The 58,686-nt window shown below is 50.0% G+C and overlaps 1 long non-coding RNA gene across 1 annotated transcript; it reads left to right on the forward strand.

The window, feature by feature from the left end:
• Positions 1 to 20,878: 20,878 nt before the first annotated feature.
• On the forward strand, positions 20,879 to 26,312 carry LOC131825853 (uncharacterized). The gene is made up of 3 exons (XR_009351333.1): positions 20,879 to 20,970; positions 24,071 to 24,192; positions 26,036 to 26,312. It is a non-coding gene; the product is annotated as an uncharacterized LOC131825853 (long non-coding RNA).
• The last annotated feature ends 32,374 nt before the right edge of the window (positions 26,313 to 58,686 follow it).

A 58,686-nucleotide genomic window follows, 5' to 3' on the forward strand; every position in this document is an offset into this window, starting at 1 on the left:
ACTTCTGTACCTCTCTGACTCATGGGAGCATTGCTAGAATCAACTGGTTAACAAGTGAGAAGGTTCTTGGTCAATAAAGTGGAAGGTGCTAGATGAGTTTATATTGCGCAGACACACACACACACACACACACACACACACACACACACACCCCTGTTATTGTAGACCTGACTCCATTGATCCAGTGTCAGAGAGGATCTGGCTTAAAAGAAGATTCTTCATTCTCCCTCGGAACCAAAAGATGATTCCCATCTCCCGAGGGATGGCCCTGCGGGTGTAGGCAGAGCCGGAGCACTGGTGACCAAACACAGATAATCAGACAGCAAAAAGCTAAAATATGGACTGAGCGCTCTTCATTCTTTACTTTCCAGTTCGTCTGCCCAAACGTCACAAGAGGTCCTGCCCCGTGATTTTGCTTCTGCCATCATCTGTCCGTCTTCTCTGCCTGTGAACTCTGTCTCATCCTTCGAGGTCCTATGCAGTGTCACCTTGGTGAAGCCCTAGTCTTCAGACTCTTAGCCCAGTCAGAGTTTACGGTCCCCAAAGTGAAGCATTGTCTTGTCCTTTGCCCCATCAGTCTGTTTTTTTTTTTTTTTTTTAGTTCTCTGTGTGCACACCTCTCTCCCTGCTTATTCGGAGCTTCTCGGGGGCAGAAATCATGCCGGATTCCTCTTGGGGACCCCGTCCCTGGTACAGGGATCTGTTGCATGGTAACTAATGTATTCAATGTCGAATTGCATTATCCCCACTCAGTGTGTCAGAGAGTGACGTGAAGGGATAGCGGAAGGGGAGAACAAGATAAACTCTTTTTTCAGGTTTTTTGAAACCAAATCCATTTTTGGACTATAATATAGTTTATCTGCTTTGCATCTTCTCTTTGTGAGCATGGTTCAGGGTTCAGACAGAGATGTGAACAGACAATTTTGGGATCTTCCTTCTCACTTTTTCCCTTTAAGCATTTACCCTCTTTCTCTTCACCATCATGCTGTCTTTGGTTTCCAGACAAGAAAAGATTGTTTTTATCACCAGTGCCCGTTCCCGCCCCTCACTGCTCTACACATTGTATCCACTGTATCTGGCATCAACTAAAATCTGCAGATATAGACCTTGGCTCTTCAGAGCACGAACTTTCCCTCATATTCTATCTGCTTTTGTTCACTGAGTGTGATCTTTCTCAACCATTATCAGAAGTGGAAGTTGTTTTTAACTTAACCACTAGAAAATGAATGATATGTTTCTTTTTATTAAGAATGGGAGAATTTGGGGTGCCTGGCTGGCTCACTGGGTTGAGCCTCTGCCTTCAGCTCAGGTCATGATCCCAAGATCCTGGGATGGAGCCCCGCATCAGGTTCTCTGCTCAGTGGGGAGCCTGCTTCCTCTTCTCTCTCTGCCTGCCTCTCTGCCTACTTGTGATCTCTGTCTACCCAGTAAATAAATTAAAAAAAAAAAAAAAAAGAATGGGAGAATTTCAGGACTTTCAGAACTACAAAGAGCTTGCCAGGTGGGACAGCCCTAAATGATACGTTTCCCCGAATTTTATCCAGGGATAAATCTCCACGAATCCCACTGCGCTGGATTGCTCTCTGTGACAGAAGGTTCACTACGACATAAAGCGGCCCACTCCATTTAAGACAATCTGACCATTTGAAATATCTCCTTTTGATATGCTCAAAGCGTCTTCATATCAGCTTTTCTCCTCCATTCCAGTTCCAGCCCTCAGGGCCACATAGAATGAGCCTGACACCGCCCCCTCCACCCCTGTCGCAAAGTATCACTGAGCCCTCAGGTAGGGGATGCGGCTTCAGCTCCCCCAACCAGTGTTTGTGGTGCTGGTTTCTAGTACCCACATGATTCCGATCTCCTTTTCTCAAGTAGGATCCTGTCCCTACTTAGCTTCCATAACATGCCATGTCCAGAAAGGGCCTGACTTACTTGGGGTAAGTAAGGTCCGGGCAGCCTAGAGGTCCCCTTTCTTCCCACAGGCACCTTGTGTCCCATTGGTGTACTTCCCAGTCACGTTGCAATTGGCTCTTATGAAGCTGGTGGTCAGTAAGGACCCGGGGGTCCGTTTGCTGCCTTCAAAGAAGCATGGCATCAAGCCTCAGAGGATCTGCCTTCATCAGAGCCTCTCTTGCCCTGAGGCCTCCCTGGCCCTCTGAACGTGTGTGATGGCTCCCGTTCAGGTCGGGGTCCTCACAGCCCCTACTAGACAAGATACCGGACAGAAACGTCTAGTTTGTAGAACAGTTTCTGTATCACCTCACTGGGGCCATTGGAATACGCAGTATCACTGAAAGCCATGTGCAGAGGAGGCTGTAATAGTCCCATTTGACAGATGAAGAAGCTGAGGGTGCGGGTGGGCTCTGGGCTCCTGGGAATAGGGGCAAAGGACAATGAAAACCCGTGGAACACTCCCTGTATTTATCACAAAACCCTTTTCTCAACACCTGGGAAGTTTCAGGCTTCCATTCAGATATGTCTCTGAGCCATCCTCTGGGTAGACATTTTTTTTCCCCTCAGGGTCTTTTAGGATATAAGTGATCTAAAGGACCCCCCTGTCTTCTCACCCCCAGCCCCAAGCGGTGTGGTACAGCTCCAGGCCGCTTTCCAAGAAATTACTTCTAGAATCATTGGCCTCCAGCCCCAAACAAAAGCTCAGGTATGGAAGCATGGCACGCCCCTGACCTTTCACATCCCCAGAGCCAAGCTGCGGGGAGGAGGGGGCCTCCGCACAAAAGGGTCTGAGGAGTGACCCGGCCTGCCTCAGCTACCTGCTGTTCCCCACAATGGGGCCCCCGAGGCCCCGGTTGCCTCTGGAGGCAAGAGAAAAGGGCCCAGATAATGACAGGCTCAGCTACCGCTGCTCTCTTCAGAGAGACGAGAAGAGGGAGGCGGCCAAACCTCCCGGATAATAAAGAAGTAACAAATGAGGAATAAAAGCTTATGGAAGACATCTTAACCCAGGGATGAAAAAAATGTCAACATCTGTGAGGCTTTCTGCACTAGCAGACCCAGGGCCTAATGAAAACCTCCGAAAAGCCATTCACTGGCGCAGAGGCAAAAAGGCTACATCTTTCTCTGGGGGCGTCGAGGGTTCCGTGAGGCCGCCTTCCCCACTCGGCCGCTGCTGCCCCGGGCGCTCATGTTCATCTTCAGCTTTATGAAGGAACCAGGGGCAGGAGGAGAATGGAGTTCTCGGACCTTCTTTACCGCAAAGGTGGCCGCGAGGTGGGTGGATTTGGGAGTGGGGCGAGGTGTCTGCCCGTGAGGCAAGGAAGAAAGCCAGGGGAATTAGAGAAAATGCTGTTTAACAAGGGTCTCTTTTGACTGGGGCCTTTAGGAAGGATGCAGCCCCCGGGAAAAGTAATCCTCTTAGCACTACTTATGTGTGTGTACAAAACAGGGAAATCGAATCTGAATGTCCTCATTGCATTTGCTAAAATACCTAATGAAAACACAAAGATTTCTTATTCTGATCTTCACCTTTCATTCAGAAGATGGAGAGTGGCAGATGTTTGCTTGGGAAGACTGATTTAAAAAATTCAAGCTGGGAATCTGGGCTGCAGGGAGGAGCTGGCCCTCCACTTCCTTTCCAGGGGGTGTGAGCCCTTGTATCTTCCCTTGGGGTTTTCTACACCCTCCTGCCTAGGGCCTTCCCGGTGCTGGTGTGATTTTATTTGGGGGGTTTGGGCTGTATGTTCACTCCTGGAAAGTCTCTCCGGGGGCCTCAGTGAGAGAAATCTCAAATCCTGGCCAACAGAGGCAGCTCCCCGAGAAGAGCAGGCAGCTTGGCCGAGATAGAAATGTGCTCCCAAATTTGTGATTGTTTTGCTCTTGGGGAACCTTGTACTCTGGCAGGAGCACTCTGAGATGGTCCTCCCTACACTCACACACTCACACCCCCCACGCCTTCCCACACCTACACACAGGTGTGCCTTCCCCTCCACACACACAGACACGCGCATACGCATGTAACAACCCATCCCGCTTACTCCTGTGCCCCTGCATCCTTGTGGTTACAAATACACACACAACATCCCACCCCCAAATACGGCACCCCCCCACCCTCTCCCCGTCTGAACTGGTTTAGGCAGCCTACGGACAAACGTCTTCTTAACCATTCCCTGAGTACATCTGCTATGGTGTTTTTTTTTTTTTTAAATCAAATGTTTCAATTATAATTTGGCTCTAGAATGAAGCAAGATGCAAATGAGGGTAAGTAAAATGTTCTGGAGATTGCCCAGGAGACTTTACCTACACTAAAATAGGAAAGTGCCCTGTTATTTCTCCTTGGGTATGCTAGGGAGCTATTTGAAGTTCAAAGCGATCACTTGCTGTTGCACTACAAAAGGAACAAAGGAAGGCAAGGTGAGGGAGCAGCCTCGGGAAAGGCCCATTATGGCTCCAGGTCTGGTTCAAGCTGTTCAACTGTGGGTCAGCACTGTGGTCCTAGGCTGCCAGGGCAGAGAGCGAGCTCCCAGGCTCACAAAGTATTCAAGCAGTGGTCTGTGAACCCGCTGTCCTCTGTCATGGTCAGTTGGGTGGGAGTCCCACTCTCGATGTGCAGCTGAAGTGGATGAACTCTGATGTCTTGTGTAATCCTAATATTAACAGTAATATCATTAGAAACACGAATGATGTCCTAGTCATTCTTCCAAGACTTTAAAGGATTATTTCATTTAATTTTCAGGGCTCTATTCTGTACGCTCTCTCGTGCCTGTTTTGTAGTGGCGGACACAGACTGGAGACGTTGGGGGCAGGGCTGGTATCAACAGAGCCAGCATTCATCCCAGACCCATCTGACACCAAGCTTAGGCTACTGACCTCGTGCCACGAGGCCTCTTAAGAGAACTTGATTCTGAATAATTTTCTATTTCCTTGCCTTGGTCAGTTGGAGGGGACTGACCGTGTCCCACCCGGCTTATCCTATTTTGCCACAGGGTCTCTCCTCTCCAGTCCTTTGGAGGAATGAGGGAAACTGGGGGAATGTCCCGTGCTGCCGGGAGGCTGCCTTAGGCTGGGCAGGGTTCGGCACCAGCTGCCAGGCCCCAGATATTCAGGTGGTCCAACATTGCGCCTCCCCTGTGGCAGGAGGTCCCCCAAGTCAGGTGCCCCATCCATGGGCCAGCCTCTGTCAGCAGGTACTTACTGGAAGGCATTGGGTTCCCGGAGGAGAATGACAACTCTCCCGGTCTTTGCACACCTTCTGAGAAACATACCTCCTCACTCCTCGGGTCGCCTTTCATGAGCTGAGAATGTGGCCCACTTAGACACCTGTGATCGTCTTTGTATCCACCACACCTGAAGTTCCAAGGGGTCAGGGAGCCATAGTCACAGGCCTGGAACCTTTAGGGATCATTGGATCTAACTCCCTATGGTGTCTTTGACACGACTCCCCTCAAGAGGCCAATCTCAGTTGCCCTCTTCCTAAGGGCAGACTGGACTTAGTGATGAGCCCACTGGGGAACAGGGCAGACCTGATGGATGTCACTTCCAAGATGAGGTTCTGAAAAGATGGTAGCTTCTGTCTTCGGCTCTCTGTCCCCCTTTCCCTCCAATCACTCGCTCTGGGGAGAGCCAGCTGCCGGGCTGTGCAGCAGCCTCCGGAGAAGCCTGGCAGCAGTGGCATAAAGGAGCATGACAATGGTTTTCTGAGCCTGCCTGTAGCCTCGGAGTGACCCTGGGAGCAGCTCCTCCCTCAGCGGGGTCCCAGCTGCCCGCAGCAGCCCTGGTGGACTGTTTACTGCAACTTCAGGAGACACTGTGAGCCAAAGCTTCCCGGCCCACAGAAACCATAAGACCATGGGGACCGTGGCTGGAGCCACGACCTCTGGGGGGTCAGCTGGTCCACAGCACTTCTGCACAGATCACTTGGGAGAATGGAGGCACCGTGGGGGAGATTCACTCACCTGTCTTCACAAATGACAACTCAGTTCTTGAAATGAATGCAGATATCTCGACCTCTTCTCTAGTGCTCTTTGCACTACGTCAGACTGCCCCGCACCCCCACATCCCGCTAAGGGACCAGGAGAGTGTAATCTGACAGACCTCTGCCTGCCTGGGAGCCTGGGGCTTTGGTTCTGAGCAGGTGGGACACACAGGGTTTGGGGGGGTTGGGGACACAGGGTCCCCCGTGGGGCTGTTTGAGAGGGTAAGAGCTCCTGCATCTGCCCCCCTTCCCAGGACTCGTGCCTTGGCCCATGTGGGAAGTTCAGCCCACACATATGAATTTTGAATTTAATACAGAACTTACCACCCAGAAATGACTGTGTGAAGTAAGTGTAATTTGCCTGTGTTTATTTTTTTATTATGAACTTAAGCAAAGTTTATGGAAAAAAAGGAACCCGGTGATCACGAAACAGAGCTATTTACATCTCTCCAAATTTTCTTTGTTCGTGTTCTTTGCACAGCTGTAATGGCCTGTGTAGACCGTTAAGAGTTTTGCTTTCCTCACTCAGCAAGTGTCCGTTGTTCCCCAGGGGTCCTGCGGGGTGGGGAACTCCGAGCCCGCTGGGCCTGGCACTCACCCAGACCGCCCTCCTGGTAGCCCAGTTCACCCCCTTGCCATGGGCTCCCAGTAGCAGCCCTTGAAGCCTGGGGCAGGCTTTGGAACACATTGCATAGCACCGCCCGGAGGCTTGGTGCCCTCTGCCTCCGCTGTGGGCCTGTGGGCTGGTCTCTCGGCCCCCTTGTACTGTAGGGGCAGGCAGACCGTGTTCCTGGCAGCTGCACAGCCTGGCTGCGGTTGAGGGACCTCGGCTGTCACTGCTAGGGGTGACTTTATATCCCTAGCTCACGGGGCCTGGGTTTTCAGCGTGGACTACCCCTCCACCCATGTCTGAACCACTGGGCAGGGGGCTGGGTAGTGTGGGTGGCTGGGCCCTCACCCTGTCCTTCTGAATCTGGAGAAGGGGCCTAGGAATCTGCACGCCGCTCCCCAGCCCCCCCCCCCCCTCTGCAAGGCTGGGACTCAGCACAATTGAGACTTTGGTTCTGCTCCCGCCTCTTGGGTACAATACGCAGCTCTGAGGACTGCTGATGACCTTGCAAGCTTTGGAGAGACAGGCAAGAACGACACTCGAGTCTCTGACCTGAGCCCTTGGCTGGACTGGGTCTTCCTGCCACCATAGGTGTCTCCTTGCTGTCCCCCTTCATCTCTGGCCATGACCCATTTTCACCTAGAGCAACAGGAGTTTGGAAGAAGCCAGGATGTCATTGTTACTGGCTCCCTGGCTTCTTGTTGGAGGCCTCGGGAATGGCTTCCCAGGGAGGAACTGGCAATTATTGACCCAAATAAGGGCTCTTGGTTCACTCTTGGTCTCTGCGAGCTGGTTTTATGTTCACTGTCCCCTGCTGGTAGCAGGGACCTTGGTGAAGTCTGAAGTCACGCCAGAGGGCTGAGCTCTCACTGTCCCGGCCCACTGGCTCCATGGGGCCAGGTCCCTAGGGCTTCTGTTCATGGCTGCCCTTGTGCAGAACGAGCCTGGCCTTCATACAACGTCCTACACCCCTCTGTGAGGCTGGTGGCTCCCGGCCTTGGGCCTCAGTGGCCCCAGCTGTAACCTGAGAGGTTCTGAGTACTTGGTCTGCAAAGTCTTTTCCAGCCCTGAGGTTCTGTGGTATCTGCTGCAGACAGAGGTCTCTCAGTACCTCCCCGATCCTGCCCCAGACGTGACCCCTTCCCCTCCCCGAAGATGCCAGGACCCATGGTGTTCACAGCGTGGGCCATTCCTCCACCAGGGGAGAAAAAACAAGGGTCCAGACCCCAAGTCCTGTGAAATCCAAGCCGACGAAAGCATCAGTCAACGGGAGGGAGATGCAGGCTGGAGAGCTTGGAAGGTGCGAGCAGGTCTGCAGTCGTCTGGTTCCTTCTGCACCCCACCTGCCCTCTGAGTGTGGCTGGGGTCACCGGGCCGTAGCCAGCTCCCGGCTTTGTAGCTCTGCTTTGAGACCTGGGATGTCTGGACCCTGCGCTCCCCCTCCACCCCTGCACGCAGGCATTTCTCCAAACTGCTTGCCCCTGAGGAAGAGCCCCACCAGCCATGGAACGCAAGGCAGATGCACAGTGGGAGATGCGGTCAGAATCCAAACACAGCATGCACGGAGGACCGAAGTGCAACATACACAGACACAGGCACGAGCCCACCGCCCTAACGGCTGTTCTCCCCTGTGTACAGAGAGACTCATCCACAGCCTGGAAATGCCACCCTGGCGTCCCATGTGTCACCTGCCACCCTCCTTTCCACCCGTGCTTCCCCGTGCCGCAGGCAGGATGGCTTCGGCTGCTGATATTTCGGGGCCTGTGCGATGGCACTCAGGCGAGCAGTTATTAACTCTCTGGGCCATCTGTCCCTGCTGTCCCCCATCGTGTGTCCCTTCCCTACCTCTCTGGCTGCCCAGACCCCTTAGCTGCCCTTAGCAAGCTGTCGTCCATCCACACAGGTCCCAAGGAAGGAAGCCACTTGGAAACGGGAGCTGCTCAACTTCAGCCTCAGGGGCCCAGGCTGAGGACAGATAGGACCCCATGAGTGACGGGCTGGGACCATTCCATTAATCAGATACTGAGTTGCATAGCCGGGGACTGTCTTGTAAGTCCTGACTCGGATATACCGTAGCCGTAAACACCACAACAGAGTGGACGTAAGAGGCTCCCATGAATGGGAGGGAAAAACCAGGACCTGATCTGATCCCGAGGACCGGAATGGAGGGAAGGGGGCAAGGCTGACTCTCCCCAGCCCCCAAAAGATAATCCTAAAATGTGATTATCACAAACATGTGATCAGGACAGGGACTGATGAGGTGTTTCTGGGTCTGGTTCTGCCATTGGCTGTCTGGGCCAGTCATGCTGGGCTAGTCATACGTTACTGCTGGGCCTCAGTTTCCCTCTTTGTAAAACGTCAGGAGCCCCTGATGGACAGCAAAGAGCTGCCCCGGCATTCATGTTCTGTGTTTTATTTCTGTTGTGTAAGTGTGCAGTACCCACTGCACACTCCCAGTGGCCGTCTTCTCAGCCACTCCCTGTCCCAAGGATGTGTTTGGGACAGGGAGTGACTGTGAAGACGGGAATGAGGGGAGAGTCTCAATGGCCAGTGTGCCCAGGAAGGCATTTCCAGGGGCAGAGGATTGTGTTTTCCGCTCTAGAAGGGAGAAGGCAGCCTCTGAGAAGCCAGCTGCAGTGTGGCTAGGCCGGTGCTCAGGCAGCATTTTGCATTCCTTTCTATAGAACCATCCCTGACCTTCCCCCAGCCCCGCCCCCGCTCCCCCTTGTCGCAACCCTGGCTGCTGCCCTCTCAGGCCATTCTGAGTCAATTCCTCCATGGGGCCTTCCTTGAGGCTCCCAAGCAGATTGTTGACTCCTCCCACCGGAGCCCCTGTAGCACTTTGTCTACCCTTCTCTTGTCCCCTGAACTTCTCCTTAGACCAGAGACAGTCTCCCAGCCCTGGTGGACTGGAGTCCCTTGAAGGCTGGGACTCCTACGTGTTTTACTCTCCCAGCCCAGCACAATGATGGCACACGACAGGTTCAAGGGAGTATGGAATTGAAACTCCGAGGGTCCTCGGCCTTGCGGGGCAGGTCCCCCAATTCTGCTATATGTCCCCAGCCTCCAGCAGATCTCTGAGTAGCTAGAGCCAGCACCTAGAGCTCACGTTCCTGTACGTGGAAGCACCTGCCCGGGATGACAGGAGGCGAGAAGGAGCCTGTGCTGTTAGCGATGCCAGGGGTTGGGGGAGCCCCTCGGGTGCAGGGGCCCCCAGACCAGGCAGGAGAGTGGGGTGTGCAGCTTGCTTGTGGAGAAGAGCTTGCTGAGTACACGGTCAACTCCGACCCTCTGAGTTGTCTAGACTGTGCGCGGGCTGTCCGTCTTCCACGTCTTGCTTCCACCTTCAGCAGTGGGAGGCCAGAAGCAGCCGGTGGGTCGTTCTCATGGTCCATGGCCCCTTCACTTCCTGTTCGAAGCCCAGAGAGGACAAGGATGGAGTATGTTGAAGCCTGCCCTGGCACTTAGCTCTGTCTAAGGCACACAGAAGGGACTCAGTGAAGAATGTTTTGAGCCAGATGGAATCCTTGCAATTCACGCTATGACTGTTACACTTTAAAAAAGGATGTCGGTGCTCAGGTGGCAGGTCCTGCCCCATCTCAGGCCTGGGGCTGCCTGCACATCCATTAAGAGATTTGTTCGGAGCCCCACTGAGCCATCTGCCCATGCTCACTGTGTTTCCCGAGGCTTCTCCCATCACAGGGGGAGGCTCTGCAGGGGCTGCATGCCCTCGGGAGGTGCTGGCAAGGGGGGGGGGGCGGGGGCTAAGACAGAGGGTGAGGCTTTGGAGCAAAGAGGCCTGAGTTCAAATTCTGACTCCCTATCCTCTTGTGTGTTGCCCTGGCAATGACTTTGCTATTTCCCACCTTTGCTTTTCTTACTTATAAAACAGGGACAACATCCCTCGCCCCCGCCCCCCTCCCCCGCAGAGTTCTTGTCACGTTTAAAATGAGATAGTGTCGGTAGATGCTGGGTACACAGTAGGTGCTCAAGAAATGTCACACCAGTCACTACCCTCGCCTCTTGGGTGGAGGAGAGGGTTAAGATTCATTCCCGTGGGGACTAGTGAGGTAGTTCCTCAGCTCTGATGACATCTGTATGCCCCCCAGTTGTCCGGTTGGAGGTTGCTGTGGGCAGAAAGTCAGAGGGAAATTTGTCTTGTGAGGAGCTGGGCTTCCTTCCACTTTCCTGCTGCTGTGGCCTGAGAGGCTCCAAGGAAACTTGCCCTGGGGCCTTCTCTGGCAGAGTCCAGATAACCTGGGTCCTTCCCTGGCCAGCTGTGGGACCTAGGCAGCTTCTTCTTCCCTGGGTGTGGGCAGGGTCACCCCTGTGTCATCTGCAGCTCACAGCAGCTCAGGGCCATGCAAGATTCCTGTAAGAAGCTTCTACCTGGTGAGGCACTGTGCAGATGCGGTAGGGGGCGGGGGGGCGGGAGGGGGCACCATGTTTTCACTGGGATCACCATTGTTTTCTTAAAGAAACTTTAAGAAGCCAAAGAGTTTGCACCAAGTCTTGGTTCAAAACTCTTTTTTTAAGCAGCAGAAAATAGGAGGGAGTGAGGTTAAAAAGAAAAAAAGAATTCAAGCCAACAGCTCCAGCTCCGTTTTCAGCCAAATAGAGGAAAGAAGTGAGTAGCAGAGATTTGTTTCCAAGAGAGCTTGTCAGAGCCAAGAAGAGCTGCTGCCAACCCAGCCGGGACCTGGGGCCAGTTGTCTCCTCAAGGGGGGTGGTCAGTGCTCTGCCTGCTCTCCCTGGCTCCATTTCTCCCACTGCGCTTTAGACGGGGCTCTCTGGTGCGTGGGTGGTGGAGCCAAGAGGCCTCTAGGTCCAGCAATCTGGGCTGGGTCTGTTTCTACTCCTCCTGGGAGCCTTGAGGGAGGGTAAGGAGGAAGAAAAACCAAACTCGCTTGGTGTGTGTAGGACTCTAAGGCTTAACCAAACACCCTCTGGTGAGGGCCTGGCTCTCAGTCGGGCCGGGGTTGGGGGCACTGCAGGGTGAGGGGTGGCTGGGAGGTTGTAGAGGGTGATGGGAGTGGGCCTGGGGAGGGGGTGCTGGGCAGGAGGTGATGCTTCTCCTGCTTTCCCTGCCCGCTGCCAAGCTGGCCCTGTTTCCCTCGCTTGAACCTTCCTCTTAATCTCTGACCAGGTGATTTGTTTCCCCACCACCGTTTCCTGCCTTTCTCAGCCGTCCTCCCGCCCCGGTTCCACAGCTGTCTCTGGGAACACAGGCAAAGCCCCGGAGTCCACCCCTGGCTGTTCTTGGCCACCCCCAGAGGCTGGGGCTGGCGTTCACTGGCTGCCTGCCGGCAGGGGGGGGGGGAAGAGAAGAGGGGGGTGCTGACCACCCTAGCACAGGCGTGGGGCATTTCTCTTGGGTGCAGTTGGGGTGGAGGCCTTCGCCTGAGCTTTTGGGAAGTCCTGACAGCTGTCAGAGGCCCAGTTAGAAAAGGAAGAGGGAGGGGAATAGGCCAGACCTGTTTGGGGGTGGCTGCCACCAGCTGCCAGTGAAACCTTACCTGGGCCCAGCTGGGGGTGCGAGGGAGGGGGAAGGGGCTGGCAAGGGGCTTTCCCCCATCAGCTCTGCCGGCCCACCTGCCTGACCACCAGCCAGCAAGTGCGCTACAGTGGGCAGGCTGTGCCTGACCTTGGCTGCTTTCCACCACAGTGTGAAAAGATAAGTAGAGTTGGCAGGAAGGGCTGGTTTAGGGGCAGGAGGTGGATATGCCCTTCGTCCTGCAGGGGAACCAGGTTAACTTGCCTACATACACCTTATGGGGAGGAGGTCAGAAACTATAGGCCTTTGACTGTCAGCCACTCTGACCTCCTATTTTACAGATGGGCAAACTGAGGCCCAGAGAGGAGAAGGGATCGACACGGTAACAGAGTATGTACCAGGACCCAGGCCTCATGGCGTGTCAACCCTGTGTTCTCTCTTTCACCCCCTGTTGGCTTTTCCCCAACCAAACAAATCCAGGGGCCCTAGTGTACTGGTGGGACAAAGGGTTGTGAGCCAGCTGATTAGAGCAGGGGTACGCTTTCTCACAGAAAAAAAAAAAATTGTTTTGTGATCAACAGTGTCCCCCAGTGCCCAAGGCCCCTCCTCTCATGCATAAGTCAGACTGTACTTTCTCAAGGAGGATTTTCCTCCTCTGGTTCATTTCTAGGTGTTGGAAATGCAGGTAAGGTGACCATCAGTGCACACGCAAGGACACAGGAGGGGTGAGAATCTTTGGGGTGAGAGAGGCATCTCATGGGTGTCCGTTTTCAGGACGGGTTCCTTGCTTCTGGGCTCTCTCTCTCTCCCCACGTCAGAATGTATATACTCTACAGGAACATTTGCTTTCTGATGCCTGATGCCATCTCCAGTGGGGAGCAGGGAGGCAGGGAGGGATGGAGTGAGGGGGGGGCCTAGGGACAGAGTCTGAGAGGGCAATTGACATGCGGGCTTCACGTGGTGGTGGTGGGGGAAGACCACGTTATTATTATTGTAGTTGTCAATCCCCAGCCCCCCCATGTCACACTGCCCTGGCCCTTGTCATCTCTCTTGCCTCCAGGCCACAGCCTCCAGACTGGTCTGCCCACTGCCATCTCCCCACTTCCACCTTGAGCAATCCCCTCCTGAGCTCCCCATTGCTCCATGATCATGTCTAAACTCCTTCACTGCCACCTTACATAGTTTCTATCTTCTTGTTGCAATAGACCACTTGCTATTCTGCAAATCTTCTCTCAGCCTCAGTCCTCCATCCTTTCCCTGTCTGCCTTCCCCACCCTGCCTCATGCTGACTGCTCCCTCCCTCCCTCCTCCAGCCACAGGAGCCTCCTTTCAGTCCTTGGGCCCAGCAAGCACATGCCCACCTCTGCACCTGTTGTCCCTCTCTCTGAAGCCTTTCTGTCTAACTACCTCCCCACACACCACCCCCCACCCCCGTCAGGTGAACTCCAACCTTTCCTTTAGGGCTTAACTTCCCTATCTGCTCTCTTAGTACCTGCTGCCCTCTCCTCTCCTCTGTGCCTCTTCGTCCACAGAACCCAAAACAGAGTACTGAAATGGTCAGGAATTTCTCTTTTTGCCACCTGCTGATGAGTTGCTCAGGGCAGGCCTCTCCCTCATTCACTGGATGCCATCCAGTGGTTAGCATTTAGTAAGGTCTTAAGAAAGCATTTATTGAGTCAAAATAATCTCTTTCTTACTGGTCTGACAGCCCCTCAAAGGCAGGACCCACCTCCACACCACCAGGATGTCCAGCGGGGTACTGGCCTCACAGATTGCCCACAAATGCTTAGTAAATTGAATTACAGTGACGCTGCTATTGGAGAGAGTAATCAATAGTGTTTTCTATCTCTAAACACCCCCTGCTTGGGGGAAAAAAAAAAAAAAAAAGACTTCCAGGCTGTCTTGGTTAGCAACCATTCTGGGTTTTCAAAGGTGAAAAGCAATTTGCCACAAGTAGAGAATGACAAATAGTCAGGATGGGAGAGGAAGAAGGGAGGGAAGCAATTATGGGAGGGGGCAGGGAGGAGAGAGGGGGCTGTCAACCCCATCTCCTGAGCCCTCCTTCTGCAAGTGAGAAGGAAAACAAAGGAGGGTTATTCTCAGAAAATCCCATTTGCTCCTTAACAGACCAGAAAAATGCTTTGTCCTTCTGTCCTGTTTAGGTAGCAGAGTCTGTGAGCATCACAGACCCCAAATATTTGGAGGTGCCAGCCCAGGGTGCAAGGACCTTGGGAGCCACCCAAGGGACCCACACATTATTTAACACATAAGGTTTAACAGTGTCTCCACAAATATTCAACATCTCCCCCAACATTGGGCTGTGGCAATGAAACATGAAATTTTCTCTTTTGGTCATTCAACTGTGTTTGTTAAGCACCTATTTGGTCCCTCCCCTCCTGATGTGTAAATTTAGCAGCTGTACCACCAACCGGCTGCTGGCTGGGCTGCTGGGCTGGTGGTGTGGCTGGAGGACAGGGAGCTCCGTGACAGCCCTGGCTGTTTCCACCTTAAGAATCACGAGTAGCCTCTTGAGGAACTGGCCGCTGACGGCACACGCTTCCCTCTTGACTTTGGGTGACTGGAGGGTGGGTTTTGGCCCGTGAATGCCAAGCGCCAGACTCGTGTGTGGCAACCAGGGGACCACCCAGCCCCGGGCAACGGGCGGGCTGCGTTTCAGGGTGGGTTATTTTCATGCACCGACTTGTTTTTCCTGGCACTAGGATATGGCGAGAGAGATACACTGTGTGTGTGTGTGTGTGTGTGTGTGTGTAAACAGAAGGTGACATGAGACCAGAACAGTTTACAAGCCATTAAATTGCCTGTCCTGATAGACGCGGGCCCCTCGTGCGTGTGGATAATATGTACAATGCGCGTCTCCCTTCTGGTGGTACCAGCAGCAGCTCCAGCCAAACTTCTGTTCCGAATAATCCTCCAGAGGGGTCTGGGCTGATGACGACCCTGGAGAAGTGCGCATCCCCAGGTGACCGGGGAGTCCTGGGGTCCCCAGGAAGTGGGAGGATCGCTGATGTCCTTCCCTCTGATCCAGCTTATGGGAGGGCCTCCCATTAGCAGGTCTCTCGAATCTGAGCACAGACCACCTCCAGCCATCACAACCCGCTGCCCAAGCCCTTGGTTATTCTTTGTGGGAGAGCTCAGTTTTTGGAAATCTGCCCTCTAATGGTTTCTTCTAAGGCTCTTTGGGGTGGGATAAGGTCTGATCCCCTTTCCCGGGACTACTCTGTGCTGTTGAGAACTAGGTCTCTGGGTTCGGGGTGTCTCTTCAGCTGGTTCTCTTACAACCTGATTTAGACCCCTTTCACTGGCTGTCCAAGCCCCATTCCCTTTGCTAGAAATGTGGCTCCCTGGGTGAGCACTGAGGAGGGGGCTGGAGGGTCCCTTGCATCCTCTGTTGGGCAGGAGCGTCCTTCCACCAAGTGAGAAATGGGGTCATTCCCACCCCCTGCCCTCAGCCTGGTGAGCCACAGTGCATCAGCCACAGGGGCCCTCCCTGGAAAGGGTGCTCTGGGGGCTCAGGGTAGAGGGCTGAGGAGAACCCAAGTTTGCTAGCCAGCAGTTCCATTCTTCTGTTCTTCATTTCCCCTCCTCTCATGTGGAAAACGAAGTATGAACCCAGGTCAATAAGATTTTACTAAGGAGAGGCAGTCATGTGTGTGTTGCGCCTTGGGGACTTTTGCAGACATCGTATACTCTAAAGCTTGGAGCCACCATGGAGCTGGGGACAGCAGGGGGTTACTGCCTCCACACCCCCCCCCCTCCCCCGTACAGCTCAGGGGGCTGAGGTGACATGACCGTGGTCCCAGGTAGATGGCAACACCACCCAGGAATAGAGCCCAGGACTTTTGAGGCCAAGTTAAATGCCTTTCCCATGCCCAGAAACAGCTCAGTCTAGCAGGGGAGAGAAGACTTGCAGAGGATGAAACAACCCGATTTGAACCTTTGTTCTCTGACACAAGGGGGACAACCCTGAGGCCGCAGTCATGCCCCTGTTCCCTTCCATGCAGCACTGTTTAGTTCATGAAGCAGTGCCCGAGGGAAAGGGCTGAGCATAGTGGTCCCCTCTTGGGGCAATGTTCTGGCCCAGAGACCAAAGCCAGGCATGCCCGCCCTGCTGGGGCCTGGGTGAGGCCTACCCAGGATGGTGGCAGGTGCCTGTTCTGTCACTCTCCCCATGCTTGGAAGCCCGAGGGCACAAGGACTGGCTGCCTTCCCGGAAAACGTAGGTCACTGTCTGGTCGGTCTGTCCTTGAGCTCAGGCCCAGCTCTGACCCATGGCAGGATCTGGACAGAGAGCAGAGAGCTGGCCTCCTTTCTCCCAGGGAGGAGAGCAGACTCCCAGGCCTGCGAAACCTTCCCCGTGAGAACCCCTCTTCTGTAGGAGCCGGGCCAGTGGCAGCTGGTCTCTAAGCCAGGCCTCTGGGATTGTCGCCCGGACTGGGGATCCCCAGGGCTGCAAGTAGGGGCATCCAGAGTGGTGGCCAGCCTCTGGAGAGCTCAAAGGAAGGACTATGTTTTTAGTGAAGAGGACAGGGCAAGAGTCACCTCCCTCTCCTTGATGAGTGAGTGGCTTCAAAACAGCCCTTCTCCAACCTGAGGAACCACAGGACCCACAGGGCTGAAGTCAGTCCTCGCTGTTGCCCCCACTTCCCCACTATCTGGGCTTCCCCGGGCTCTGCAGAGCTTCCGTGTGGTTGCGATAGCTTGGGGAGGAGACTTATGGATTCCTAGATCTGACCACACTGAGCAGAAAGCCTTTCTCCTGCTGGTGGAAGGGAAGGCTGCCTCTGAGAGGGGTGGGGTTTAAAGAGACAGGCAGATCCTGCAGGAAAAGGGGGGAGGGTGTTGATCAGGCTACCATGGGGCACTGAGGCTCTTGTGACTGAGGGACACTTGAAAGAAGCAGTCTTGTTCCCAGGACCGTGTCATGCTCCTGTGAGGCCTGGAGATGGAGGGGGCAGACAGGGGGCAAGCAGGGACCATTTCTCCCTCTCTGCTGCTGTTGAATGTGCTGCCTTGAACAAAACCTGTACCAAGTGGGATGAAAAGCCCGGTAGATGTCTAGTCCCAGCTCGGCCAGAGACTGACCTCCAGGGAGGGACTCCATGTTCTTGTCTGGGACAGGAGGTGTTAAAAAAATGTACCCTCTGAAACATTGTTGAGTGTGGGAACTGGATGTGAAAGGGCTTTTTCAGCTGCGAAGTGCTGTAGGCCAGGACTGGTGTCACCAGTAGGACTGGCTGAGGTGGCTCTCCTCTCACGGTGTGTGTGTGGGGGGGGGGGGGGCAAGGGGGCTGGTGGGGGGGCGGTCTGGGTGGGGGGTGCGGTAAGGCTGCCCACTGGGATTTTGCATTACTCCGTCCCCACTAGGAGGAGCACTCGGCACTTCCAGAGACGGGATTTTCTGCGTGGCAGGACCGGAGGGTGGAGTGGACCAGCTGCCAGGCTGGAACCTCCTCCTCCCGCTCCGCTCCCCCCTCCCTCAGGCTTCCCTTAGGGCAAACATCCCAGCAGGACCTTCCATCTCCCTCTGCCCGCCCTCCCTCTGCACTGGCAGGCTTTCAGAGACAAGGAGGAGGCCAGGCTGCCAGGAAGGGTGGGGCTGCCGGGCATGGCCCAGCCACAGTGTGACCCCGCCAGTCCCGGAAACTCTCCAAGCCTTGGACCTCAGCGGACATCCGGCAACTCAGCGGCAGGGCCTGTCGGGGGGACTGAGTGCGTGTGGGATTCCTCTGAGGTCAGCTTTGCTGGCAACTTCCAGCCTGAGAAAGGAAGAGCCATATTTTATCCTATTCTGGAGTCAGAAGGCTTTGTGATGTACCCATAGTGTGAACAGAAGTAGTGGGCAGCCTCCAAAAATGCTTCTCATGGGGGCTGTGTATGTAATCTAGATTTTTTTTTTTTAATTTAAAGAAGTCATAGCTGGGGTGCCTGGGTGGCTCAGTGGGTTAAAGCCTCTGCCTTTGGTTCAGGTCATGATCCCAGGGTCCTGGGATCGAGCCCTGCATCAGGCTCTCTGCTCAGTGGGAAGACTGCTTCTCTCTCTGCCTACTTGTGATCTCTGTCTGTCAAATATATAAATAAATAAAATCTTAAAAAAAAAAAATAAAGAAGTCATAGCCAACACTTTCTGAAGAGTGTTGACCAAGTACTGGACACTTGCTAAGTGTGTTACCTGTATGAATCCTTCAACAACTCAATGAGATGAGAGCATTCTTATGCCTGTTTTATAAATGAAGAAACTGAGGCTCAGGGATAAGTGTCATTTGCCCAAGGTCACATGCACACTGATTGCTGCAATGTGGAGTCAAACCCAGCCAGGTCTGGCTGATTTCAGATCCCAGGGTCTGAAGTTTCTTAGAAGGCAGGAAGCACAGTCTACTTGTCTCTTTAGAGCGCCGGATACCTGGCGGTATAAAGAAACATCGATTAGGGCCTGATGTATTTTGGGGAGGGGTCTGTTTCTCTCCCATTACAGTCTGATGAAGTGACATAAAATATGTGAAGGTACTTACCTCGGGGGCAAGCATGTGCATAGTAGGTCTACATAAATCTGAGGGTGAGGCCCGGCCTTCCTCCTCTCTACATGATGTAGCTGTGCTCACCAGTGGTATTTTCAGAGAACATGGCCTCCCCTGGGGTCCCTGTCCAGGCAAGAGGTTAAAGGTCCTTGTTCGATCCTTTTGAAGTGAGGGAGTGAGGGGCTGGGGGGCGGGGTGAGGCAGGGGAGGGAAGGAAGAGTCCCGGATGCCACAGGTGTAGGAGCGGGGAGAAAAGACACTTGCTCCCTTTGCTGCCGTCTCTGAGCAAGCCCTCCTCTTCCAGCTCCGCAGGGATGGTGTGGACCCAGCAGCTTGGCCCCCTCCCAGCTGTGAGAGGCTGAGTCACGCTGTGGCCCACATGTGGGAGAAGCACCGACAGTGTCATAGCACTGAAGGATGCTGGGGTGGGTGGGGTCTTGTGAGAAGAAAAGGGGCCTGGGATGAGACAGCTGGGCCAACCCCTTGGTCCCCTGGCTCCTATGCAGACCCATGGTACACTTGGCCTCCTTCTTCATCTCCAGGCAACTGCAGACCTGGTTTTCCCTCAGGAGCCGTCTGGCCAGCCTGACTTCCCTTACAGGTGGTCAAGATAAAACTGTCCCATAATTCTGTGTGTTTAACCCTCTCTGAGCTGGGTCTCAGCAGACTCCCGCTGGCATGGAATTGGTCACAGGCCAGGCAGAAAGCATAACCCATTCCAGAAACCTCCACAGTTATGGTTATGCAGGCATTGGAAGAGTTGAAAGGGGCAGACAAGGGTGAAAGGCAGCCTTGTGAGCAGCAACCACAGGAGAATTCTCAGGTGGAAAGTCATAGAGAGGAGAAGGTGTTTCCAGAACCAGAGAGACAGGAACCCTTGTGGAGGTTTCCTGGCAGGAACTGGCACCACAGAGGTGACCTACCAGGGTAGAAAGACTCTGGTTTCTACCTTCCTGGCTGTGGCTGTTGGGGCCTTGGCAAACGTGACCTGCAGGGGTCAGGTCCCTGTAGGAAAGGGGAGGGAGACTAGGGAGGGGAGGGTCAGGATCAGAGAACAAACAAGCAAAACGACCTGCCTAATCTCCAGCTAGTCAGACTTTTGGAAGAGATTGTATCCCTCCAACAGGGTGATCGAGAGGGTTGGCCCTGGAAAGTCAACTTGCCTCTGGAAATTGTCCCAGATCCTCTACTGGTTACTACAATTAGTGGTAAAGACTAAGCATTTTCCCTGCTGGGACTGAGGCAGAGAAAGAACCATTTCTTGTTTCTTGTGCATTTTTCAAAGGCTACAGGAACTTCTAGTGCTTGACCAAACACTAGGTTTGACCATAATATCAGCCTTGAGGGACAGAAAGATCTGTGGCAGGCAGTAAGGCAGACTAACATGCGTGTTAGGAGGGCGGTGGGACTCAGGAGCAGGAGACCTGAGGCTAAGTCTCACCGCAGAGAAGCCGCTTACTGTCTTTGAGCCTCAAGCTACACATCTTTCAAAGGGAGACTGCATTTTCCAGGATTCTGTAGAAGTGAGCAACAAAAAGTGTGTCAGGGGATTTGTGGACTGTAGCACGTTTAGATAGAAAGGCTTGGGGGTGCTTGGGTGGCTCAGTGGGTTAAAGCCTCTGCCTTTGGCTCAGGTCACGATCCCAGAGTCCTGGGATCGAGCCCCACCTCAGGCTCTCTGCTCAGCAGGGAGCCTGCTTCCCTTCCTCTCTCTCTGCCTGCCTCTCTGCCTACTTGTGATTTCTGTCAAATAAATAATAAAATCTTAAAAAAAAAAAAAAAAAAAAAAAAAAAAAAGAAAGGCTTGTGCCTGGGAACACGTACCACCACAGGAATGGAGCTCAGCTTTGTTTTGGGGTCAATGTAGCCCCTCAGAGTGGGCACCCATAACCCTTGCCTTATCACCACAGTATCAAAGGCAGCTGGATTTCAGTCAGCTCATCCAAACCCACTCCTAAAGGAGGAATCTATTCTCCAGAGTCCTCAAAGCTGATCCTTCCCATCCTCGCTCTCTCTCCCTTCCTTCCTCCAGTAATCGGAGCACCTGCTCTTTGCTGGATTCTGTGCCGGCTGCTGGTCTGCGACAGAAATGGAGACAGCTACGGGCCTCATCCTCACAGAACTGACGGTTTAGCCCTTGAAAGTCTCTGCCAACGATTTCTGTTGAATACCTCCCGACACAGGATGCTCACTACTGTGCGGGATCGCCTTTCTCGGCAGGTTCGTTTTTCCTTGTTTAAACTGTAGTGCTTGTTTTGACCTCTGGAGCTATACAAAACAAGTCTAAGCCCATTTCCTATGTCAGTGCCCTTGAAACGTGGAAAAATAAACATGGCACGCTCAGAAAATGTTCTCACTGTCCAGTTTCCACTCGTGAAAGGGAAGCTGATTCTCTGTGAAGGTAAAATCTTCCAGGTCGTGAGGTCAGAGCCCGGGGCTGTCATCGCTGGGGCAGGGGGTGGGGGCTCGAGCCCTGTTCCCCGTTCACCTAAGGGCAGAGGGAAGCTGCGTAGGGGAGAGCCACAGAGGGAGGCAGGGGCCAGGCTTGCAGGTGGTGAGGGAGGTGGGCCAGAGTGAAGTGATGGGGGTCTGTCGCTCTGGAATGTGGGGCGCCCGTGATGCAGACTCTGGCTGTCGGCCCAGGACCAGCCACAAGCCCAAGCTCCTGGCTTTCTGCTCTGATTCACAGCTTCCTCTCTTCCCGGAGGAATCCCCTTTCTGGCTCTAGAGGCCTGACCCCAGTGTCCCCGTGAATGTCGTCTGACAGCTGCCTGAGTGCACTGCAGCCCCCGTGCCTGGTGCCAGCTGGACGTGCTCGGAGGCTGGGGCCCCGGGAGCCACCTCTTGGGGTGTCAGAGGCGAGCTGCAGCCGCCCTTCCGTCAGCAGGAAGCCCGGCCACAAACACTTGGACAGGAAGCGCAGGCGCTGGCCAGCTGAGCGAGCTTTGGTTTCTCCTGCGTCTGAGGGTCTGGCCCAGGGTGGAGGAAGGCCGGCCAGGTGCTGCGGCCTGCCGTGACAGGGCTGGGACGTGGGCTCAGGGTGTGAGCGGAAAAGGACCGCGGACGCTGGGCCAGGGGAGGCGCTTCCTGGAGGAGGGCGAGGGAGCCGGGAACACGACATCCCGCAGGCCTGGGCCAGCTGGCTGCGGACAGGCAAGGACCCCTTTGTGACGGTTCCAGACAAAATGTGTTCACTTGGGTCCAGACCTCCAGCATAAACCCAGGCTGGCTCCAGCCTCCAGGCGGCCTCCGCCTCCGTGAAAACACACTGCAGTCTCCTGGGGTGGGCTGTCCACACGTTCCCAGCTGCAAGAAGGACTCCTCTCAGGGGAGGGCTCTTTCGTAACCTACCCAGTTGTATTGTGAGGGAATTAATAAAAGATCGCGTGCTGAGCTGGGGACAAAAGCGGTTTTGCGTTGAAGGTGGACATTTTTGCTTTTCAGGGCTAGACGCCATTCCCCTCAGGGCGGTCTGTGTGTGCAGACGTGGGTGTGCCCCGGGGACCCCCAGGAAGTACAGAGCACTTTAGTTTTTCACAAGTCCCAGCCCCCTACATTTGTTTCTCACAACACGATGGGCCAGTAAGAGGTGGCTGGTATCTGGGGACCAGGGGGTAGATCGATTGGCTTAAGGGCAGGCAGCTCAGCAGAGCCCGGCCACGGCCATGACTTTGGCTGTTCTAGAAAGAGCACTTCTAGGATTACTTTCCAAGCACCTGAGCATCTCCTTCTCTATCCTGGACTGCGTGCTAGCACCAGCCCGGGTGGGGCGTGGGAAGACAGGGTGGGGGGTAGGGAGTGGGGGTCGTGGGGATGGGAGAAGGAGGTGGATGGGCTCCAGGCCCATTGTTTCATGTGCATTTTGAAAACTTCCTAGGTGAATCATGCCTGGAGCTTTAGTCTCTCCTTCCCATCCCCACAGGTTTTTATTTGTGGCATTTCAGTACTCTAGGTTTTATCATCATCTATGACCTTTGTGGTTCTGACTCTAGACCAAGGGTTGGCAACTTTTTCTGTAAAGGGCAGAGAATAAATACTTGAAGTTGTGGGCATTGGGCGTCTGTTGCCGGTGCTCAAACCCAGCCCTAGATGACATGTAAAGGAATGGGCACAGCTGTGTTCCAATAAAACTTTATTCACAAAAACAGGCAGTGGGCTGGCTTCTGTGCCCAGCTGTCATTCTCAGATCTCTGCTTTTGAACTTGAAGACAGGGACTCTTCTTTGTTCTTATACAACCACAAGCCTTCTCCTTACCCCCAGCACCCATGTGGTGTTGACTGGGTTTATACCTTGTGCTCAGAGGAATTCAGTGTTAACTCACTGAGTGAATGCGTGAATGAAAGACTTTGTAAATGAAACCAGTATAGAACTGGTTAGTTTTTGAGTCTGATCCTTGTCAGGAAGCCATAGAATATGCATGAGTATAATCTCATCGAGGGGAGTCTGTAGGCCTTGTTTGAACACTGTTCAGCTGCTTCTGCGCCATGAAGACAGGCATGTGGCTTAGCCTCTCCTCTTGCCTGAATGAGATAAAGGGTTGTTGTGGGAAACCCAGAAAATGCGTGGGAAGCCTGGGGCCCGTGCTGGGCACACAGGAAGTGCTGGAGAAATGGCACCGCTTGCTGCCCGGAAGGATGTAGTGTTACTGTGGACAGCCCTGTGAGTTCAGGGTCAGGCTCCAGGTGGGACCTCGGGATTCCTCTTCCTTCTGATGTATGGAGGGGAGGATAGTGTGAGGATAAATGAAAAGCTACCCTGCAGTCTGGAAAAGGGAGGGTTAGGTAAACCCAGGTGGTTTTGCAGAGGTGTCCCCACGTGGCCCTTCTGGAGGCGTCCCGAACTTGCTGTCCACACCACACCTCCTCATCTCTGCTGTCTGCCTCCCAAGCTGCTCTTTCTTCTCCAGCTCCTCAGATCCCTCGGTGGGCATCATGCTGGCTCTCTCCTACCCTCAGGCCAGTAACCACCCAAGCAGCCACCCTCCTGACCCGTCCTGCTCAGCTTCTGAAATCGTCAGTGGTTCCCCATTGTGAGGAAGCCGATGTCCACTGATCTTTCCAGCCTCCTCTCTCCCCCCGTCCTCCACGGCATAATTTGCCGCGTGTTCTGGCCTCACAGGTGGACGTCACTCTGAACATGCTCCTCTTTTGCTATTTTTAAATCTGTTACCTGCTCCCTCCTTCTCGCACCTCAGAATCCGCATCCTGTCCAAGATAGCATGGATCAGTCATTAAACAGTATCACACGGCCCCAGAGTTTAAAAACACAGTTTCTAAAGGTATATCACTTCATTCTAGTTTGGAACTTAGCTCTGGGAAAATCGGTACTACTGGTATAGTATTATTATTTTTTTTTTCTGCTGAAGGGAAACTTATATAGCAGATACGTTCTATCTAGAAATACCCAGGCTTGGGCTTATGGGTCAATGCTGTAGCAGCATTGTCCAGGCGAAGAATGAGGTGACAAGCAAGGATGCCATCTGATTAAATTCTCCTTCCAGAATTCCTCTAGGGTTACAAACAAAAAGCTCCTTCCAGCAGCAGGAGTCTCAAGCAGGACCTGTCACCGGGAATCCGACATGACCAACAGCTGATATGTGGCCTCCTACAACTTCAAAGCCCGGTGAGTTTGGAATGAAGCATGAGGCCCTCCAGGCCCAGGAATTGGCAGGGTGAAAACTCACATGGGTGTTCTCTTTGCCGTCCTGCTGATGGGTAATTGTAACTCAGCCGGTCCTTGGGAAGGGCCTTGGCGCAGACATCCTGGGCCCGTCCACATGGATCTTCTTCCCGCTCCCTTCACCCCTCTCCACTCTCCTGCAAGCCTGTCCCTCATCTAACCTGCTGCCCGCTCCCTTGGAGCTTATTGAAACCCTCCCAGCATCTCTTTCTTCTGAGAATAGGCAACCAGGACCCGATAGAACTTCCATCCTCACCTGTTTGCATACCAGGATTAAATAGCCTCTGTCTTTTCCAAAGCTACAAAGATTTTTTTTCCTTTTCTTTTAGGGAACAATGTACAAAGGCTTAATTCCTTTCAGACATCAGTAGGGCTGAAAACACGGGTGAATGCAGTGAAATGATTTTCTTAAAAATAAGAAAGATACTGGGGCACCTGGGTGGCTCAGTGGGTTAAGCCTCTGCCTTGGGCTCAGGTCACGATCCCAGGGTCCTGGGATCGAGCCCCACATCGGGCTCTCTGCTCAGTGGTAAGCCTGCTTCCCCTCCTCTCTCTGTCTGCCTCTCTACCTACTTGTGATCTGTCTGTCAGATAAATAAATAAAATCTTTTTAAAAAAAAATAAGAAAGATACTCGTTTTTTGTTTAAAATCCACTTTTACTAACCTCTCTCATGTAAAGTTCCTGTTTGGTTTAGAAACAGCAAAGTGTACTGGACAGAGGATGAGATGGAAAATTTCCCCTTAATCAGGAAGGGAAATGAGCTCATCTTTATCTTACAAAACGCTTCTTTTTGATGCTAACTCACCTATACCCTAGGGTCCTTGGGAGAAGCGTGGTTGGGTGCTTTGAATTGTAAGGAAGAAAGCAAGGTTAGAGGCATATCTTGATTTTAGGAACTTGAAGTATTGAAGCCTCAACTTATTAAACAAGCAAAAGGATAGATTTTGTCATGGTAAAATAATCCACAACACTGAAAAGATGAATTTCACAATGCATTTTTTTTAAAATTTTTTATAAACATATATTTTTATCCCCAGGGGTACAGGTCTGTGAATCGCCAGGTTTACACTTCACAGCATTCACCAAAGCACATATCCTCCCCAATGTCCATAACCCTGCCCCCCTTCTCCCAACCCCCCTCCCCCCATCACAATGCATTTGGAATGGGATTCGATTTACTGAGGTTTAACATAACATTTCAGGTAAACCTTCTGTGGGACAAAGCAGGTTTCTTTTTGATATTCTATTGATTGGGATGAGGTTTGGGTTTAAACAAGGTAGAAGTTTGTTTTTCTCTCCTGTAAAAGCCCAGGTTGGGAGGTAGAGGGCTGACATCACCTTCCTTGTACATCGGAGACCCAGATTTATTCATTTATTCACTTATTGAATCAGTCAGTCAGCAAGTATTTTATTTACCACCAATTAGGCACTGGCATTCCAGCAGTGGGGTGGGGGTGGGGGTGTGGGAGTACACAAAAATCCCTACCATCATGACAGTTGCCTTTTGAACCACTGGGCATGGCCTTGAACTTAGGGCCCGAGATGGCTGTAGGTCTGCATTCAAGGCAGCAGGATGGAGAACAAAGAAGGAATAAAGAAGAGGAAGGCAAGTGTGCACCTACATAATTTTTTAAAATGACTCTTTCCCAATACATTCCATGTGGTGATTAGTCACATGGTCCCACCTAGCGGCAAGAGAAGCTGGGAAATGTAGTCTTTTTTTTCTTCTTCTTCTTCTTCTTCTTTTTTTTTTTTTGTAAAGATTTTATTTATTTATTTGACAGAGAGAAATCACAAGTACACCGAGGGGCTGGCAGAGAGAGAGAGAGAAGGAAGCAGGCTCCCTGCTGAGCAGAGAGCCCGACGCGGGACTCGATCCCAGGACACTGAGATCATGACCTGAGCCGAAGGCAGTGGCTTAACCCACTGAGCCACCCAGGCGCCCCTCTTCTTCTTTTTTTTAAAAGTCGAAATGTAGTCTTCATTCCAGGTGACCCTCATGAGCCCAGCTGAAAATCTATTATTAAGGAAGAAAGGAAAATGAAAAAATAGTAGGGGGCAGGGAACTACTGTTACCATCCACAAATAAAATTTGTGATAAAAAAATAATAATACAGTTTATTCAGTATACCATATCCAAAATATTATTTTGCCACTGATATAAAAATTATTTTTTTTAATTTGCTTGTCCCTCTCCCTCTGCTCCTCCCCCAGCTTGCTCACTCTCTTACTCAAAAATAAATAAATAAATAAATAAAACATTAAAAAAGAAGAAGAGGAAGAAGAAGAAGAAGGAGAAGAAGAAGAAGGAGAAGGAGAAAAAGAAGAAAAATGGAGACTCTCAGGCCCCACCATAGACCTACTAAATTAGAATTTGTATTTTAATAAGATCCCCCAGGTGCATGGTGAGCACATCGGAGTATGGTGGGCACTGTTTTATAGTTCTGCTTCTTTTTTTTTTTTAAAGCTTTTATTTATTTATTTATGTATTTATTTATTTATTTATTTTATTTACTTGAGAGAGAGAGAGAGCACAAGCAAGGGGAGAGGGGCAGAGACAGAGGGAGAAGCAGACTCCCTGCTGAGCAGAGAGCCCGATGCTGGGCTCAATGCCAGGACCTTGAGACCATGACCTAAGCTGAAGGCAGACACCTAACTGACTGAGCCACCCAGACGCTCCACTGTAGACTGTTTTAGAACATTTTCATCACCATTCTGAATGTGTTGGCAGTCAGCACCCCTTTGCTGCTAACACCAGGCAATCCCTAGTCTGTGTCATGTCACCGTGAACATGTCTGTTCTGGAAAGCATACCGCATGTGGTTTTTTGGTGACTGGCTTCTTTCACATAGCCTCATGTTTTTGAGGTTCATGTATTTTGTAGCATGCCTCAGCACTTTATTCCTTTTTATGGCTGAATAGTACTCCACGGTATCAAGAGATCACATTTTGTTTATCTATTCATAAACTTGTTACGTTTTATATAGGAGCCAGAAAGAAGAGGAAACGCAGTAAGGGACTCAAGGAAATAGCATCTCGAGGGTTCAGAGTCACAGAATATCAGAACTGAGAAGAAACTGAGAAATCCCTCAGCACCTTGTTTTCCCTGTGGCAAACCCGAGGCCTGGCAAGGGAGCCCATTTCCTGTGGTCCCTCAGCATGAGAGCCTGGCGCTGTGAGGAGGACCAGGTTCTCCTGACTCCAAGTTCCTCTGCCACCGTACATCCACGCCCTCAGGGTTCCCCTCCAAGGTGGCCGTGGAAACAGCTGTCACTGGTGTGAGTGGAGAAGGCTATGGAGTGTTTGCATCTCTGTCTGGGCCTCAGTTTAGGAAACCGTTTGGAGTTCAAATCCTGGGCGGATTTGGAGTGATGTCTGGAGAACTGTTTTGAAGAACTGGTGGAGAGGAGTCTGTCGGATATTCTGGACCTCTCTCTCTCCATTCACTTTTAGCTACATCGCTCTCTCTCTCTCTCTCTTTTTTAAGACAGAGAGACAGTGAGAGAGACAGTGACAGACAGAGAGTGAGAGAGGGAACACAAGCAAGGCAGTGGGAGAAGGAGAAGCAGGCTCTCCGCTGAGCAGGAAGCCCAATGCAGGGCTTGATTTCAGGACCCTGGGATCGTGACTCGAGCCAAAGGCAGCCGTTTAACTGACTGAGCCACCCAGGCGCCCCTAGCCGCATCTCTTAACCATCAGTAAGAATGTATTAAACACTCAGGAAGGAAGTGCGTCGCCGGGATGGACCTCACACCGCCACTCACACAGAGGCCCAGGGAGGGAAGGCGACGCCCCACGGAGCAGCCAGTGTGCCCAGGGCACCATCTCTCTGTGGTTCCCTTGTTGATTGGGGCCTTGTTTGCCAACAACAGCCGTGGGTTCTTGCCCACGATGCTGCCACCTCAGGATGCTTGCTGCCTCTTCTCGGGACTCTTGACAGCCACCACCACCATAAATACACCTTGAAAACCTCTGTCTTGGTGCTTCTTTGTCAGATTCAAAAGCTCAGGCATGAGCCTGTGAGAGGCTGGGTTCCTTGAGGTGTGGAGAGTGAATGTCTGCTCCCCTTGGGCCTCCGCCACAGGGAGGCAGGGCTCTAGCTCTCTCTATTTTGGGATTATTCTAAATTAGGCAGACTGGATACTGGGTAGTCAAAAAACAACAGGTGCCCACGGCGGTTATAAATATAGTGTTCTCCAGTGAGGAGAAACCAGAAGCCGTGTCCCATCAAACAATACCAACGTGGGGCAGTGACTCAGGGAGGCAGCAGCCGGGAAAGATGGAGCTGGGCATTAAAAAAGAGCTGAGGAACTTTCTGGGGTGGGGGGGTGTGCTCCATTCCGATGGTCTCTCAGAGAGACAGAAGCACGTTTAGTGGCAGATTGGGGTCCAGGGGAGAATGAACCCATGAGGAGCCACGAAGCAAAATCGTGTGAGGAATAGCTAAAGGAACAGAGGGGGTTTAACCCTGATAAGAACTGCATGCTGGGGAGCAAGAAAAGTGTGTTCCCCATCTTTAAACACTGGAAGAGCCACCATGGGGGAAGATGTAGTCCAGAAGGTGTGGCTCAAATCTAGAGGTGGGAAAGTATAAAAAGGCAGATTTCCACACCATATGAAGATGTTTCTAGCAATCAGAGGTGCCCATTAAGTAAGTAGAGTGATTCTGAAGGTGGGGACCTCTCCCCAACCAGAAGAGTTTAAGCAAGGACACGGGAGGTCCTTGGGTTAGCCTCTAAAGTTTCACCATCCCTTACAGTGGCCGGTAACCATATGTGGCATTTGAGCACATACTGAAATGATAATTTTTGGATGTATTGACGCAGCCCATTGCCTGGTCTGAGAGGCAGAGGAGCAGAGTCCTGCAGGTACAGGTTCTTCCCCCAGCATCACCAGTCAGACGCATGGCCCTCCCCTGGGGAACGGGGAGGTCTGAGGTAAATGTTCCTCCCAGAGCTGATGGTGTCCGGGGGGGTACATGAGAGAAGAACCGAAACCTATGTGTGTGCAGGCTGAAACTCCAGAAGAGTCCAGTGTCTAGCGTGGTGAGATGGGCAGAGACTGGGGTAAGGGTCTGGACACCTCAGGGGCTGATCTGGTGGGGGTGATCTCCTACATCTTGGGTACGCAGAGAGAGGCACATCACCTTGCTGAGTGCATGCCAAGGGCTCAACACAGAGCAGCTCTTGGAGTCCTTGACAGCAGTACCTGCTGTATTGCATTCTGACATGGAGCAAACTGGGAGTCAGGGCTGGGCTTCTGTCTATCTCGTACAACTGGTCTCGTATCTGAGTTACAGCACTGTGGGACTGCAGAGCCGTTAGAGATCCCAGATACCATCTCAGCGTGGTGCAGATTAGGTAACTGGTCTGTGGGAGGGGAAGTGCGGCCGGCAGCTGGCGAGAGGGCGGGGCGGGGGTTGTATGTGACACGTGTGACTTTTCCCCCCTCTCCCCACACCCTTGTCAACACCGCTTCCTAGCCCTAGTAATTCAGGAAGGCAGTCTGTCTGACCAAAAGGCAGGAAGTCCACTAGGCCCACTCCCATGCCGGTGGCGGCTGGTTCTATTCTCAGCCCGGCAGGGACCACACACCCTCTGGGCACGTAGTACAAGCCCGACTGCTCACTTCTAGGATGGGCCACATTTGGTCCATTTCTTAGTTGTTTGTGTTTTCCTCATATTTTATATCTCAGGGACAACTTCAGGGCATCTCGGGTTCCAGTGCAAGATACTCCTGACCCATCATCTGGGAAGAGAGATTTTTGTGACTCAGTTTTTCCCAGTACTTTTCCCGTTGACATTGTTGTTCATTAACTGAAATAATACAAGGTTTTATAGTTTAATATGTCTATTTTCAACTCAAAGATAAAAGAATTTATTTTTCGTAAGACATTTTGAAAAACAAGTACTCTGTGTGAGGCACTCAATAGAGCCTACTTTATTTTTTTTTCAAGATTTTATTTATTTACTTGACAGAGAGAGAGAGAGTCAGCAAGAGAGGGAACAGAGGGAGAGGGAGAGGGAGAAGCAGGCTTCCCGCTGAGCAGAGAGCCCGACACAGGGCTCGATCCCAAGACCCCAGGATCATGATGAGCGGAAGGCAGACACTTAGCTGACTGAGCCACCCTGGTGTCTTTGGTGCAACCTTTTGAAACTTACCTGCTCCAGTGAAGCCGGTTCTAAGGGAGGTGATCTTTAGCATTGGAATGATCTCCTTCTCTCTCGGGTTGGCTGTTCTCATTTATTCCAGGCCCTTAATTTCAGCACAATTTGTGATGTCTGGGTATTTATTTTAAGCAAGTCAGCCTGGACTTCATCAAAATCACCATATTTTAGGGAAAACATCTGTAGGGCTAACGTTTGGGGTTTCAAGGAGTGTCAGCTTTAAGCCTCTGACCAATGCTCCAGAAGGGTAAAGGCAGACAGCAAAAGCTGCCATCTTCATGGAGGATAATAAGCAAATGGGAGTTTCTCCTAATGCGGCTGAAAGGCCCAGCTGCTCCAATTCAATTTTCTTTTCTTTTTTTATATTTTTTAAAATTTTTAATTTTTTATAAACATATATTTTTATCCCCTGGGGTACAAGTATGTGAATCGCCAGGTTTACACACTTCACAGCACTCACCATAGCACATACCCTCAATTCAATTTTCTTTAAAGATTTTATTTATTTATTAGACAGAAAGAGAGATCACAAGTAGGCAGAGAGGCAGGCAGAGAGAGAGAGGGAAGCAGGTTCCCCGCTGAGCAGGGACCCCGATGCGGGGCTCGATCCCAGCACCCTGAGATCATGACCTGAGCCAAAGGCAGTGGTTTAACTCACTGAGCCACCCAGGCGCCCCTCCAGTTCAATTCAAGGAGAATTTAGGGAGGGCCCAGGTGAGGCCAGTGCTGCCTTCATCACTGGGAAATCTCCTGCTTTCTGCCAAGTGTCTCCTTGCTCCTAGCAGAGCATTTATTGAGCACTTAGTACCTGGCCAGCTCTGGGCCAGTGCTGTCGGAACAGATTAACACCAGAGAGATGGACTGCACAAGGGCAGGCTCCTTCCCTAGCCGACTTCCTTCAGGGGGCGCCCTGACCAGGCAGTGATGGTCGGGGGAGGGGGGTGCGGTGGGATGGGGGCTGGCATTCCTTTTGTCGTCACAATGGCAGCATTTGAAGACCCAGAAGAAGCTGACATTTTGCCTTTTGTACTGCAGGTCCCCTCTATGACTAGAACACTGAAACCCTACTGTTCTGAGCCGGGCCCCAGGCAGCTGGCGAAGCTCGCGCCGCGGTCTCAGATGCTCCCTGTATCTTCCGCGGGGGCTCGACTCCTGTCTGGGTGGTTATGTAGGTGCTGGGTACTGCTGCCATCTCTTTGGCCCTGCAGGCAGGCAAGACCAGTGCAGACTCCTCATTTCCCTAGTCCCTCAACCTGCCTCCCTTTGTGCACCTCCTTCCCCCGCAGGGATGGACACACATCCACTCAGCACCCGGCTGGCAATCTCCGAGTCACCTGAAGTCATTCCTGCTCCCTCTCCTTCATCACCCAACTGAAGCTGATTGTCAGTTTCTTCAATCTATGGATTCCCCTCCGTCCTCAGTGCTACCAACTCAGTTCAGTCATCCTGTGCCGTCACAGTCTCAGTGCCTGGCATGGGACCCCCTGGCAGGTGGCTGCTTACAGTGCTTGTTGAGTCCGTGACTGAGAGAGTGAGTCGTTGAGACCTTCCTCGACGATCTCTCCCGTCTCACCTCTGTCCTCACTCTAGCTTCCTCTTCACCTGGCACCCATCTTGAACTCCTTTGGGCCCCCTGTGCTCCCCCTACCTCTGGAAGACTCTTATCCTCCTATCTGAATGAGACAGCTCCTCTGTGCCCCAGCGTCACACATGCCCAGCGTGTCCCCACAGAACATGAATCCCCCTGCATTGGATCGCCTGTTGGTGTACGGGTTGCTCTCTCATTGACGCTGAGCTCCATGACGTGGGGTCTGTGTTTTGCTAATCATCGTATTCCCAGCATCTAACGCATAGGAGGCGCTCCTTTAATATTTATTGACTAAATGAAGGTGTAGAAAAGCCTGCCTCTGTGCCTTACCCCTTGCCACCCGCAGCTCTCCACCAGTGAACACAACCCCCTCCCCCCCCAACGAAAATCCATGTGGAGTTTGATACTGGTCACTGTGATGTACAGTGGGGTCTCTGAGTCTCACGACCAGTGTCATGTGGAAATTGGTTTCCAGGAACTGGCATCACCCATTCCAGTCTTTGGCCGACATTGGGCCACTTGAAATAGAGCATCCTGACCTGCACAGAGGCTCGGCTTTAGAGTTTCTTGACCTCCCAGAGTCTATCCAGGGCTGTGCCCTCTTCTGACATTTTCTGACTGGGTCTTTTAGGTGTTTTGTGCTAGACTGATCTCTTCACCGGGGTGTGAACACTCTGGGGCAGGGGTGACATCTAATTCATGTCTAGCAGCACCCCTGCCCACCCTCTAGCCCCATAGCCCCCAGAACAAAGGCTTTTTTGTACATAGTAGGTGCCTAGGAAAGGGCAGGTAAGATCAATCAGAAGCTGGAGGGACTCAAACTCTGGGAATTAGGATGACTGGAGAGAAGCCGTAAAGGTGAGGAGGGAGAGGGGGAAAAGGGGAAGATACTCCTCACCAAGAGTGCGTACCAAGGAGGAGATGACTCGAAGGACACTGGCAGGAATAGCAGGCACACGCGTGGGGGTGGGGCCGGGGAGGGAGAGGGGAGGGCAGAGTACCCGATGCACAAGCCCATGCCAGGCTTCCCTGGCAGTGGAGAGCCACAGAGAGGTGCATGCTGGGAGCTGCACGTGCCCTTCTCCAGCGGCAGGGATCCTTGGTACTTCTCTGCCCCTATTCCCCCAGGTGATGCAAAGCTCTTCTCACTCTTTACAACAAGATAAGAATCAGGTCAGCAGGAGCTTTATGTCCCCTCTAGAGAGGACAGGGAACCAAGGGCTGGTTATCTTTGTCCCTATCGATCACCACCACCTTCCTCACCGGTTTTCAGGTCTGAATACACCTGCTGGAAGTTCACCTGGGTGCTCACCTTTACAATCTCATTCTGATAGTCACAGCTGCTTTATTTACACCTTGTAGTTGAAAGATGCAAAAGTTCAGAGAGGTGGAGGGCAAAACCAATGTCACAGAGCCATTCTGGGGATGGGGGAGGGGCTGTGGGTTGAGAAACTTGCTCTGAAAGTCCTCTTGGGAAGTATCCAGAGGGGCACAGCCCAAGTCTGTGTGTCCTGGTTCTCTCCGTGGGCACCCGCCTCTGTCCGTGTGTCTCCTGCACGTCAGGATGTGTGCACAGTTCAGTGTGCACGTATGGAACTGTGCTGGGAGAGGCCTTGGGGCTGAGTGCGTGCGTGCATGCGTGTGTGTGTGTGTGTGTGTGTGTGTGTGTGTGTGTGTGAATGTGGCCTGGGCGTCTACACACGTGTGCACGCAGGCACTCCGCCCCCTTCTCAGATGTCTTGGCTGTGGGTTTGACAACTGAAACCCAGCTGCGCTCAGGCCGGGGAAACATCCGCTGTGGAGACCTAGGAGGAGCTGACAGTCCCTAAAGAGGGGTTGTGCATGCTGCCAGCAAGCGCTCCTGGCCCACTGCCTAATTCCCTGCAAATGCTCTTTAAATCTGTTTCTAATTTGGACTATGCCTTCCCCTGCCCCCTCTGGTCCTTCCCTGCTCCCCCATCTTGCCTGAAACCAGTCAAATTATGCTGAATAATGGCTGTGGAGGGGGTGTGTGTGCTAAAGGTCACCAGTGGGCTGTTGGAGGGTGTAATAATGTCACATTTTAATTTACGCAGGGAATGGTGCAGGAATCAAAACCAATAAATTTGGGCTGTACTTGCAACTCTAGCCAACGGGAACTCCGGCAGGTTATGCCACTTCCAGGGCAGAAATCACTAACCGTCACACCCCACCATCCACTGTGCTTGAGAAAACCCATGTTCTTCCAAGCAGATGCAAAATCCAGGGTTTTCTGTCTGCGAGGGAACTTGTACTCGGAGACTTGCAGCATCAGCAAGAATCTCTCCAGTTGTCTGAGCATCCCCCAGATGTTCTGGGTATTAAGAATCTAAAACAAAATACGTCTTCCATATTTTTTGCAGTCCTGGGAGATACTCAGCACCAGGGTGACCCAGATCCATGGGAAAGTGTATACAAAGCAGAATGGGAAGAGCGGAAAGCAGAGCTGTGTGTACATACTGACAGCAGCTTGGAAAGCTTATTTACATTCGAGAAAGGTGGGGAGGGGCTATGAGAGACATCTGTTGGAACTGGGGTCCTGTGGAGGGGCTGGGGATGTGATCTGAAGTACAGTTGGTTTAATAATTAATGCGGACTTAATTAAAAAGAGAACATGCATTCTTCGAGGGACCTTGCGGACCAAAATTGGCCAGAGGGCGGGAGGTGTCCTGATGTTTCCTTCTCTCCTGTACCTTGCCACCAGGTAGGTGGGGAAGCCCGGAGCAGGACAAAGGCGCAGGCTTTCAGTGGCTCTGGAGGTCTGGTGAGAACTGCATCCCTCCCTCCAGCATGTTGAGAGTCTGCAACTGGCGTGTGCTCCAGGGGCTGCGGTGGGGGCCTGGCGGGCTGCCCACCCCTCAGCTGGCTCAGCAACGGCAGGAAGGTGGGTTTGCAGTCCTGGGGGCCACCGCTGGGGAGCCCTGAGGCTGTCAAGACTCTGGAGCACACGCTTCTCCATCTGGTTGGAAAGGAAGCAGGGGGGAGGGAGAGGTGCTCTGGGTTGAATGACACCCCGAGGACTTCTGCTCCCCTTTCCCTGCCACACAGCAGACAGCAGCCCCCGGAATGCCTTGGGAGAGCAGGGAGGAGGGTCCCACACTAGTGTTGTTTCCCAGCGCCTGTCTCCTAGTTCGAGGCACTTCCCTTCTGTATCTTTTTCATTTTTAAACTGTTGCCGTTCATTTAGTTGTGTGTGATGCTAAGGACTTTGCATGTGTCAGAAGCTGTACTTGCAGAACACACCTGCAAGGCTAGGGTGGCGGAGATGGCTGGTTGTCAGCCAGAAGTGCGTCCTTCTCTCTCTTTAGGGCCGAGTCCTGCTGGGAAATGATTCCTCCTCCAGGGACCACATTCTCCAACCCCCTTTACCATCAGTTGCAGCCATAGCACTGGGTCCTGACCAGTGGCTTGTGAACAGAAGTCAGTTGCTCCACACAAAGCCCGGCCCATGAGAACCTACCCAGAAGGATCCTCTAAGCCCTATCTCTTCCGCTCCAGGGGGAACAGAGACCACCCCCAGATGCCCCTAGAAGCCACAGATTTGATATGGCTCCTGAATGCCTGTGTGCAGAAAGACTGCCTGGCCAGTATGTTCCCTGCCCAGTCCTGAGCAAGAAATAAACTTATATCTTACTGTTTCCAAGCTGTTATATGTTTGGGGGTCTGTCTGTTCTATCAGTCAATCTACCCTAAGTGACTAGGAATTTTCACTCCCATGTTATGCAATGAGGACACCAAAACTCAGAGAGGAAAAGAAATTGTCGAAGGTCACATATCCAATAGATAGCAAGGTCACAATTGGAGTCTAGACCTCATTGGTCTCTAGGGCATGTGCACTGTGTGAGTTTCCCCGAGCAAGTTCATTCAGAACATTATTAAAACAGCAGCTACCACTACACCCCGGAATATCCATGCTCAAGTAAGCTTGGGGCATGCCAACCTCAACAAAGTCCACGGGTTTCTTCACTGAAGCTATTTTCAGGATGTTAGATGCTTATGACCACTGAGCATCGCCACGGGGTATGGGGTCTTCCACATTTGTGAGACCACAGCAACCTCCCCTCTATAGAGCTTCTCGTGAGACTCACTTGCATGGAAGACAATTTGGGAGGGGTTGACCTCCAGTATGCTGCCTGTTATGGGCTGAATTGTGTCCCTTCCACCCCCACTAAAAGAGATACATCGAGATCTTAACCTCGGAAGGTGATCTTCCTTGGAAATAGGGTCTTTGCAGATTTAACCAAGTTAAGATGAGATCTGTGGGCAGGTCCTAATTCAAAACAACTGGTGTCCTTATAAGAGAGGAAATTTGGATACAGAGACAGAGAGGCACAGAGCGCAGATGATGTGGAGACACAGAGATGCACCAGGAGGACACCATGTGAAGGTAGAGGACAGGAAAGATGCACCCATAAACTAGAGAACACGGGGGACCACAGGCAAACACCAGACGCTAGCGGAAGCAAGGAAGGATTTTCTCCTAGAGCCGTCGGACAGAGTGTGGGCCTGTCAACACCTTGATTTCAGGCTTCTAGCCTCCAAAATGTGAGAGAACAAATTTCTGTCGTCTGTGGCCACCCAAGTTGTGGCACGGGAGTATGGCAGCCATGGGAAATGAGTATATTGCCTCCAGCAACTTTCAAGACCAAAGTTTCCGGGCAGTGATAAGCATCCAAACAGCCCAGGGTGGCTTCAGTTTACCAAAACACAGAGAAAAAGAGCAGGGAGGGACAGGTAGCAGCAGCGAAGAGCGCCTCTGGTGCCCCGCTCTGCAGCCTACTTCGGCTGTTTGACCTCTCTGTGTACAGCTTACTTTTCTATCTATACAGTGGGGCTAACAAGGCTCACGCTTACTTCATAGGTTGAAGAGAGGGTTCAACGAAGGGACATATGTAAAATACCTAGACTAGTACCTGGCTAGGTAGCTAGGACCTAGGTAGCTAATACCTGCTCCTTTAAAACTGGCCAGGCAGGATTTCCTGGTCACTTTAGGGGTGGACAGACATGCATTTGAATCCAGACTCTGCTCTTTACCAACAGTGTTACCTTGAGCACTTGCTTACCTTTCTAAACCTCAATTTCCCCACCTCTATAATAAAGAAAGTAATGTCTGCTGTTAAAAGAGGGTTTTCAGGGAGTGCCTGGGTGGCTCAGTGGGTTAAAGCCTCTGCCTTCAGCTCAGGTCATGATCCCAGGGTCCTGGGATTGAGCCCTGGATCGGGCTCTCTGCTGAGCAGGGAGCTTGCATCCCCTTCTCTCTCTATCTGCCTGTCTGCCTCTCTGCCTATTTGTGATCTCTGTCAAATACATAAAATCTAAAAAAAAAAAAAAAAAAAAGAGGGTTTTCAGGAAAGGTAAAATTACAACTCTCAGATAACAAATGAATACCTGTGAAAGATTTGATTTAACTTCCTATTGAAGGGAACTAGAAATGTCACAAATGGCTCAAAAGAGAATCCATAAAACACACATGTTTAGATCAGAAACAAATGGACAGAACGAACTGGCTTTGTGTGTATGGGGGAAGGTTGTCAAGCTCATTTCTGGGTCCACAGTCAGGAGCTTTTGGAGATCTTTCTGTCCCCTACAACTTACAGGACTGCAAAACGAACTCAGAGGTTAGAAGGCTGTACTCTAAACGATATATACTTTTCCCTTTGAGACACCCAGGAAACTTTCTAGCTTATTCCAGGTCTCCTGTTTCTATGCATAGGATTGGAAAAAAGATCAACGAATATATGAGAAAAGCAAGTTGCTGAATAAAGTCTGATTCTATTTTCATAAAAATAAAAATGTGTGTGTGTGTGTGTGCACACGCATGCCAAACACATAAGGGAATGTGCATGTATCATTTTGGATGAGATATTGACAAACGTCAGGAAGAACACACAGGACGGTAAATAATGTCTACCTCTGCAGGGCAGGGGTGGTGACATGGAGGGAGGTTTTCAGGACTTACTTTCTAAACTTTGGCATTGTTTGAACCAACGCAAATACCTTCCCCACAGTATATTGTGAATGAGGAATGTCTGAACTATGCCTGTTGTGTTTGGCACAATGCCAGCACTCAAGATATGGTAGGTTTCATCATTATTATTATTATTATTATTAATGCATATTCAGAAAGCCCAGGGCCTCCAGACCTGTTCTTGGAAGAAATCACTAAGAGACACCACCCTACAGGTGCCCAAGGATCTCTCCCTTTGCGAGAAGCTAGTTTTGAAATCCTGGACTAATGTTTTGGGACCCGCTTGCCTGGCCCTCCCCGCCGAAGATCGGAGGAAGTCTTCTTCCTGAGTTACACGGGCTTGGGGTGGCTCTGTCTGTTCTATTTCCTCAGCCCTGCTGGCAGCCCCATGCTCCTGATACACCCAGCACTTAGCCGGGACAAGCTCCTTGGCCACGGGAGGGAGGCCTGGCGGGCCGAACTCTCCCTGGAAAGGCTGCCTAAGCCCAGTGCCGTCTTTCGGTCCAGGCAGGGGCTATGAACCATCCGCTATCTCCGTGAGTGTGGTCAGCCTCCCCCAGCCAGGGAAAGAGGACGCTGGACACAACACGCAGAGACAAAATCGAGCTTTTGATGACGTAAAGCTGAATATCTAATCTTAGCCTCTGACTCATCCCCAAAGGGCAACCTTGGTGCATTGGAGAGGACGTGGGAGGGAGTCACACACCTGACCCTGGTGCCCGTTTGGCCACGAACTGCCTTTGTCACCACGGACTGAGACTTAGTTTTCCCATCTGCTCAATGGGAGTAAGCCTTGTATTTCTCTCCAAGGGCTATGGCGAAGCGCCCCTGAGGGCTGTCTAGAAAGGTGCTTTGTGAGGGGTGGAGTCCTGTGGAGATCTAATTGTGGCTGATGTCGTGAGGTATGATGGTTCGTATGTAATAGTAATAGCGAGAGTTGTACGGAACATACCCCGTCCCTCAGGCCGTGTAGTGTGCACTTTACTTCTATCTAGTTCTTCAGGACTCACAGGAGCCCCACGAGGCATGTGTTATGATCCAATCCCCACTGTACACATAAAAAAGCAGAGGCAGAAAGAGATAAGTAACCTCCCAAGCCTTCCCACGGCAACAATCTCAACCGGGCAGACACGTCCCTCAGGGGACCATCTCTTCCCCAGACCCACAGATTCAACGGGGTTTCCTTCTCCTTTTTATTATAGGATATCCCAACATATAGAAGAGTAACAAGAATATTATTATTAAAGTCACATAAATAGCCGCTGGATTGATTCTCAGACTCCTGGCCAATTTGCTTTATCTCTATCCCTTCCCCTCCCTGGATTCTTCTGAAGCAAAGCCCAGACATCACGTGTACGTGCATTTTTTTTTTTTTTTTTTTTTTTGGTATTTCCACAAGACAGAGATTCTTCCAAAAGCATTAAGCGTAAAACCATGAGGTCACCTCAAACTTTTCAACAGTAATTCAATGATCCTTCATTCAGTGTTTAAACTCCCCTGATTCTCTTATAGATGAAAACAATTTTCATATTTGAACCGGGATCTAAATAAGGTTCATACATTTTAACTGGTATCTTAAGATTGTTTTAATCCACAGATTTCCTCCTCTATTTTTTTCTTGCATTTTTGTTTGTTATTGCTCTTTGAAGAAATGAAGTTCCTTGCCCTGTAGAGTTCGCCACAGTATGGATCTTACTGGATGCGGTCCTGTAGTTTGCTTATGGTATGGTTTTTCTGTCCCCTAGGTTTTCTGTGTATTGGAGTTACATCTAGAAGGCTGCCTGGAGTCATTGTTTTTGGCTTTTTTTTTTTTTTTTTTTTAAAGCAAGAACAATTCCAAGGTGGTGTCCTGCTCCTTCCTCTAGTCCCCCAGTTACTAGTTTCTCTTCTTCCCAGGATCCAAGATGCCATTTTGAAAGAACGTGTGTGGGGAGTAAGGACACTGGGATCCAGTAGGGCAAAGGTGAAAAGGAAATGGCTCAAGAGAAACTTCTAGAAAACCTGAGGTCTTTAGCTGCACTGTTTAGTTAGGAGGGGTCCTCCTCCTCTTCATAACACACACCACTTCTTGAGTGCTTACAATATGCCAGGTACTGTTCTCATTGCTTTTAATGTAAAAACTTGTTTATTCTTCTTAAGTCTTTCTGGTCAATACTAATAAGTATTCTAGTTGAGAAAAGGGGAACCAGACCCATACAGATGAAATCACTTGCCCCAAATCTCCCCACAGTGTTTGTCAGAGAACACAGTCCTGTCTCTGGCCGTCCTTGACTTAGGGGCTTTCTAGGTCTAGATCACTTGCATGCTTTGAAATGCTGCCTTCTCCCTCTGACTGACCCTTTGTGATCTCAAAACAGTGCGTCAGCTACAAATTCCTTTTTTATCTTTTAGGGAGTTTGCCTCTAGGACAGCCACTCACATCCAGATTCCTCATCTCAAGGTCCCCTTGTAGACATAAGAATTATGCTTTCTTGTCAGGCAATGCTTTGCAAGCTAGACTCACAAATGTGGCCCGTCTGTCTGGAACCCTCAGTTTTCTGGAAAATGATTGCCGCTTGCCTTTCTCTGGATACTTGAGAACCATCATAATGTCTTCCTAGGCGGGAAAGCTGTAGGGACTTCTTAGTTTGACCACTTTACAAAATACTCACTCATCACCCTACCCGATACAAGCAGTTTCTTCTTCCTCAGGTCCTCGAGTTGGAGCTCTTCCTACCTAGCTCTGGGACTGTGGCTGAAGCCTCAGATCTCTCTCTGTTTCACCTGCAGAACTGGGATGATGACCTTTGTATTTTCCAGGGATGTTGCTGGTCTAAGACTCCTCATCAGAAAAAGGGATCTAATAGAGATCTTGTGAAGGCTTCAAGAACCGAACCTGGAAGTTCTACACTGAACCAAACCTCTCTGTTCCAGGACCCAGGAGCAGGGTTGGGTGGGGTGGGGGTGGGGAGAGCAGGGATAGCAGGCTGTAGCAAGAACAGCCACATAATTTGCAGGGTTATTTCGAGATGAAGATGTTATTGGGATAAAGAAAATTATCAAGAGCTTCAAGATAGTAACAACAGAAGCATTAAACAAAACATGGGACCCTTCTAAGTTGGTCTTCTGTGGCGCTTTTGGATGCCTCCCGAATGGTGTGATGTTTGTAAAATGAGAGGAGCTAGCCTGGCCAGTATACGCTGTTACTCTGAATATTGGCCCAACAAACTATGAATTGTGGGATAGTCCAGACAGACGTAGAGTTGGGATAAATCCAGGAGGAAAGCCAGGGTGTCTAAAGAACACAGTGTGGTCGTGATTGCCTAGCACGGCGATTTCCGCCTCAGAATGAAGGGGCAGGAGCAAGTAAAGTGTGCTCAAGCACATTCACAGGCTGACACGTGCAAACCATAGAAAGTGGGTGCCATGGAACTTCCTGGACCATTCAATATGGAGAAAAGGTAGGGTAGGAAAGCACTGTCCAGGGTTGGGTTCCAGAAGGTTGAGACTTTGATTGTGAAAAAAGCAATGTGAGGAGAAACTTTTGGCAGATGTTTACCAAAATAAGAGAAGTCTGGAAATGGGAAATGACAGGTGCAGATAAGACTTCTCTGAGGAGAACCCATGGCAGACTGGAACTCTCCCCTTGTAGGGGAGAAGTTGGCCCCTCCATGGACAGGCCCATACCCACCAGCTGGAGCAGGAATGTCTGGAGTTGGCATACCAGGCAGTTTTGCACCAGCTATCTCCTCAGGATCTCAGAGACTTCCTTCAGAAAACCGAGGGATAAGAATCCATATTGCACAACCTGGGGGCACCAGTCACATCTAGTCTACTAGGGAGATACACACCGTGATGTCGTCCACATGCACTACAGTGGGGCCAGTATCCCCAGAGGTGTATGACGTGGCTCGGCATTTTCCTCCTTTGAGGTTGCTGGGGCATTCTCTATAATAGCGATTGTCCCACCAGGGGTCAGGGGGCTCCTCCATGGGAATAGTCTGGATTTCCTGTTATGGCTAGGCCTAGGCTGACGAGGGACATTCTGTGTTCTTTCTTCTGTTTCCCCATGTAGCACCTCAGTGGGTTCCCTTTAGGGGATAAAATCAGCCTAGAGCAAAACCACTCCAACTCCAGAAAGCAAAACTTGGTCCTCCCAAAAAGTTCCTTAATATAGCTTTAGCACTCGTTTAATCCTTAAGTCTGGCTGTCTTTTTCCCTGGCCTGATGGTAATTCCCTGTGTTGGTAAATGAAAAGTGGAGAGCTGCAACGACTGACAGGATTTGTAGCCAGACTCCCAGAGTTCAAATCCCACCTCCACCAGGACTGGCTGTGTGAACTTCAGCAAGGTACCCAACCTCTCTATGCCTCAGTTTCCTCATCTGTAAAATGGGGATAATATTATGGGTGGCTCAGAGAGTTTTGAGTTCATATAAGAGAAGTTCTCCTGTCGTGTGATAAGTGTCGTTATCATTACAAGAGAAATATAATTTATTAAATAATTAAGTACCTTTATTATTAAATAAAAAAGATGACCCCACCAGTTTCTCAATAACAGCACTGGTACCTTATGTGGGGTGGGGGTGGGGGGTGATTTTTTGGTTTGTGATTAAAACATTGAATATTCCTACCTCAAAGCGGCTTCCCAATTGACTCAAAAGTCATTATCCCTTGTTTCCAGATGAGCAGACTCTTTCTTGCTTTGGAAGAAAAATGAAAAGGAAAGACGTGATTTCTTTGTGGAGTTGGATGCTTTCCAGAACCTTATGGCCATGCTTTAAATTGATGAATGGCTGAATTGCCGGTGGAGACCCTGACTGGCAGGGACCGCTGCGATGTTAAAATAAAATGATAGAAAATGAAGACAATTCAGGTTGAGTTTCCACAGGGGCATTTGATCCAACGAGAATTCTTTCCAGAGCAAATGAGACCAGAGTGAGCCGACACCTGTAACAACATCGTTGGTGTCACCGCCTGAAGGGCTGCCGCCACCAGATGGAAAAGGAAATAAATAGTCAGGGGAGAGCAGACAAAGGAAAGATGCTGGCCTTGGGACTGGATTGCTTCATGCCACTTTTGAAATGACAATGGACAAAACAAATCAAAACAAAACTGAGCACAGCATAAAACAGGAACAGAAGAGTCTCCTTGCCTGTGACGAGGCTGCCCCAGCCCTCCGTCAGCTAGGCCTCGCCTCATCTGTGTGGGAGCTGTGTGTGGCCCCCCATGACCATCCTTGGTCTGGTCTCCCTCGGGACAGCCTGCGCTCTGTTCTCTTTGCAGAAGAGAAAACTTGGACACTTTAACTATCGACCACAGCTAGGAACTTTTAAAAAATTAATTTTATTATAAAAACTGGAAGAAGGCTTAGGAAATATAGAAAAGTAGACAAAAGGAAGAGGAGTTCTTCAAATCTCACAATACATAGCCAACATTTGTTTTAAAATTTGGTGTGTTTTCCTCCAGACCTAAAAAAATCCAGAGAGGTACGATTGAAAAAAAAATGTAGTTGTAATTATATCTTACTTAATATGATTTCATTATCATTCGATATGGTCCATGCTGTCCCATGGATTAGTGTTTCTCCCTGTTACAGCCAATCATCTCCCACCGTACAGATGTGCCACATGTTGGGTGTTCATTCATCAGTTGATCTGCAGCAGTTCTACTTTTTTGGCCATTATGAGTAATGTTGCTATGAACATTCATGGGCTAAGTTTTTGGGTGGACACATACTTCCGATATTCTCAGGGATACAACTCGCAGTAAAATTGCTGGGTCCTTTGCTAAATCTATAACTTAAAAAAAAAATGATTTTATTTATTTGGGGCACCTGGGTGGCTCAGTAGGTTAAAGCCTTTGCCTTCAGCTCAGGTCATGATCCCAGGGTCCTGGGATCAAGCCCCACATCAGGCTCTCTGCTCGCTGGGGAGCCTGCTTCCTCCTCTCTCTCTGCCTGCCTCTCTGCCTACTTGTGATCTCTGTCTGTCAAATAAATAAATAAAATATTTTTTTAAAGAGCATCAGGGGCAGATGGAGAAGCAGGCTCCCCGCTGAGCAAGGAGTCCAATATGGGACTCCATCCCAGGACTCTGGGATCATTACCGAGCGGAAGGCAGACACCCAACGGACTAAGCCACCTGGACGCCCCTAAATCTATAACTTTTTGAGAAACTACCACACTGGTTTACAAAGCCACTGTACTATTTTATATTCCCATCACCAGTGTATGTATGATGGTTCCAATTTCTTTACATCTTTGTTGACACTTAAACATTTTCTGCTCGTTTGTCTGTTTTTTAACAGCTGTCCTAAGTGTGGAGCATCTTTTAATGTGCGAATGGGCCATTCATATATTTATCTGCGTTGAAGAAATACCTCTTCAGATTCATTCCCTATTTTTAAATTGTGTTATTTTTCTTTCTATTGTTAGGTTGTGAGAATTCTTTCATATTCTGGATAAAAATTCCTTACCAGATATATACAGAAAAATGAAAAAAATTCAAATACCCGTTCTTTGTGTTGCCTTCACTTTCTCATAGTGTCCTTCAATGCACAAAAGTTTTAAATTTTGCTGAAGTTCAATGTCGCTATTTTTGCTGTGGTTACGTGCTTGTTTGTTATCATATCTAAGACTCCATCGCCTAGGCAAAGGTGGCAAAGATCTACACTTTTGTTTTCTTGTAGGAGTTTCATAATTTTTAGTTCCTTTTTTAGGTGTCAGAGTCTGTTTTCCATGGAAACACGTAGGGTTGTTTTCTGGAAGAGAATTCGCCAAGTTAAATGGTCAGAAAGCTTTGATGTGTCTGGATGTATATTGCCAAATTGCTTTTCGAAGTGAAGGTACCAATATATCGCTCATTAACAAGGAAGAGAGAGCCCATTCAATTGCTCACTGTAAAGTTTCATTAAGGTTCCCATTAACCTTGTTCGATGAGATACAACCACATTCCAGCGGTCCTTCCCTCAACATTCACCCTTTTCTGACCAAAGTTTTTTAGGTATTAAGATAGTCAGCAACAAGGAGAGTTTTGAATGTTGCTATTATTAATGTAATTGACTAAAAATTAAAACAACCATGGAATGATTTATCTAATTATTAAAAATGAACACCACTGAACATCCACTCTGTGCAAAGTGCTGTAGAGGGCGGGGGATAAAAGGAGAGGCGGAAGGTACAAAGATGAACAAAACACAACCTCATCGTGCCCAGGAAAACTGCCTACGTTCGTAAGGAGCACTCTGAAGGCCATCTACCTAGGGCTCCTCCAAACAGCTCTGGGCTTAAGTAGGCACAATGTCATCCCTACTTCAATGATGAAGAAATCAGTTCACAGGTAAAATGACTTGGCCAAGGTCATTTGGCTAATGAGGCAAAAAGTGAGCCCACTGTTACTTACGGAGCACTCACCGTGTGCCAGGCACAGGTCTGGAGATAGGCAGCAGTGATGAATGAGGAGTTTGCCTTGTGGGTGAGGGGAGTCAGATACAAACAGGTCAATGAGTCAATTAAAAAACTTCATGGGGGTGGAGCAAAGGGATACAGCTTGACCTGGTGTATTAGACAGGGTTCTCTCAAGAAACAGAATCGCTATATAAATAATATTTGTTGTAAGAAATTGGCTCACAAGAATATGGAGGCTGAAAAGTCCCAGGACTGCAACTGGCAAGCTGGAGAGCCACAGCACCGATGGTATAGTTCCAGTCAGAGTCCCAAGGCCTGAGAACAAGGAGAGTTGATAGTGTAAGTTCCTGCCTGAAAGCTGGCAGGCTCAAAATCCAAAAAGAGTTGATGTTTCTGTTTGAGTCCAAAGCTCGAGAAGTCTGATAGACCAGCTCAAGTAGTCAGGCAGGAGGACATTCCCCCTTACCTGAGGAAAGGTCAGATGTTTTGTTCTATTTAGGCCTTCAATTGATTGGGCAAGGGTCCCCCACGTGAGGGAGGGCACTTTGCTTTACTCAGTCAACCACTGCAAGGGTTCATCTCATCACAAATATACCCAAGATGATGTTTGGCCAAATATCTGGGCATCCTGTAGCCTCGTCAAGTTGACACATAAAATGAACTATCACTTGCTGGGTTGTGAAGGCCTCACTGAGGTGGTGACATTTGGGCTAAGGGGAGCATTGAGGAAGAGCTTTCAGAGTAGAGGAAATAACAAGATCTAGGGCAAAAACATTCTGACCATTCCAGAAATGGCAAAAAGACCAGTGTGGTCGGATGGAGATGATTAGTACGAGGGGAAGCTGGAAAGGGGGGCAGGGTCAGATGGTGTGTGGTGTGTAGATCATCTTGAGGTGTTTGGGTGCTTGGATTTTATTCTAAGTGCGAAGGCATTGCAGTGATAGAAAGACCATGGTGATAAAATGAAAAGATACACAGTGTGTGTGCTTGTGTGTGTGTCTGTGTCTGTGTGTGTGTGTGTCTGTGTGTGTCTGTGTGTGTACTGGGCAGGGAGACCAGTTGCAAGGTCAAGATGCTAGCAGGTTCAACTAGGATCGTGGTTGTAAGGGTAATAGTCAGAGGTGGGTATATTTTGGAAGCAGAGTTTATAGAACTTGTTGGTGGATTCAATGCAAGACCCAAAGATAATAGATGAATCAAATATTACACCTAGATTTTGGTCTGGGCAACTGGATGGATGGTGGTACCATTTATCAAGGTGGGAAATGTTTGCTGGGGCTTTGGGGTAAGGACTGAGTTTTAGAGAAAATCAGGAGTTATGGGGCACCTGGGTGGCTCAGTGGGTTAAGCCTCTGCCTTAGGCTCAGGTCATGATCTCAGGGTCCTGGGATGGAGCCCTGCATCAGGCTCTCTGCTCAGCAAAGAGCCTACTTCCCCCTCTCTCTCTGCCTGCTGCTCTGCCTGCTTGTGACCTCTCTCTCTCTCTGTGTGTGTCAAATAAATAAAATCTTAAAAAAAAAAATCATAAGTTTTCTTTTGGCCTCATTAAGTTTGAATTTGTTACCTCTAGAACCCAGAAACTCCAACCAGGAATGGTGTTTCTCTTATGATGCCACACTATTCATCCATTCAAAATGTGTTTATTGAGCACGTATGTGCAAAGGTCTGTTCTTGATGATGTAGGAATAGCGCTAGTCAAGCCAGACACCACAGGCGTATTATTGCTGGTGATGCCAGACTTCAGAACCAGCAACTCTTCACTGAGGCTCTGCTCTGTGCTGGGCATTGTGTAGAATAAAGAATGAATCAGACCCATTTCCATCTCACCAGATGCTTCCAACTGGATTGGATAATTTGGGCGGGAGATAAGTAACAACGGAGAGCCATAAATTGGTTCAGAATGTATTGATGGAGTACCTGTTCTCTTCCAGACACTAAGCTAACCATCCTACCTGCTGGGAGTACACAGATGAATTAAACTGCAGTCCTATTCCCCAAAGCTCACCTTCAAGTGGAGGAGACAGACCGGCAAGCGGAAGAAAGACCACGTGACTTTAGTCCATTGTGGTCAGTGCAGGGCGATCTGAAAGCAACCCTGAGCTTAGCAGAGGCTCTGATCCTGCAGTGAGGGGCTACCTAGAAGAGGCCATAACCCCCCTGAGTCCTGTAGGATAAGGCAGACCAAGGAAGAAGGAAAGCATTCCCTAAGGGGAGAGCACCTGAACATCAAAGTCAACCGCCTCAGTTTTCAGCTGAGAAGTGAATGGCTGAGCTCACATTTTATAGCTACACATAGGTAAAAAACTGGCTGTTGAAATGGGGGGCGATGGAGGTGAAGAGGGGGGACTATCAGCCAGCAAGATGTGGCTAAGGACCAGGTCTAAGAGAAAAAAGGTGGGCGCCTGATATGAGTGAAGGGAGGGGTCTGCGATCCTCCTGGGTCCTGAGACTGGGTAGCGAGGGCAGTTTTCTCCAGGGAGGCACACTGAGAAGGGCTGCCAAGGGGACTCGGGGGTGGGGAGGAGACTTGGACCTCAAGTAGATCTGGAGGCTGGCTGAGAGAGGGTTCAGGGAGGACTTAGTCTGTGATGACAATCAACAAGAACTTGCCTTCACTGCTTTACATTTCAGGACAGGTAATCTTCATGGCGTGCTGGGGGTGAGGCACACACCCCATTTCAAAGATGAGGAATTGCTCAAAAAGTCTATGATGCTACAATTTCTAAAGAATGCTTTATACTGGGGCACCTGGGTGGCTCAGTGGGTTAAAGCCTCTGCCTTCGGCTCAGGTCATGATCCCAGGGGACCGAGCCCCACATCAGGCTCTCTGCTCTGCGGGGAGCCTGTTTCCTCCTCTCTCTCTGCCTGCCTCTGCTTACTTGTGATCTCTGTCTGTCAAATAAATAAATAAAATATTTAAAAAAAAAAAAAGGCGAGGAAATGAAGGGTCAGGCAGGCTGAGCGATGTGCCCAAGGTCAGACATCGCACAGCAGTGTGGGCTTCAATCTATCCTCTAACTCCCCTGGTGTCACGGGTTAGAATAGAGACAGCAGCCCTTCCTGGAGGGACCCTGGCTCTGTACCTGCCTGATACCAGGGAACCCAGAAGGTGGCGGGGGTGGGAGGGGTGGGGGAGGGCAGGACTCGGGAGCGCCTCACTCCACGTCTTCCCGCGGCAGCCCCTCCCCGCGTGGGGGCGGAATACCCTCCGCTCCCCTGAGACTTGCCTCCTGCCTCCCCTGACCCCACAGGCCTGACAGCCGTCAAGCTCATCGCCTCTGAGATCAGAGGGACTGGGAAGTAGACACCAGCGCTGGTGAGCGGAGGAAACACACAGAAGAGCAATTAAAGCGGCGCGGGGCGGTAAGCTTGCCTCAAATGGCTTGCAGCTGCACCAAACGCCGCCTCCCCCTTCGGGGCCGGCCCTGCTGCTGGGGCTGCCTGTCTGTATTTCGCATCCCCACCAATTAGATCCCCATGTGTGCTGCTGGCGTGAAAAAATAGAAAGTGAATAATCCTCCATTCTCTGCATGGCGAGCAGCTTTGATCCTCTGGGCGCGCGGTGGCCCCGTTCCGTCAGAAAGTGCATCCCTTCTCAGTCCCTTCCCCCTTTTTTTCTAACCCAGTTTCCTTGTCTCAAAATGACATTAACCTCCACCCAGAGACCTGTGAAATGACCACAATTCATCTTCAGTCTCTTCTGATCAAAGTTTTTTTTTTTTTTTTTTTCTTCATCTCTCTTTCAAACTTTTGCTCCGCGGCCCCTCTTTTCTCACATTGGTTTGCTGCCAGTGTTTCCAGTCTGAAATCAAAAGGCATAGTCTATTAATATCAGGCTTCTGCAACAAGGCCACCATTGTCTGCTTCATTGCAGAGTACCTACAGTCTTCTGGTGAGAGAGAGGGAGAGAAATGGTGAGCGTCTGTTGTTTGGATAAGCACTTTGAAAAAGGAGCAGGAAGAGAAGGAGTTAATCCTGATTTATTTCAGATGTGTGATAAATCTCTGTGACTCTGGCTTTGGCTTCAGATAGGGATGGATTGTCTTATTTTGAAAGCATTAAGTCTTGGAGTGATATTTGGTAGGGAGACCTAGGCTAATGCTATGGAACAGTGGTGGTGAGGCTGTTGGTAGGGGTGCAGGGGTACGGGCTCTGAAAGAGGTGGAGGAGGAAGGGGTATTGGGGCGGTTGGGATGGTGTTGGTGTCTTTGTGGAGGGGGTGGGGGAGCGGGGATGGTGGGGAAGAAATGGAGGAGGTGGTGGAGGGAGTGGTGGTGTGGAGGAGATGGAGGGGGGCTGATGGGGTAGTGCTGGCAGTGAAGGAAGAAGCAGAGAAGGACTCGGCAATGTGGGGGTGGGGAGAGGAAGTAGAAGAGGAAGTAAAGGAGGACCTGGAGGGGTTGGGGCAACGATGGTGGTGGAGCGACCCATGAAGTCTGAGCAGAGTTACTGGAAGCAAGAGCGAGCTAACGTCCAGGCTTCCTTCACCCCGTCCCAGCAGCTCCCACAAAGCTGGGAAGGATCAGAAGTGTATCTTAGGAATCCCCAGTTTCACCCAGGGGTATGCCAATCCTTTCTTTCCTAGGTCGCTGGGCATGTTGTAGGCGGGGCTCACGCACAGCTGAGGCCTCCCTGGGTGACCCTTGTTGGAGAGTGCTCTTCCTGGCTCTGTATCTTATAGACGTGGATCGTAGATCCGTATCAACCGAGTCCATCACAAACATCCCCTCCGTGTATCCTTTCTGGGAGGGGCAAGGACAGTGGGAGAAGTAGTAGAGATCCCCTGGATTATCCAAATGAACACATTTTGGGCTCTCAGGTGAACTGCCTGGTCCAGTAACAAAGTGAACTGGGGTCCTGTGGCCTGAGTTTTAGCCCTGCTCTTGCTGACTGTGTGGCCTTGAAGGGGCCTCTTTTCTTCTCGGCTGGCCAGTCTATCATGGTGTGAAATGAGGTTATTGAGTCAGAAGAGCTCTACCAGCTCTGACGCTTTGTTTCTATTTTGGAGAAGTTAATGCAAACATTAGAGCTTTGCTTGAGTTCCATCCTGACTTTTTGAGGGTGGAATCCTATTTTCCACATCTTCCAGCTGGTCCTTTTCTGAAGAGCAGAGCAGCCCTTCATTTACCTTTGTCAGCTTTGGGTAGATGGGTGGACCAGATCACCCAGTGCCCATAACCCCCGAGCTGTGGCTAAAACCAAATTCCAACCAAGGTCAGACCGATTTTTTTCACACTAGTCTTAGAAAAAAGTCACAAGTTTTGGTAAAAGGGCTCCAAAGCAGCCTGCTGACACCTGAAAATGCCCAGTGGCAGTGGGAGAAATGCTAGGCAAGCCCCGGAATCAAGCCAGACTATCCCGAAACCAGAGGAAGCCACTGACATTAGTCTAGGAAAGTTGGCAGAATAAGGAGCAAGGGAGAGCGTGGAGGGGGAAAAGCAATTCAGGAGTGAATTCTCCACAGCTGCTGAGTCAGGACGGTGGCTGGTGGTGAACTTTTCTACTGAATGGGACGTGGGGGTGCGGTGGGAACACTGGGTCATTAGGCACCTTACTTCAGAGGCTTTAAGTAAATTGCTTCCCCTCCCTGGACCTGAATTTCCCCATTCCCATCGTAACAAGGTGGTTATAATGCCAGCTCCTGTGTTGTTCTGAGCCTAAGAGCTCTTTGTGAATTGCTCAATATTCTATATGTGTTAAGGGATTGTTATTCCTATAGTTTCCCTTGGCTTGGCTGGATGAGCAGGTGGGAGGAAAGGTGAGCTGGATGGGAGCTCTCCTGACACACCTGAGCCCCTGCAGCCATTGCTGATTTAATTAGGGATTTCCAAACGAGAGAGTATCACTTAGGGCGCCTGTAATTGAAATATTCTCTGAGGTGCACCGCATGTGAATGCCTCAAAAGATAGAATTAGGCAATGAAGAGCCAGGTCTGGAAAGGAGGAGCCCAACATTCCCTGAGTATTGACTACATGTTGGGATGGATGCTTTCAACACATGATCGCGGTCAATTCTTGTAGAAGTCATTGTCCTTATTCTATGGATGAGGAACCTGAGACTCGGAGAAATGAAGTAATACTGCCAAGGTCACAGAACTGAATCTATATTCACACCCAGGTCTGTCTGTGTAGGTCTCCATTAGAGCATGTTGACATCTTACCTAAACAAGTTGAAATCTTTCTCCTGATTTTAAAGCACAGCAAAAATGGCCTGCCTGACTCTGGATCGCTGGGGTTGACACTCCTTTCTCAAAGCCAGCTCTCCTGATCAGGACCAACCACCCAAGAGGATAGTATAAACAGTGTGAGGGAGACCTTGAGAACTGTTACCCAGCATTAATTCTAGCCCCTTAAAAAGGGGAGTCTAAAGGTGCTTCCAAGAAAAAAAGGAAGAAAGAAAGAAAGAAAGAAAAAGGAAAGAAAGCAAGAAAGGAGGGAAAGAAGAAACAGAGGAAGAGAGAGAGAAAGAAAGAACAAAAGAAAGGGAAGGAAAGAAAGAAAGGAGGGAATAAAGAAAGGAAGGAGGAAAGGAAGAGAGAAAGAAAGAAAGAAGGAAAAAAGGAAGGAAGGAAAGAAAGAGAAAGAAAAAAGGGAAGAAAGAGGAGTGAATATGAATAGAGGAAGAGAGAAAGAGAGAAAAGAAGAGAAAAGAAAGAAGAAAGAACGAAGAAAGAAAAGAGACAAAAGAAAAAAAGAAGGAAGGAAAGAAAAAAAGAAGGGAGGGAAGAAAGAAAGGAAGGAAGGAAGAGAAACAGGGGAAGGAATTTTAGTATTCTTGGTTTTGTTTGTTTGAAGGCAGGGATGGAACTTCTCAAAAGCTTTGTCAGTGACCCACAGTGATGGTGTCTGGGGCAGATGCTTGGGATTTAGCAACCTCAGGAGTTAGTAAAGGGGCAATAAATAACCCTTCTATCTCTTAGATAATTCAGATTCAGAGTGACAACGCTATGCCATATCAAAAAGGGTATGTGATGTTCAGGAGCTTCTGTTTAGAGATGGAGATGGAAGGAGAGATCCAAGGGGATGGTGGCACATGTCAGAGTTTGAGTTGTTCCAGCCTGTTCCAAATGCTCCTCTGCCCACTTTCCCCCATTTGGATCCTTCTCCTCTTCTAGAGCATTGTTTGTTTGTTTGTTGCTTTAAAACAAGCTCTGTGCCCAACATGGGGCTTGCTTGAACTCACAACCCGGAGATCAAGAGTCACATGTTCTACTGACTGAGCCAGCCAGATGCGCTATCATCTTTCAGGTCTTAGTTTAAAAGTCACCTCCTCAGGGATGCCTTCTCAGATGGTCAGATCCCCAGGCTATGTCTCAGAGCCCACCACCTTTTCCCTTCATGGGTACACTAGTCACAATCTGTGATGATACATTTAGTCATTTACCGGTGTGATGTCTGTGTCCATACCATACTGCTGGATCTGCGAAGACAGGCGCCACCAACACGGGTGGGTTCTTCACCACATTTTATTTAGTGCCCAGCCCATGGCAGAGTGAAGGGCTATGTGAGAGTGGTTAGGAAAAAGGAGTCATGCTTGAGGAGGTGAGCTTCATAGGAACATCTAAGTATACAGAGGGAAGAGAAGACACAATTCCATTTTATATTTTCTAAAATAGTTTATTTTTATTTCTTTATTTTTTTTAAAGATTTTATTTATTTATTTGTCAGAGAGAGAGAGCACAAGCAGGCAGAGTGACAGGTAGAGGGAGAAGCAGGCTCCCCGCTGAGCAAGGATCCTGATGTGGGGCTCAATCCCAGGACCCTGGGATCATGACCCGAGCCAAAGGCAGCTGCTCAACCAACTGAGCCACCCAGGTGCCCCTATATTTTTTTCAAAAGACTTTAAAAATTTATTTATTTGAGAGAGAGAGTTTTAAATATAAGGATGTTTATTATGTTTATTATAGCACTTAACGAGCCTTAGAGCTGACACTTCCAGAATGGGCGCCAAGTCTCCCTAATGTCATCTTCTCTACCATGAGCTTCTCTACCATGCAGGAGAGTGGGGGTGGGGCGAGGACAGGCTTGTGCATGGGCAACAGCTGTGTCTACTGCACTTCCTAGTGTGGACCCTGGCGGCCCCGCAGTTGGAGGCTGGACCTGTAGACAGCAGGATTAAGACAGAACATATATCTTTTTGTTAATCACGGAAGAGGTCTGATTGCAATTGTTCCCTGATTAATTGATGTAATGGTAGACCTTCACAGATCAGCCATACGAGGTAATTCATAAGACAGCTGCTATGAGAGTAGTTCACGTCCCTGCAGCTGGGAGGTTAGACCCAGGCCCTTTGCTTGGAAGGCTGCCTTGATAGGTTCCTGTGCTAAAACCCAGAGGGAATGTCATCTCTCCAAAGGCTGGGCGGCGGGCGAGATTGCAAAGCACTGGAGGTCCTCTCCTTTCCCATCCCTGTCCCCAGCCTTGGCCCAAGGCTTCCTGTTAGATTTCAGAAATTTTGTGAGTGTCTGCCTTGGGCTCAGGTCATGATCCCAGGTTCCTGGGAGTGATCCCCATGTTGGGCTCTTTGCTCAACGGGGAGCTGGCTTCTCCCTCTGCCTGCTACTCCCTCTGCTTGGGCTCTCTCTCTCTCTCTCTTTCTGACAAACAAACAAATAAATAATAATAAAAAAAAGATTTCTGCAATTTCTTGATTATTGTATATTCCTGGGGTTGTATATCTGATTGTGTGCTTGGAGTCTCCCCTGGGCTGTCTGAAAGACCCATTGGACTTAATGTATGGCAAAGCAGCTCTTGATTACCCCATTCCTGCAAGTTTCTTCTTTCCCAGTCTTCCACATACTAGGAGATATGTCACCAGTCCACTGTACTCAAGCTAGACTCTAGGAGTCACATTTGATTGATTGATCCCTCTCCCTCCCTGCCCATATCCTGTCCATTAGCAATTCATATCCAAAATATATGCGGATCCAGTCACTCCTCACAGTTCCCAACGCTACCGGCCTCCTCTGGGAACACTCCTCTGCTGCCGCTCTCCTCCACAGCCAAGGCTTTTTGGTCATTTTTGAAATGTGAAAGGTTGGCACGCCTGGATAGCTCAGTGGGTTAATCCTCTGCCTTCAGTTCCGGTCATGGCCCTGGGGTCCTGGGATCGAGTCTTGCACTGGGCTCCCTGCTCAGTGGGGAGCCTGCTTCTCTTTCTCCCTCTGCCTGCAGCTCCCCTGCTTGTGTTCTCTCTCTCTCGCTCTGACAAATAAATACATAAGATCTTAAAAAAAAAAAAAAAAAAGAAATACGAAAGGTCATATCACTCCTCACATGAAAAACTTCCACTGGCTTCCTCATGCCTAGAGAATAAAATCGAGTCTTCCTCCGTGATTTGCAAGATCTGGCGGTAGTAACGTCTGCCTGAAATACCCGAGCTCTGCAGACGCGTCTTTGCTCGTAATTCAGCCTTAATATAAATAGGCCCTTCCAAGGGAGTCTTCTCTAATTCCAGATCAAAAACAGCCCATCCCTCCAGCCTCCAAGCCCTTACCGTGTGTTCTTCCCTTCACTGTCATTGCCACTGTGCGATTTGTGTTCGTTGGCTTCCCTTTATTATCTGTCTTCCTCCGTAGAACGTGCGCTCGCGTGAGGGCCGCGGTGGCTTATGGCTGCGCCCCCAGCACAAGAAGGGTGTTGGTACCTATCAGTTCCCAGTGAAGAGCTGTTGAACAAGGACTCTCATATTAAGATACGAAATTCCCCAGGGGCGCCTGGGTGGGGCATCTGACTCTTGATTTTATTTATTTATTTATTAAAAAGATTCTATTTATTTATTTGACAGAGAGAGAAAGATCACAAACAGGCAGGCAGAGAGAGAGGAGGAAGCAGGCTCCCTGCTGAGCAGAGAGCCCGATGTGGGGCTCAATCAATCCCAGGACCCTGAGATCATGACCTGCGCCAAAGGCAGAGGCTTAGCTCTCTGAGCCACCCAGGTGCCCCCTGACTCTTGATTTTAATTTAGCTTATGATCTTAGGGCCCTGGAATCAAACCCGGTGTTAGGCTTTATGCTCAGTGGGGAGTCTGCTTGGGATTCTCTCTCTCTCTCTGCCCTCCCGCCCCTGCACACATGCTCCTTCTCACTCTCAAATAAATAAATCTTAATATATATATATATATATATATATATATATATATATATATATATAGTATGTGTACGTACACACACACACACACACACACACACACAAAATGAAACTTCACAAGAAGAAGGAAAGCCATAACCTTTTAGGGAAGACTGAGACAGCACAGGAGACAGGAGGCACCAAAATGTAGGTAAGTAAGGCCTCACACGGTACTGTGATGGGTGAGCTTGACGGCCTGAAGGGAGGACAAGCGTGGACACATGGACAGGTGGTCCAGGGTTTGATCTTGGTCTAACCATGAAAAACTCAGAGACTGAAGATGCCAGAGTCAAGGAAAGGAAAATCACTCCAAGCCTGGAGTCCTTGAAAATTTTTTTTAATGAAATTTGGAGTCTCAAGCAAGCTGTTTAGCCCTCAAGTTGTCTAGGCCTCCCCTTCTCAAGCCATTGGGCTGGATGATCACTAAGTTTTGGACCCCCGATGATTGCTCCATGTTTCGTCGATGGTTCATTCAGTAAGGTTCCCCCCCCCCCAATTAAGTATTAATTGAGCACCTAATGTGTTCTGCAAACCATGATACAGGCTAGGCAAATAGCGAAGGACAAGGCACAATCCCTCCCCAAATGGAATGAACACAGAAGATTGAAGTTGAACAAATGACCAGTAAATCTGTCATTACAAATTGTGTGGGGAAGGGGAAATAACTAGTGCTATGAGAGTTTATAAATGAATATCTTGGGGGGATTGTCAAGCCAGATAAGCCTACTTCAAAAAAGGGATATTTTCTTAATTTAAGAAACGTTCAGGCTTCGGGGTAAGGTGATGAGGTAGCTCTGGAGAGGGTTTCCGGCTTCGTCTCTGACAGGGAGAGGCGCATTTACCCAATGCTTTCTCCATCACGGTGACAGATTCCTCTGCTCCCTACAAAGGACATGCTGGGACTTCCTGGAGCCCGGACGGTGAGCTCGGTGGGTTTTCCCTGGGCTGAGAGGCGGGATGGGGAGCGGAAGGCAAGGAACAGTTTTTTTCCATGCAGCCGATGAGGGTGAAACTTGGCATTTTCAACTTTTTGTTCCAATCCCCTGACCCCATTTGGCCAAACTCTTACCAACAGGCAACAAGGAGATGTTCAAAATGGAGGCACATCCCTCCTCACTGTGTGCTTTTGTGGTGGGTATGGACCTGGGTGCCTAAACTCATTTGTTCAAGAAATACAACTTTATTTTGTTTATAATTATCTTAAGTCCTTCTTCACACCCCCATCATTTTGGCAGGGGAGTAAATCCCAGGCATTACTGGGGATCTCTCTTCTGCTCTCTCCCACACGTCCTGGGGAAGGCGTCATCTGTTGAGCACTCCCAGCGTTGGCTATCCTCGTGCACATGGAGCCATCCCCAGGAGGCTCTGTCTTCTCCCTGAAGGGCCAAGACGGCACAGGACTCCAGGGACCTCCCTCCAGGTCTGGGAGAAATTTCTTACCACTCTTCTCCCTGGCCAGCATCCCTCTACCCTTTGGCTTCTACAAAAAAACAGCAGGAGACTTGATTTTCAGGTGGTGTTTTTGTTGTTGTTGTTGTTCTTTTTGCTTATTGTTCTACATAAACCCCTGAGATAGGAATCTCTACCTGCTCAGAAGGCTTGTGAAAATTCAGGAAAAATGCATGCAAATGAACGCTTTAAAGATGCGCTTGTGTAGAACAGGGGCTTTGCAATCTGGGACAGTCTGCGTTTGTCTGAGCCCTAGCTTTACCTGAGCAAATCTCCACTTCTTTCAGCTTCCTCCTTCCCATCTGTAAGTGAGGGAAAATCAGAGTAGAGACTCCTCCATGGAATTGTTATGAGGGTCAAATCTGGATCGCATGCAAAATTCTTGGGACAGCGTCTGGTACATGGTGAGCATTCAATAAATGTTACCTACAATTTTAATAATATACGATGTTAGTTATGGTTATAAAATAGACTGTTAACTTTTATCTCCTAGCTTCAGGATTACAGGTATGAAGGTTTGTGGAGGGTGGTTTTCCTGATGCTGCTAAACCCCTTCCCACCTTCCCTGGAATGTGAAGGGGCTTGGTGAGGCCAGCCGTGTTTTTCATGTTCCTTGAAGAGCAGGTGCAAGTCCGGTCACGACTTCCCATCAACCTCCTTGTCAAACCCAGAGAGAGTGATGATCTAGCCTCTCGGAGGTTCCTACTTACTGTGTGGCAGCTTTTGAATTATAACCTCTCTTGTTCAGACAGATTTCTTTTCCTCCCTCTACTCCTCCTTCCCCTCCAAAATACTACTACAAGCGAATATCATTTATATTGATTTTTTTTTTAAACCTACCCTCCGGGGAGCTCATTCCCACCCCCAGAAAGTCTGGGAGGCCAGCCTCTGATTATATTTTTCCCAAGGCTAAGTCAAATTTTCGTTTGTTATGGAAATACTCAGTCTTTTTTTAAAAAAAACAGCCTCCAGTCTTGGGGACAAACATTGACATGGGCTGTGGGTCTGCGCCTGCGCTGATGACAGGAAGGGGGGAGCTGGGAAGACGGCAAGGCTTTTATTGAGGGATCTGGGGCGGAGGCAGCTGAAGCCTCAGACAGAGAGAGGGAAAGAAGGGAAGACAGCAGGGTTTCTGGGCCTGAGGGGGCAAGAGAGAGAGACACACACACGGAGAGACAGAGATCCATGGCACAGGGACCTGGGGAAGAAAGAAAACAAGAGCTGAGTGTGCCTGTGTAGTTTTCTGATCACTCCACCTCAGAAAAGGTTTGAAATGAGAAGACAAAAAAAGTGCCCGTCAGGAAAATGGTTTTAAAGGACCAGTTAACTGCGTCTTTCCTGATTGAAAGCCAGAACTAGAACGTTTCATTCAGGAATTAAACACAGAGTAGGGCTCATAGACCGGGTATACCAGTGCTCATATCCTTCTGACTTGGAGTCATTCTGTAGGTTTGAATAAATCATCTCGGCATGTATTTTTCTAGACTTTCAAGAAATAAGAAAAAATCTTGACCTTGTGGGTTTTGCTGATACTGTGTTTGAAGACCAGCTTCTCTTCAGTGTCTGATATATGTTAAGTATTTAGTACAGGTTTCATAAATGTGTGTGAAAGAACCCTAACAATAATACTGTGTGGGAGATTTATTTATTTTTTCTTTTCTTCTTTTTCTTTTTTTTAAGATCTTATTTATTCATTTGACAGACAGAGATCACAAGTAGGCAGAAAGGCAGGCA

Source organism: Mustela lutreola, chromosome 2 (genome assembly GCF_030435805.1).
Source record: "Mustela lutreola isolate mMusLut2 chromosome 2, mMusLut2.pri, whole genome shotgun sequence".
Lineage (NCBI taxonomy): Eukaryota > Metazoa > Chordata > Mammalia > Carnivora > Mustelidae > Mustela > Mustela lutreola.